This window comes from Coregonus clupeaformis, chromosome 31 (genome assembly GCF_020615455.1).
Source record: "Coregonus clupeaformis isolate EN_2021a chromosome 31, ASM2061545v1, whole genome shotgun sequence".
Lineage (NCBI taxonomy): Eukaryota > Metazoa > Chordata > Actinopteri > Salmoniformes > Salmonidae > Coregonus > Coregonus clupeaformis.
This window is the reverse complement of record NC_059222.1, coordinates 47,258,963-47,331,051: the sequence shown is the minus strand read 5'-3', so window position 1 is coordinate 47,331,051 and position 72,089 is coordinate 47,258,963.

Sequence of the window (72,089 nt, the reverse complement as noted above, 5' to 3'; positions counted from 1 at the left end):
GTGTGTGTGTGTGTGTGTGCATGTGTGTGTGTGTGTGTGTGTGTGTGTGTGTGTGTGTGTGTGTGTGTGTGTGTGTGTGTGTGTGTGTGTGTGCATGTGTGTGTGAGCCACAGATAGTAGCTACAGATGGGAGAGGTTGGCTGGGTCCTGTAGCAGGTGTCAGAGTTTGGCGATGCCAGGCTGCTTCCTGGTTATGTCCCAAATGGCACCCTATTCCCATTATAGTGCATTAGTTTTGACCAGGGCACATAGGGCTTTTGTCAAAAGAAGTGCATTATATAGGGAATAGGGTGCCATTTGGGACAGATCTTCTGTGAGAAAGGCCAAGTGCTCAGCTCCACTCCGCTCCACCTCAACAGACAATGACAGCCAATGTGCTGTCTGCGGATGCAACGCTACAGAACAGAGCGCTTTGTGTCACTAATAATCACTGGCTTTCAGTTAAATGACACAAATCTAATTTATTTGATTGATTGTTTGATTGTAGTTATTATAATTTCTTCTCCACATCTGTTTCTTTCTATTCTTTTTTTAGCCTATTTTATTCATTCTAATGAAGCAGAAAAGACTCCTCCAGGACAGCACATCATAAAAAGCATGAAAGCTTGCTGTGTGAATAATCAGCCTGGTCTCATAGACTAGACGTAACTTAGTAAACGTAAATTCCGGGAATCTCTAATTAGTATGATATGTTAGGTTTGGTATGGTTACATAAGACAGAAGGTTACTTAAGGCAAAAACAAAAAAGGAGGGTGGTTGGTCGGGGTGGATGTCAATAACAATAAATAAAGAGAGTCGCATACTCTATATATAAACTCCCAGTAATTGATTGGGTAAAACACCAATGTTTCGGCATCATACTGATACGTTGGTATTTTACCCAATAAAGTACTGGGAGTTTATATATATATAGCAGTGGCAGTCAGTGCCATGTAAGATGAGGGAGGACACATTTATTTTTTCATGAGCATGGCCTTATTTCTATTACAGCATATTGGATGACTGTCATTCATATTCCATTCACCCAGTTCAATGTAACAGCAATAGGTTTAGGCTACTACATGATACTCAAATGTTCCCTATACCCATCATGAGGTTGCTACTACCTAGCCTATGAATGACAGTTTACAACGTAGGTGCACACAGGTCGAGAGAGAAATGTGAGGTGACAGACAGTGATACATGGACAGAGACATTCAATACTGCCTTGCACACTCTTGCCTCCATCTAGCTGATATAGGGTGTAATCATTAGTCCAACAGTTGCAAACAAGAGTTTCTATTGGACAAATTCAAGTATGTTTATCCCTGTTTTGTTCCGTTTAAGAAACGTTTATCAACAGAATCGGTGGAATGAATACACCCCTGATTACGCGTAAACACAGTTCACTTTCATAGCAGCCAGGTTGTATTCCTTCTCACATCTATGCACTCTCCTCCTCTCACCTTGTCCCTTCGTTTGTGGACTTCAATGCACAACATATCAGCTGTATGTGACCAAGCAAAAAACCTTTCCAAGCCAAACCATATCATAACCGCTACACACAGTCTACATCGTTTTCACCATATTAGCTAAAGTAATGTCATAGTCAGCATAGCTAATAGAACTAATGTGTTAGTAAACCCGCTACAATCATGCAGTAATGTTACAGTGTACAGTCAGTAAGCAGTTACACCGGCGGGCCCCGGTGGCAATACATTTGTAAAACCAAATGCTTACCTTGACTTTGAAGAGTTACAGTGTTGTGTTGGAAAATCATAGCCAGCTAGCTAACATAGCATCCCTCTGTCTGAGCAGGGTGTTTCAGTAGGCTAAACTAGCTAGCTGCATTTGCTAGCTAAGTAAGTGAAACTGAAAGTGAAAAAAAATCTATCTCTATTTCTCTCTTGCTTCTCCTTCATTTCGGAAGAAATTAATTTGTTCAAAACTGTTCAACTACTGTCTTTCTCAAATACTCACCACATTTTATGCACTGCAGTGCTAGGTAGCTGTAGCTTATGCTTTCAGTACTAGATTAATTATCTGAACCTTTGATTGGTTGGAGAACATGTCAGTTCATGCTGCAAGAGCTCTGATAGGTTGGAGGACGTCCTCCGGAAGTTGTCATAATTACTGTGTAAATCTATGGAACAGGGTGACAACCACGAGCCTCCTAGGTTTTGTATTGAAGTCAATGTACCCAGAGGAGGACGGAAGCTAGCTGTCCTCCGGCTACACCATGGGGCTACCCTACAGAGTGCTGTTGAGGCTACTGGAGACCTTCTTTGCAAAATAGTGTGTTTTAATCAATTATTTGGTGGCGTGATTATATTTAGTATAGTTTTATGTAAAAAGGATAACTTTTTAAATATTTTAGAATATTTATTTTATGAAATTCACTGAGGAGGATGGTCCTCCCGTTCATCCTCTGAGAAGCCTCCACTGATATAAAGAGTGTGCGACTCTCTTTATTTATTTTTATAGCTTATAGTTTATTCGCCATTAGTCAGCACCTCCACACAAAATACTTTTCTCTGGGTGTGCTCCAGCTCCAGCTTTTTATTAGACATATAACGCAAATATCTAGCAACCCAAAGGTTGCGTGTTCGATTCTCATCACGGACAACTTTAGCATTTTAGGTCATTAGCAACTTTGCAAATACTTACAACTTTTTAGCTGCTTTGCATGTTAGTTACTTTGCACTTAGCATGTTAGCTAACGCTTCCCCTAACCCTAACCTTAACCCTAACCTTAGTCTTAACCACTAAGCCTAACACCTAGCCTAGAAAACATTAGCCATCTAGCGAACTTTAGCCACTACAAATTGGAATTCGTAACATATCATACATATTGCAAATTTTAACATATTATGTGAATTGCAATTCATAATATATAATACGAAATGGATGATGGACATCCAAAAAGTAATACATACCAAACGTAACATATCATAGGAATTTGAGTGTCCCAGATTTTCGTTTACTAAGTTAAGTCTACCCCTGAGTCCAGGTTCCAATATGGCCCTGTCTCATTCTCCTGGATGGCCTTTGTAGCTAGTTAATGTCATCACTAAAGGCTAGAGCATCTAGTACAGCTGGATTTTACTGTCAGCTCCCCAGGCTGGCGGGAGAAGAGGTGTGTGTGTGTGTGTGTGTGTGTGTGTGTGTGTGTGTGTGCGTGCGTGTGTGTGTTCTTGAACATGCATGTGCGTGTGTTACCGTAGACTGAGATGGGCAATTTTAGACAGCCTGTCATGTAAGAGAGGCTCTATGGCAGAAACACCAGCTTCATGTTAATCTCACTCCTCTCTCTGTCTCTCTGTCTCTCTCTCTCTCTCTCTCTCTCTCTCTCTCTCTCTCTCTCTCTCTCTCTCTCTGTCTCTCTGTCTCTCTCTCTCTCTCTCTCTCTCTGCTCTCTCTCTCTCTCTCTCTGTCTCTCTCTCTCTCACTTTCTCTCTGTCTCTCTTCTCTCTCTCTCTGTCTCTCTGTCTCTCTCTCTCTCTCTCTCTCTCTCTCTCTCTCTCTCTCTCTCTCTCTCTCTCTCTCTCTCTCTCTCTCTCTCTCTCTCTCTCTCTCTCTCTCTCTCTCTCTCTCTCTCTCTCTCTCTCTCTCTCTCTGTCTCATTCTCCGCTGCACTCTCTCTCCACTCTGCTTCTCCATGCCCCCCCCGCTATCTTTCTCTCCTCTCTCTCCCCCCTCTCCCCCTCCCTCTCCCTCACAGGCCTGTGGCTTGTCTCTGCTGTAATATTTAACAGGACAGTTTAAAATGACATGTTACTTCTGTTTCAACCAGTCAGGATGGCTTCAGGAGGACCAGACAGTCAAAACACACAACAAATGGCCACAACAACCCACAGAGCCCGCTCTCCTCTCCTCTCCTCCCATTTCCTCTCCTCTCCTCATATCTATGCTGTCACTATGATGGAAGAACACGTCTCTGGTGAATAAAAACACAATATATTCAAACTCATGGAACAGAGAGAGCAATGGCTATGGCTCATGTCTTTATTCAGTGGTACTAGAAGCCATAAACAAAAAAGCTAAGACACTCTTTACATACAGTATGTGATCTAAATGAAAAAGCCTTTATTGACAGCCACTGATTCACTGAGGCAAAGCAGCTCTCTCGTCTAATTATCTAACATATGCTCTATCATTTTGAGGAGTAATGTTTAGAAGTTACTCCGTGAACCCAATCCTACCATATGTTGATTGAACCGGTTCCAGAAATTTACGAATATTGTATATCTCATGTTGATATGTTCCTGACATCAATAACCAGAATGTGTAATGACCCAGAGAGTAATGTTGTGGAGCGTTGCAGCATGCAGAGGGGAAAGTGCATATGCATCCGGACATGGATCAGATGGATTTAATTGGTTTATGTGAATAATTAATCTATCTGGGACGGCTGGTCTCCTGAATACTAAATATTAACGGCCAGCTAAACTGGTATTAAGCTGCACAGCTTCTGAAGAAGAGCCAATGCATACATTATTACTGAATAGTATAAATGCCCACCACAGGACCACTGATGTGGGCTCCATCCCTACCGACACACAGCTAGTTAATGTTGAACACATACATTACAGATGGAGTTCATTTTCATAGTCAACATGTTTAAATGGTTTCTAGTTATTGGTGTGTGTGTGTGTGTGTGTGTGGGGGGGGCGTGGAGTTGAAATGTATGTGTGTGTGTGTGTGTGTTGATGGTAAATGGTAAATGGATATCTCTCCTAGCGCGGCAGGCATGCTCCGTCACTGCTGGTGTGCTGTATCCTGAGGGGGTGTTATGGTAGTAACCACGGTCACACAAACACTCATCCATCACCACTCACACACGCACGTACACGCACACACTTATCCATCAGCTCTCAGGTCCAAAAACTAACAGAAAAAATAATTGCCATGGGCCTTCAGAATATGTGATGGGGAAAATGAAAGGTAGACAATATCATATCAGTCCATCAAGCTTGGTAAACCTGTTCCCTGCCCAGTCAGTGTTTCTATGAGATCTACTAAGCCAAACCATAGAATACTACTTTTCGCACTTGAGATCGTCCTAAGAGAATATTCCTTACCCCTCTCTTTTTCCTATGACCTTGCAGGTTGTGTGTGGTTGTATGTGTGTGTGTGTGTTTGTGTGTGCGTGTGCAGGCGTGCATGTGTGTGTGTCTGGAAAGGAAAAACCTCCCTGTAGACGTGTGATGTGGCTACCGCGTTCTCACCATCAGAAAAACTGGAAAAATACATGTTGTCACAATAAATAACAACCTCTCTCTCTATATATCTCGCTCTCCCTCTTCTTTTCTCCCTCTTGTCTTTCTCTCTTTCGCACTCTCTCCCTCTATCTTTCTCTCGCTTTCCCTTTCTCTCTCTTTTCTCGTCTCTCTCTCCTTCTCTCTTTCTCATCCTCTCCAACCATATTGATGTAGTGTTGTATATATAGATGTAGTGTTGTATCTATAGCAGGTAGCTTAGTGGGTAAGAGCGTTGTACCAGTAACCGAAAGGTCGCTGGTTCTAATCCCAGAGCCGACTAGGTGGAAAATCTGCCGATGTTCCCTTGAGCAAGGCACTTAACCCTAATTGCTCCGGTAAGTCGCTCTGGATAAGAGCGTCTGCTAAATGACTTAAAATGTATATAACAATGTGGTGCTTTATTTATAGATGTAGTGCTGTATCTATAGATGTAGTGTTGCAAGAGTCTATGTGCCGGGGGGCTAGGGTCAGTCTGTTATAAGTCTTATCTGGTGTCCTGTGTGAATTTAAGGATACTTCCTCTAATTCTCTCTCTTCCTTCGCTCTCTCCCCTCCAGGAGGACCTGAGCCCTAGGATCATGCCTCAGGACTACCTGGCCTGATGACTCCTTGCTGTCCCCAGTCCACCTGGTCGTGCTGCTGCTCCAGTTTCAACTATTCTGCCTGCAGCTATGGAACCCTGACCTGTTCACCGGATGTGCAACATTTTACATTTTAGTCATTTAGCAGATGCTCTTATCTAGAGCGACTAACAGTTAGTGCATACATTATTTTTTTCTTCATACTGGCCCCCCGTGGGAATCGAACCCACAACCCTGGCGTTGCAAGCGCCATGCTCTACCAACTGAGCTACACGGGACTACCTTGTCTCTACCTCTGAATGCTTGGCTATGAAAAGCCAACTGACATTTACTCCTGAGGTACTGACCTGTTGCACCCTCTACAACCACTGTGATTATTATTTGACCCTGCAGGTCATCTATGATCGTTTGAACATCTTGAAGAACAATCTGGCCTTAATGGCCATGTACTCTTATAATCTCCACCCGGCACAGCCAGAAGAGGACTGGCCACCCCTCAGAGCCTTGTTTTTCCTATCCACAGTGCTTCTACATCTGCATTACTTGCTGTTTGGGGGTTTAGGCTGGGTTTCTGTATAGCACTTTGTGACATCTGCTGATGTAAAAAGGGCTTTATAAATACATTTGATTGATTGAAATGTGATTGAATGTAGTGCTGTATGTATAGATGTACTGCTGTATATATAGATGTAGTGCTGTATATATGTAGTGCTGTACAGATGTAGTGCTGTAGAGATGTAGTGCTGTATACAGTTGAAGTCGGAAGTTTACATACACCTTAGCCAAATACATTTAAACTCAGTTTTTCACAATTCCTGACATTTAATCCTAGTAAAAAATCCCTGTCTTAGGTCAGTTAGGATCACCACTTTATTTTAAGAATGTGAAATGTCAGAATAATAGTAGAGAGAATGATTTATTTCAGCTTTTATTTATTTCATCATATTCCCAGTGGGTCAGAAGTTTACATACACTCAATTAGTATTTGGTAGCATTGCCTTTCAATTGTTTAACTTGGCCGGCTGCGACAGAGCCTGGATTCAAACCAGGATCTCTAGTGGCACAGTTAGCACTGCGATGCAGTGCCTTAGACCACTGCGCCACTCAGGGGTTAAACTAGTGAACAACAATGCTTAGGCCTCTACTTCCAGCTTATACATACTATATACATTTTATGGACACAGTCAATTTGACAATAATTCTATTTTGTTTGTTTTTACTCCTGAACTTCCTCTACCCTCAACCTCTCCGATCGTTTTCATGATGTCCATCCGGTTTGCTTCTATATGCCATATCTTTCTAACTGTGCTCTGTCACAAAAGCTCTCAACCTATAACCTATATACTTATTATGGACACAGTATGCTTTACATTAGTTTTCTTGTTGTTATTAGTTGTTGTTAGTTGTTATTAGTCCCATCCTTCAGCTCCATTCAACCCCTCCCATCTATCTCTTAATTAATTAATTACTTGTGTCATATGCAAAGTAGATGTCCTAACCGACTTGCCAAAAGTATAGTTTGTTAACAAGAAATTTGTGGAGTGGTTGAAAAACTAGTTTTAATGACTCCAACCTAAGTGTATGTAAACTTCCGACTTCAACTGTATAGATGTAGTGCTGTACTGTACATATATAGATGTAGTGATGTATAGCTGTAGTGCTGTATATATAGATGTAGTGCTGTACATATAGATGTAGTACTGTATCTATAGATGTAGTGCTGTACTGTATATATATGGATGTAGTGCTGTATAGATGTAGTGCTGTATATATAGATGTAGGTAGTGCTGTATATATACATGTAGTGCTGCTTATATAGATGTAGTGCTGTATATATAGATGTAGTGCTGTATACTGTATATAGATATAGTGCTGTATATATAGATGTAGTGCTGTATATATACATGTAGTGCTGCTTATATAGATGTAGTGCTGTATATATAGATGTAGTGCTGTATATATAGATGTAGTGCTGTATACTGTATATAGATATAGTGCTGTATCTATATATGTAGTGCTGTATATATAGATGTAGTGTTGTGTATATAGATGTAGTGTTGTATATATAGATGTAGTGCTGTATATATAGATGTAGTGTTGTATATATATAGATGTAGTGCTGTATACATAGATGTAGTGCTGTATTTATAGATGTAGAGCTGTATACTGTATATAGATGTAGTGTTGTATATATAGATTTAGTGCTGCATATTGTATATAGATGTAGTGTTGTATATATAAATGTAGTGTTGTATATATAGATGTAGTGCTGTATATATAGATGTAGTGCTGTATTTATAGATGTAGAGCTGTATACTGTATATAGATGTAGTGTTGTATATATAGATATAGTGCTGTATATATAGATGTAGTGTTGTATATATAGATGTAGTGCTGTATATATAGATGTAGTGCTGTATATATAGATGTAGTGCTGTATACTGTACATAGATGTAGTGTTTTATAGATATAGTGTTGTATAGATGTAGTGCTGTATATATAGATGCAGTGCTGTATATATAGATGTAGTGCTGTATATAGAGATGTAGTGCTGTATTTATAGATGTAGAGCTGTATACTGTATATAGATGTAGTGCTGTATTTATATATGTAGTGCTGTATAGATGTAGTGCTGTATATATAGGTGCAGTGCTGTATATATAGATGTAGTGCTGTATATAGAGATATACTGCTGTATATAAAGATGTAGTGCTGTATAGATGTAGTGTTGTATATATAGATGTCGTGCTGTATACTGTATATACGTAGATGTAGTGCTGAATATATATATATAGTGTTGTATATATAGATGTAGTGTTGTATATATAGATGTAGTGCTGTATCTATAGATGCAGTGATATATAGATGGATTTAGTTCTGTATAGATGTATTGCTGTATCTACTGTATAGATGTTTCAGCCTAAATCATCTTTCCATATGTTCTACTAGAGGAGACAAGACAACCTCTGTCTGTCTGTACGGTGCAGCCAGGGGAATGTCTGGCAAAAACAGGTTTTTAGACATTTTTGCAAATGTATTAAAAATAAAAAACAGAAATATCACATTTACATAAGTATTCAGATCCTTTACTCAGTACTTTGTTAAAGCATCTTTGGCAGTGATTACAGCCTCATATCTTCTTGGGTATGAAGCTAAGCTACAAGCTTGGCACACCTGTATTTGGGGAATTTCTCCCATTCTTCTCTGCAGATCCTCTCAAGCTCTGTCAGGTTGGATGGAATGCGTCGCTGCACAGCTATTTGCAGGTCTCTCCAGAGATGTTAAATCGGGTTCAAGTCCGGGCTCTGGCTGGGCCTCTCAAGGACATTCAGGGACTTGTCCCGAAACCACTCCTGTGTTGTCTTGGCTGTGTGATTAGGGTCGTTGTCCTGTTGGAAGGTGAACCTTCGCCCCAGTCTGAGGTCCTGAGCGCTCTGGAGTGGGTTGTCATCAAGGATCTCTCTGTATTTGCTCCGTTCATCTTTCCCTCGATCCTGACTAGTCTCCCAGTCCCTGCCACTGAACAACATCCCCACAGCATGATGCTGCCATCCCCATGCTTCACCGTAGGGATGGTGCCAGGTTTCCTCCAGATGTGACGCTTGGTATTCAGGCCAAAGAGTTCAATCTTGGTTTCATCAGACCAGAGAATCTTGTTTATCATGGTCAGAGAGTCCAAGCGGGCTGTCATGTGCCTTTTACTAAGGAGTGGCTTCCGTCTGGCCACTCTACCATAAACGCCTGATTGGTGGAGTGCTGGAAGGTTCTCCCATCTCCACAGAGGAACTCTGGAGCTCTGTCTGAGTGACCATCGGGTTCTTGGTCACCGCCCTGACTAAGGCCCTTCTCCCCCAATTGCTCAGTTTGGCTGGGCGGCCAGCTCTAGGAAGAGTCTTGGTGGTTCCAAACTTCTTCCATATAAGAATGATGGAGGCCATTGTGTTCTTGGGGACATGTACTCAGAGCATGCGTGGACCAACTGGCAAGTGTCTTCACTGGCATTTTCAAACTCTCCCTGACCGAGTCTGTAATACCTACATGTTTCAAGCAGACCACCATAATCCCTGTGTCCAAGAAAGTGAAGGTAACCTGCCTAAATGACTACCGCCCCATAGCACTCACGTCGGTAGCCATGAAGTGCTTTGAAAGGCTGGTCATGGCTCACATCAACAACATCATCCCGGAAACCCTAGACCCACTATAATTCACATACCGCCCCAACAGATCCACAGATGATGCAATCTCAATCGCACTCCACACTGCCCTTTCCCACCTGGACAAGAGGAACACCTAGATGTAGTGCTGTCTATACAGTACATCTACATCATGTAACAGCTTCTACCCCCAAGCCATAAGACTGCTGAACAATTAATCAATTGGCCACCCGGACTATTTGCATTGACACCACGCTGCTGCTACTCGCTGTTTATTATCTATGCATAGTCACTTTACGCCTACCTACATGTACATATTACCTTGACTAACCTGTACCCCCGCACATTGACTCGGTACCGGTACCCCCTGTATATAGCCTCATTATTGATATTTTATTATGTTATTTTTATTTATTTTTTACTTTAGTTTATTTTGTAAATATTTTCTTAACTCTGTTTTCTTAAAACTGCATTGTTGGTTAAGGGCTTGTAAGTAAACATTTCACAGTAATGTTGTATTCGGCGCATGTGACAAATACAATTTGATTTGATTTGACATGCACTGTCAACTGTGGGACTTTTATAGACAGGTGTGTGCCTTTCCAAATAATGTCCAATCAATTGAATTTACCACAGGTGGATTCAAATGAATTTGCAGAAACATCTCAAGGATGATCAATGGAAACAGGATGCACCTGAGCTCAATTTCGAGTCTCATAGCAAAGGGTCTGAATACTTATGTAAATAAGGTATTTCTGTTTTTTATTTATAATACATTTGCAAAAAAATCTGAAAACCTGTTTTAGCTTTGTCATTATGGGGTATTGTGTGTAGATTGCTGAGGGAAACTTCCCCCAAAAATTTTTTTGTGAAAAAGGCTGTAACGTAACAAAATGTGGAAAATGTCAAGAGGTCTGAATACTTTCCGAATGCACTGTATGTGATGATGTCTCACCCCTCCTACTCCTCCTCCCCTGTCCCTCCCCCACTCCCTCCCGCCTCACGTGTGTTTTTATTTTCTAACAGGCGACCTTTGGTGACCTCTGTAAAGATAACCCCTGCCCTTGGGCCCAGGAGACCCTTCTCTGCTGCAGGTATACCCCAACCCACTGTAAACAACGCCTGCAAAGTAGGACACACACACACACACACACACACACACACACACAGGCTATATTTATATATTTACCCCATCTAGACAGGTCCCTGGCCGCTGTACACAGACTGGGGAAGACTTCCAGAGAGCTATGCTAAATGTCAGCCTTGCTGCTCCTCTCCTCTCCTCTCCTCTCCTCTCCTCTCCTCTCCTCTCCTCTCCTCTCCTCTCCTCTCCTCTCCTCTCCTCTCCTCTCCTCTCCTCTCCTCTCCTCTCCTCTCCTCTCAGCCTGTCAGGCAAGATGGCCCTCTGCCAGATATATGTATCCTCTGTTGCCTGTGGAGTAGGCATTGTAAGGTTCAGAGAGTTTGGGGTGAGAGGAGGTGACTGTTTGATATATTCATAACATATGAGACCCATCATGTCTGCCAGAGAGAGAGAGAGATTGGTTTACACTGAGTCTATTTAACACATCAGAAATATAGCCCACACTGCAACACAGTTAGGTATGTATTTTGTAAATAATAGTTTGAGCAAAATCTATAAAAGCCTGCTTGCTGAGAACCATAAAAATGTCAACTTTATATTTTGTTTGTATTACCTCACTAGTATTTTAGGTTTTCAAATAATTCCTTTTTAATAGGTGTGTTAACCGTGTCTCCGTAGGTTTACACACAGATATAAATAGAACGATAGAATCTCTATGGATTTACCCTTCACTAGATCCCTGGCAGTAGGTAGCAGTAGACAGGCTGCTGCTGGTGCGTCATGGTGGCATGGTTGTATCCCAAATGCCACCCTATTCCCTATATAGTGCACTACTTTTTGACCAAAACCCATATAGACAATATAGGGAGTAGGGTGCCATTTGGGACACGTCCATTGTGTCATGGTTGGCTGAATAGGCCCAGCTGTGTCCTTCTCTCTCCTTTGGACTGGGACTGGGACTGGGTACAGGAAGATTAGGGGGGAGGAAGGAGGTTGGGGTGGAGGGTAGAGGGCTGCACATCTGTTGGCTGGTCACAGCAGAATGCACATGTCCCTTGGCACCCCCTTATACCTGACCTGTGCACACACACACATCCACCTGGGACTACGGCAGCTTGACAGGAACATCCGGTGGGTCACAGTTGCTTCCTGGCTGTGAAAAGACTCCCCTGATCTCTCTCTCTCTCTCTCTCTCTCTCTCTCTCTCTCTCTCTCTCTCTCTCTCTCTCTCTCTCTCTCTCTCTCTCTCTCTCTCTCTCTATACAGTGGGGAGAACAAGTATTTGATACACTGCCGATTTTGCAGGTTTTCCTACTTACAAAGCATGTAGAGGTCTGTATTTTTGATCATAGGTACACTTCAACTGTGAGAGACGGAATCTAAAACAAAAATCCAGAAAATCACATTGTATGATTTTTAAGTAATTAATTTGCATTTTATTGCATGACATAAGTATTTGATCACCTACCAACCAGTAAGAATTCCGGCTCTCACAGACCTGTTAGTTTTTCTTTAAGAAGCCCTCCTGTTCTCCACTCATTACCTGTATTAACTGCACCTGTTTGAACTCGTTACCTGTATAAAAGACACCTGTCCACACACTCAATCAAACAGACTCCAACCTCTCCACAATGGCCAAGACCAGAGAGCTGTGTAAGGACATCAGGGATAAAATTGTAGACCTGCACAAGGATGGGATGGGCTACAGGACAATAGGCAAGCAGGTTGGTGAGAAGGCAACAACTGTTGGCGCAATTATTAGAAAATGGAAGAAGTTCAAGATGACGGTCAATCACCCTCGGTCTGGGGCTCCATGCAAGATCTCACCTCGTGGGGCATCAATGATCATGAGGAAGGTGAGGGATCAGCCCAGAACTACACGGCAGGACCTGGTCAATGACCTGAAGAGAGCTGGGACCACAGTCTCAAAGAAAACCATTAGTAACACACTACGCCGTCATGGATTAAAATCCTGCAGCGCACGCAAGGTCCCCCTGCTCAAGCCAGCGCATGTCCAGGCCCGTCTGAAGTTTGCCAATGACCATCTGGATGATCCAGAGGAGGAATGGGAGAAGGTCATGTGGTCTGATGAGACAAAAAATATAGCTTTTTGGTCTAAACTCCACTCGCCGTGTTTGGAGGAAGAAGAAGGATGAGTACAACCCCAAGAACACCATCCCAACCGTGAAGCATGGAGGTGGAAACATCATTCTTTGGGGATGCTTTTCTGCAAAGGGGACAGGACGACTGCACTGTATTGAGGGGAGGATGGATGGGGCCATGTATCACGAGATCTTGGCCAACAACCTCCTTCCCTCAGTAAGAGCATTGAAGATGGGTCGTGGCTGGGTCTTCCAGCATGACAACGACCCGAAACACACAGCCAGGGCAACTAAGGGGTGGCTCCGTAAGAAGCATCTCAAGGTCCTGGAGTGGCCTAGCCAGTCTCCAGACCTGAACCCAATAGAAAATCTTTGGAGGGAGCTGAAAGTCCGTATTGCCCAGCGACAGCCCCGAAACCTGAAGGATCTGGAGAAGGTCTGTATGGAGGAGTGGGCCAAAATCCCTGCTGCAGTGTGTGCAAACCTGGTCAAGACCTACAGGAAACGTATGATCTCTGTAATTGCAAACAAAGGTTTCTGTACCAAATATTATGTTCTGCTTTTCTGATGTATCAAATACTTATGTCATTCAATAAAATGCAAATGAATTACTTAAAATTCATACAATGTGATTTTCTGGATTTTTGTTTTAGATTCCGTCTCTCACAGTTGAAGTGTACCTATGATAAAAATTACAGACCTCTACATGCTTTGTAAGTAGGAAAACCTGCAAAATCGTCATTGTATCAAATACTTGTTCTCCCCACTGTATATATATAATAATAATGTATATAATAATATCATAATATATGTTGTAGTGTCGAGTCAAATGTTGCTAATAATGCTGTTAAACAAAGGAGTCCGCCCATACTGAACTTTGATCATAAGTTTTATTCATATCACAAGATTTCAGCATAAGTTTACGGATGTCATGATCACCCGGAGAGCAGTATCCTCCAAATTACGATGTCTGCTCTGCTCTTCTTCGTTTAAACCCAGTATATATAATCTTCCCAAGATATGGGTGGCTCCCTCTACTGTCCAATCCCCTGTCTACAACACACAGACTTCTCTGTCCTATGTGGCGTTACACTAAAACAATTCCCTCTGACACTAAATAAACATCCTCTCAGGTTCCACTTAAAACCTTAACTAAGTCATAATCTTAATACACTACATTCCCCCCTTCGAGACTAACTAAAAGTCTCGAAAACAAACAGAATAGGATTATGACAAGTAACAATTTATCTTATTGAGTATCTTTAACATTAAACCAAAAACATTTTTCTCTGGAGTGTAAATACCTTTCTATTAAACATGAACAAATCTTTATGAAGTGTGAATACATTACTATGAAATATGAACAAATCTTTATGAAGTGTGAATACATTACTATGAAATATGAACAAATCTTTATGGAGTGTGAATACATTACTATGAAATATGAACAAATCTTTATGGAGTGTGAGAGCGAAAAACCTGTCTGGCAGCCTTCTTTCCAAATATCCATGCATCAATCAAGACAGTAAAATTCTCTCACGGCCCCTCTGCTCCAGGCAACCACCTAGGTACTCCAGATCAATTCATAAATCTTTATCAATGCATTTGAAACTATGATGCAATTAAATACACATGAAAGCCCCTGCAAACAAAATACTATCCAAAAAATATCCACACTAAGGCTGGTCGACCCATCGGACCCTACGGTGGATCTATATCCCTGCCTAGACTTCATGTCCCTAAGCATTCACGAAATAAACAAAAACATCTAAGATCCCCACATGTATTCAATAACATCAAATATCATTCTACAAAAATTAATACCTAAGAATATGACACAAATTATGTATTACACATGCAAATATGTCTATATTTCATTGCAGACACTGGAATGTAGTCCACTACACTTCATCTCCTCCGTAGTCTCGACTTCCAATGCATCTTCGATGATGGAATTGGAACATTTCCACACCTTCCTTGTTCCATCTCCTCCAGTCCCTTCATATTCTCCTTTCATATTGTCCTTGTTTGAGTATTTCAATCTCTACATATTCCCCCAAATGCTTCTGGAAGAAAAGAAAAGACCAAACAGTATCTTTTGCAAAACAACACTTTCAAATTAAAACATCAATATCAACTAAGAATATAAAAAATGATATATGAATCACATTATCCTATTTCCCCCATTTGATTCATAACAACATACTAAAATCACACTAATATTGAATTTTTTTTTGTTGAAAAATGATCAAATAATCAAAAAGGATATTTATCCATCAATACTCCATCCAGTCCCACTTGTCCCTCTTCATCCAGATCAGGAACAGTCAACAACGGCATCTGAGTGTTGTCTCCAGGCATCACAACTCCAAATTACAAAAGCAAAACATCTTCGACAGAAGATTAAACCCTCTTATCGTTTCATTTGCCAAACCCTGCAAGGTATAGGTAATATTATCAATATGATCTGCCAAATTTTACACCATACCATGGAAAAATCCCCACTTCTCTCTTAGACTTATCCTCCAATGATAGGCTTCCCAGACTATGAAATTCCTCTAAAATTGGTGCTGGAGCTATCTGCTCCCTTGTAATCAAATGCGATATATTTATGGCTTTAATAACTATCAATGTTGAAAGAGTTGAATTGCTTCTCACTGTTGTTATAATAGACTGAAGTGTTGATGTCCTTGTTGTTACTTCATCCATTCTCCCTAAGACTTTTAACTCCTTACTTGTATTTCCATTTATCACCACTAGTTCTCTTTCTCTTACTACTAACATTGAAACTTAGCTTACTGTCCTAGAGTTCCTTCAACCCTAGTTCTCCTAACTTTTTTAATCTAATGTTTTCTCCTAACTTTTAAAAACTCTTTCCACTGATTTATTCACAAAATCCCTTACCACCAATTTTTAGAATATGTGATTGGGAAGTCCCCACCTGCTTCTGACTTCTTTACACACAGACTTGGCAAACGATCGAACATCTTTTAGCCTAGTTTGAAATCTCTTTCCCCTCTTGGTGTAGGAATGTAACCAAGAATAACAGTCACCCCTTTTAACTTTATTTTTCAGACAGATTGTCTAATAGGCAGTCTAATAGATTGTCAAAAACCCTACTCTTTTAAAATCTTCTACCAGACAGCCGTCTAGTGTACATCTTATTGTACAGTTCGATTTACACAATGCATCTCTTCCCAACAATGCAATAGGTATATGTTCTGATACCAGTATGTGTATTTTAATTTCTCTTTGATTTTTTATAGCAGAGCTCAATTGGTTCCTTAAGAGTAATCAACTGTTTTACTCCCTCAAATCCCTATCCTAATTAGTTAATTTTACATAGTGAGATGTTTAACCTCTTTAGGCTCAACACAGATAAAAGCTTTTCCACTATTCACCATCACTTCTCATAGTCCTTTGTTTTCACTTCAATTGTTGGATATTTTCCTTCCTAATCGGTGCTATCAGCTGACACCCCCCTTCGGATCTTCTAGGCACTCTAGAATCCTTGCTCCTTTAAGGGTTCACCTGGAGGACAGGTGATCTTCACTTGCTCCTTTATCTTCCTCAGAAATTCCCTCTGTTGTTTCCTCCTGGCGCATTGCACTCACAGGTAAAGTGACCAACCTGTCCACAATTATAACACACTTCTGAAAGTTGCTGGAAGTGTAGCTGAAACCTTCCTCCTCCTTCTAAGCCTTCTCGTCCTCTTCCTCTCCAATTCTGTGTCTGTCCAGAAACTGTCTGTGGATATGAAACAACTGGTACCGCCATTGGTGGCTGGTACAATTGCATTTGACCTTGTTCAGTTGAAGCTATAGTAGTGATTGTTGATTTGGTTCACCCTGATTCTTCATAACCAAAGCTTTTCTTCTCCTTCTTCTCCACCAGCTGTATTTGATTGAGTTTTCTGAGAGTTTCTTGGTCCTGTTCTTTCTTGTTGTTGACATATCAGTATTCTTCAAAAGGTTATATTCTAAGTTCTGTCCTCGAAATATCATCTTCCATCATCTTCTTCTGTATCTTCAGCTTCTTGAGTTGTTCCTCCAGTTGTGTTACTTCTTCTAAACTATTCGCTTTATCCAGGCATGATACGCATCGGTCTATATCTCTTTCTATTTCTTCTTTGCTAATCATTGTTGGATAAAATCCTCTTGAATATGAAGCACCTTTAATCTCCAAGTCTTCATCTTTGTCTTCATCTTTCCGAACCTCATTCTTCTCTTAGTTTCCAGACATCTCGGTTTTTCCTTACTTCTGGAGTTTGGATTCATTTTTATGGTCGTTTCTGCTTGTCCTCTCTCTATTATTCGTTCATCTTCATCTCTTATGCAATAATCACCCTCCTGAGTGATCACCGGAAGCTTTATCGTTGGTATCTTTCATCAGTTTTTGTTTGAGAATGAAGGACAACTTAAGAACACCCAGCTCTCTTTGTCTCTTTTCTTTTCGTTGTTCCCTTTCTTCCCTTCTTTTGAACTGCTTTATGAATTGACAGAAGCACTTTCATTATCTTGATTACGTCAGGGTTAAGAGTCCCTTCCACTGGCCATGGTTGTTCAATGTCAGGCCAACGTTTGTTCCATTTGCCGGATAACCTCGCAATACTTTAGTTAATGGTATTGCTAATTTGTACTATATCAACAGGTGTAATTACCTTCTTAGTCCTGATATCTTTTTTCCCCATTGTAACAACTCTTTTATATTCCTTTAATGTGAATTATTTTTATTATTTTAGAATATATAGCTTATAGTGTCCTCCCTTTAATTTTTAATATAAACCCCAAAAAAAAAATCTAAATAACAAAAATTAATCAATAAAAATATGAATATTCAAAAATAATGATTTAAAAAAATATATTTTTCCTTCCAATTAAACAATTACTCAATAAATTTATGAATAATCAAAATCATTTTTTTTATTTCTATTTCCTATTTTACTAATTTATCAATTAGTGGCTATCTTACCACCTTCAATCAGGAAAAGTATGTATAATACCTATAATCCAGCAACACTACAGTACTCATAAACCCCATTGCTTAATAAGCATCCAATTATCTTAATTTTACAGAATAATGTCAGTACTCGATTTCCAACATAACTCTAATCAAACCCACTCATTCACAGAAACTCCAAAATGCAATTTTTATTTTATCAGTCTTTTGCCAAGTCTTTGTGAAATTGTCATAACATGAAATATGCAAGGCACACAAAATACTCTGTATGGGAAGGCAAGGTTTGTAAACAAAACAGTACTGGCCTGATTTTGACTCGATCCTCTGTCGCGTCACCCCTTGTCACGTGATGTACACGTCAGCACCTCTCTTTCTCTCTCTCTCCTCGTTCCTCATATGACAAAAGACCATAGAAACATACAAGAATTTAGTAGTTTATGCAATCACTGAGTCACTTCAACCATTCCATATTCCTCCAGTCACATTTGCGCTAAGAATTAACTCAGGAAATGCATAAATAGCTCAATAACATTTGTATTTTATTTATTTATTTAATTATTTTTATTTTTAATCCGTCAACATCTCTCTCTCATTTATCAATTCAATATGTCTCAAGAAACCAGTTTCATCGTCAAACAGACGATGTAACAACTAGAACATTCCATTCGTGTTCAAATCTCTCCTCTTTGTTCCTTTGTCTGTGTCTCCCCCCTTGCACAGTGTAACAGAGGCATATTCTCCCTACGTCACTCTAGTGTCGTAAAATCACACATGTCGTAATCTAGAGTCGTAAAATCACACGCATGCGCAGTTCATTCACCAATACGATTTCACCATGGAAGGGAGCCTCTCAGCTCTCTTCCCAAGCCAAACAGTTTAAGAGGCTTTATTCCATCGCGATGGCCCTCTAAGGTCACATGTTAGCATGTAGCATGTAGCATGTATGTAACATGTGGCATGTAACATGTAGCAATGTAACCTACATTGCGCCTAAATTCCTTTTCCTTTGTCCCTAACTTTATGCTGCCGCGAGTTCTATGGATATTCTATGAGAGGTTACATCAAACATATACCCCGTCAGATATAAGATGAGCAGTAACTTGCAATAGAATGTATATACCACCGTCTCGAGTCCCAGACTCACCTAAAACACATCTAACACGTCATAGGATTTGTGGCCCACCATAGAGGTCGCCTGTCTATCAGGTCTTTTCCAGATTCGCAGTGCCCTAATTTGAATACATATCTTGGCCTTATTCACTTCCATCGATTGTTCTTGAATTCCTATTCAAGCCACATATCTTTATAGACACTCTATAGGCTCTCTCCCCCCTTTTGCGCTGTCTACCAGTGCAAACAAATTTATAATGGTTAGGCCAGACCCCCAGTTCTCAGCAATAAAGCAACACAAAGCACACATCGGTCCCCAACGGTACATCTCTCCAGCGCACACTCAAATAGCCTGATCTCATTATTACTGAAACAGGATACAAGTGGAAAATATAAAGATCCAGTCCATTTACAAAATTGGAGGCCCCTTACACTTCAGTGTTGTGATGCAAAAATCCTAGCAAAATGTATAGCGCATAGAATTAAAAAGGTATTGTCGGATATTATTCATTCTAATCAGACAGGTTTTTTACATGGAAGATACATTGGAGATAATATAAGGCAAGTATTGGAAACAATAGAACACTATGGAAAATATGGGAAACCAGGCCTGCTATTCATAGCAGACTTCGAAAAGGCATTTGATAAAGTTCGACTGGGGTTTATATATAAATGCCTGGAGCATTTCAATTTTGGAGAATCTCTTCTAAAATGGGTCAAAATCATGTATAGTAACCCTAGGTGTAAAATAGTAAATAATGGCTATTTCTCAGAAAGTTTTAAACTGTCAAGAGGAGTGAAACAAGGATGTCCACTATCGGCATATCTATTTATTGTGGCCATCGAGATGTTAGCTATTAAAATCAGATGCAATAATAATATCAGAGGATTAGAAATACAGGGCTTAAAAACAAAGGTGTCATTGTACGCTGATGATTCATGTTTTCTTTTAAATCCACAACTAGAATCCCTCCACAGCCTCATAGAGGATCTAGATACATTTTCTAACCTCTCTGGATTACAACCAAATTATGACAAATGTGCTATATTACGTATTGGATCACTAAAAAATAAAATTTTTACATTACCATGTAGTTTACCAATAAAATGGTCTGATGGTGATGTGGATATACTCGAATACATATCCCAAAGGAAATAAATGATCTCACTTCAATAAATTTTAATAGAAAGTTAGCAAAAATAGATAAGATCTTACTACCATGGAAAGGAAAATACCTGTCAATTTGTGGAAAAATCACCCTGATTAACTCGTTAGTATTATCCCAGTTTACCTATTTGCTTATGGTCTTGCCTACGCCTAGCGAACAGTTTTTTAAATTATATGAGAAAAAAATATTCAATTTTATTTGGAACGGCAAGCCAGACAAAATTAAAAGAGCATATTTATATAATGAATATGAATTCGGAGGACAGAAATTATTAAATATTAAAGCATTAGACCTATCACTAAAAGCTTCTGTCATACAAAAGTTATACTTAAATCCGAACTGGTTCTCAAGCAAATTAGTAAGATTGTCTCACCCAATGTTCAAGAAAGGCCTTTTCCCCTTTATTCAGATTACAACCTCTCACTTTCAGTTATTTGAAAAGGAAATAATCTCCCAAATGTCACTATTTCTAAAACAAGCCATAGAAAGTTGGTTGCAATTTCAATTTAATCCTCCAGAAACGACAGAACAAATAATGCAACAAATATTGTGGTTAAATTCAAATATACTAATTGACAAAAAACCTTTATTTTTTGACAGAATGTTTAAAAAAGGTATAATCTTCGTAAATGATATCATCGGTAGGACTGGTGGAGTTATGTCGCACATGCAGCTAACAAAAACATATGGAAATGTCTGCTCTACCCAAAATTACAACCAAATAATTGCAGCCTTACCGCAAAAGTGGAAGAGGAAAGTGGAAGGGGGAGAAAGTAAGGAACTTGTCTGTCGGCCTTGCATTAAAGAACATAATTGGTTAAGGAAAACTGTGATAAATAAAAAAGTATATCAGTTTCACTTAAGGACCAAAGGATTGACAGCCGTCCCATATAGATTGCAAAATAGTTGGGAAGAGATCTTTGACGTACCGATCCCATGGCATAGTGTTTATGAAATGACACGCAAAACGACACCGGATTCAAAAATTAGAATCTTTCAATTTAAATTATTAAATAAAATTCTTGCTACCAATATAATGTTATTTATATGGGGGATACAATCTTCCCAGCTCTGCAGGTTTTGCTGTGAAGAGACAGAATCATTAGATCATTTGTTTTGGTTCTGTCCATTTGTAGCTTGTTTTTGGACACAGGTCCAGGAATGGCTAAAGGATTGCAATATTTACCTGGAACTAACCTTGCAGATAGCATTACTGGGTGATCTGAAAAGTCATAGTCAATCAATCAATAATATAATAATACTTTTAGCAAAAATGTTTATTTTTAATTCACAATCTGTAGAAGCAATGAGAATAGAAAGGTTCAGAATTTTTGTAAAACATCACAGTACGGTTGAAATATATATGGCAAATAGAAATCCTATATGGATGGTGTTAAGAGATAGATGGGAGGTATTGAATAGAGTTGAAGGATGGGACTAATAACAAATAACAACAAATAATAACAAAGATAGCTAATAATGTAAGCATACTGTGTCCATAATAAGTATATAGGTTGTATGTTGGGAGCTTTTGGGAAGGAGCACAGTTAGAAAGATATGGCATATAGAAGCAAACCAGATGGACACCATGAAAATGATCGGAGAGGTTGAGAGTAGAAGAAGTTCAGGAGCAAAAAAAAAAAATATATATATATTATATATATATATATATAATAGATTTATTGTAAAATTTACTCTGTCCATAAGGTGTAGATGGCGTTACACTAAAACAATTCCCTCTGACACTAAATAAACATCCTCTCAGGTTCCACTTAAAACCTTATCTAAGTCATAATCTTAATACACTACAATGTCATTTAGCAGTCGTGCGTGCATACAATTGTTATGTTTAAGTGGCCCCGGGAATCAAACCCACTATCCTGGCATTGCAACAGCCATGCTCTACAGTCCAAAATGGTTCTGTTGTCCCCATAAGATAAGTGTTTTGGGTTCCATGTAGAACCCTCACTCCCTCTCTCTCCCTCTCTCTCTCTCTCTCTCCCTCTCTCTCTCCCCCTCTCTCTCTCTCTCTCTCTCTCTCTCTCTCTCTCTCTCTCTCTCTCTCTCTCTCCCTATCTCCCTCTCCCTCTCCCTCTCTCTCTCTCTCTCTCTCTCTCTCCCTCTCACTCTCTCCCTCTCTCCCTCTCCCCCTCTCCCTATCTCCCTCTCCCCCTCTCTCTCTCCCTCTCCCTCTCTCTCCCTCTCTCCCTCTCCCTATCTCTCTCTCCCTATCTCCCTCTCCCTCTCCCTATCTCCCTCTCCCTCTCCCTCTCTCTCTCTCTCTCCCTCTCCCTCTCCCTCTCCCTCTCCCTCTCCCTCTCCCTCTCCCCTCCCTCTCTCTCTCTCCCTCTCCCTCTCTCCCTCTCCCTCTCCCTCTCCCTCTCTCCCTCTCCCTCTCCCTCTCCCTCTCCCTCTCCCTCTCCCTCTCCCTCTCCCTCTCCCTCTCCCTCTCTCTCTCCCTCTCTCCCTCTCCCTCTCCCTCTCCCTCTCTCTCCCTCGCTCTCTCTCCCTCTCTCTTTCCACCCTCTCCCTTTTCTTCCTCTCTTTCTTCCCCTCCATCTCTTTGTAACTAGATGACCTGTCTTTCTATCAGTCTTCAAAGGGGATGTTATGTTCTTCTGCTCTCCATGGATAAACAACCACAGAGGGTTTCTCTATGAGGATCATCAGAGCAGAGGGAATGTCAGCTCATTTAATAATGTTTTAATGGTGATTTCACACAATGTTTACCATAGCAATATCAGCACCAGAGATTGGTGTTATTGACAAAAATGTTTATTTTGGCATGCATATCAAATACTGTAGTTGGAAACATATATGGATAATGTGTAGCCTGATCAATCAATCAAATGTATTTATAAAGCCCTTTTTACATCAGCAGATGTCACAAAGTGCTATACAGAAACCCAGCCTAAATACACTAAAAGTATGTGGACACCCCTTCAAATTAGTGGATTCGGCTATTTCAGACACACCCGTTGCTGACACGTGTATAAAATCGAGCACACAGCCATGCAATCTCCATAGACAAACATTGGCAGTAGAATGGCCCGTACTGAAGACTCAGTGACTTTCAACGTGGCACTGTCATAGGATGCCACCTTTCCAACAAGTCAGTTCGTCAAATTTCTGCCCTGCTAGAGCTGCCCCGATCAACTGTAAGTGGAAACGTCTAGGAGCAATAACGGCTCAGCCGCGAAGTGGTAGGCCACACAAGCTCAGAGAACGGGACCGCCGAGTGCTGAAGCGTGTAAAAATGGTATGTCCTCGGTTGCAACACTCACTACCGAATTCCAAACGGCCTCTGGAAGCATTGTCAGCACAAGAAATGTTCATCGGGAGCTTCAAGAAATGGGTTTCCATGGCCGAGCAGCCGCACACAAGCCTAAGATCACCATGCGCAATGCCATGCGTCAGCTGGAGTGGTGTAAATCTTTCCGCCATGGACTTTGGAGCAGTGGAAACGCGTTCTCTGGAGTGATGAATCACGCTTCACCATCTGGCAGTCGGACGGATGAATCTAGGTTTGGAACGCCGACTGTGCCCGACCTCACTAATGCTCTTGTGACTGAATGGAAGCAAGCCCCCGCAGCAATGTTCCAACATCTAGTGGAAAGCCTTCCCAGAAGAGTGGAGGCTGTTATAGCTGCAAAGGGGGCACTAACTCCATATGAATGCCCATGATTTTGGAATGAGATGTTCGATGAGCAGGTGTCCACATACTGTTGGCATGGATATCCAAACGCATCTCTCTCTCTCTCTCTCTCTCTCTCTCTCTCTCTCTCTCTCTCTCTCTCTCTCTCTCTCTCTCTCTCTCTCTCTCTCTCTCTCGGTGTGTTAGTGGTGGTAGGGTTTGTTATTAACTGTGGCAGTACCAGAGAGATAGATGGTCTCAGCCAGACAATGTTTCTCCTCCACAGGAATCAATATCTCTCTCTCTCTCTCTCTGTCTCACAGTGAAATGAAAAAAAGACAATCTTCTCCTAATGCATCTGCTTTATTACACATATTTATCACCAAGGGAGGGATGTATGGAGGGAGGGAGGAGAGGGGAGGGAGGGAGGGAGGGGAGAGGAGAGGAGAGGAGAGGAGAGGAGAGGAGAGGAGAGGAGAGGAGAGGAGAGGAGAGGAGAGGAGAGGAGAGGAGAGGGAGTGAGTGAGTGAGGATGGGGAGGGAGGGAGGAAGGAAGGGGGAGAGAGGAACATTGGAGGGACGGGGGAGGAAGGGAATGGGAGGGAGGGACAGGGGAAGATGGAGGAGGAGAAGGAGGAGACAGCATCCTCACATTCATAATGTGGTCAGACACAACATCCTGAAACACACGCCTCAAACACCCTGAAACACACAGACAGACTAGCCTAGCGTATGCAGTGAGACTCATGGTGTGAATATGGGCAAGTGTTTTTCCTATTTTTTTCATGTTCAGACAGTATTTTGTTCCTGCTTGGGTTCCTCTCTCTCTGTCTCTGTCTCTATCTCTGTCTCTGTCTCTGTCTCTGTCTCTGTCTCTGTCTCTGTCTCTGTCTCTGTCTCTGTCTCTGTCTCTGTCTCTGTCTCTGTCTCTGTCTCTGTCTCTGTCTCTGTCTCTGTCTCTGTCTCTGTCTCTATCTCTGTCTCTCTCTCTGTCTCTGTCTCTGTCTCTGTCTCTGTCTCTGTCTCTGTCTCTATCTCTGTCTCTCTCTCTGTCTCTGTCTCTGTCTGTCTCTCTCTGTCTCTCTCTCTCTCTCTCTCTCTCTCTCTCTCTCTCTCTCTCTCTCTCTCTCTCTCTCTCTCTCTCTCTCTCTCTCTCTCTCTCTCTCTCTCTCTCTGTCTCTCTCTCTCTCTCTCTCTCTCTCTCTCTCTCTCTCTCTCTCTCTCTCTCTCTCTCTCTCTCTCTCTCTCTCTCTCTCTCTCTCTCTCTCTCTCTCTCTCTCTCTCTCTCTCTCTCTCTCTCTCTCTCTCTCTCTCTCTCTCTCTCTCTCTCTCTCGCCTACAGCCTTCCTCGACGGCCCCTTTAATATTACATGAGCTCAGTAATAGCTTTAGCAGGATGTATAGAGAATGTGATGTGTGTGTTTGTGTGTGTGTGTGTGTATGTGTGTGTGTGTGTGTGTGTGTGTGTGTGTGTGTGTGTGTGTGTGTGTGTATGTGTGTGTGTGGGAGGGGGTGCCATATGTTACAGAGCGGAGAAGGAATTGGCTCCATCTCAAACAGAGAAAGCAATAGAACAGAGCCCAAAATAAAGAATCATAATAATCATCCTCTCTCTCTCCCTCTCTCCTCGTCGGCTGCAACAGTAGAATTAAACACCTGTGGTTTGAGCAATGAGCTCTACAACTGTCCCCCCTCTCTCTCTCTCCCTCTCAACCTCTGCCCTTTTCCTCTTTCCACATATCCCTCTCTTCCCTTTTCAGTCTTCGCTCTCTCCCTCTCTTCCCTTTTCAGTCTTCCCTCTCTCCCTCTCTTCCCTTTTCAGTCTTCCCTCTCTCCCTCTCTTCCCTTTTCAGTCTTCCCTCTCTCCCTCTCTTCCCTTTTCAGTCTTCCCTCTCTCCCTCTCTTCCCTTTTCAGTCTTCCCTCTCTCCCTCTCTTCCCTTTTCAGTCTTCCCTCTCTCCCTCTCTTCCCTTTTCAGTCTTCCCTCTCTCCCTCTCTTCCCATTTCAGTCTTCGCTCTCTCCCTATCTTCCCTTTTCAGTCTTCCCTCTCTCCCTCTCTTCTTCTTAACCTCTCTCCCTTTAGTCCTATTTTCTCTATTTCCTCCCCTTCTCTCTCTCTCCTCTCTCTCTCTCCCCCCTGTCGTCTCTTCTCTTCCAGCCTGAGGCTAATCTATTCTACAGACAAAGAGAAGGAGAGAGATGCTGACATCTAATAAAGACTCAAGAGGAGAGAGAGGGGAGGGGCGGGGAGGGGAGATGAGGGGAGGGGAGATGAGGGGAGGGGAGGGGAGATGAGGGGAGGGGAGGGTGATACTGAGAGGGACTGCGGCTGGAGTATATTACGCCTGATACTGGTTGATTCTGCCTGATTGTTGCTGATGCTGGAGGCTATCTAGTTTTTATTTTTCTTATTGGAGAGGAGAGGAGAGGAGAGGAGAGGAGAGGAGAGGAGAGGAGAGGAGAGGAGAGGAGAGGAGAGGAGAGGAGAGGAGAGGAGAGGAGAGGAGAGGAGAGGAGAGGAGAGGAGAGGAGAGGAGAGGAGAGGAGAGGAGAGGAGAGGAGAGGAGAGGCAGATGCTGGTAATGATGTGCTGACAGTCCACCCAAGAGAGCGGGGAGGGGGGACTTGATGATACAGTAAGGAGGGTGGTCAGTGGTAGTGAGATGGAGGCTGGGTGATACAGTAAGGAGGGTGGTCAGTGGTAGTGAGATGGAGGCTGGGTGATACAGTAAGGAGGGTGGTCAGTGGTAGTGAGATGGAGGCTGGGTGATACAGTAAGGAGGGTGGTCAGTGGTAGTGAGATGGAGGCTGGGTGATACAGTAAGGAGGGTGGTCAGTGGTAGTGAGATAGGGGTAGTCTAATAGGGAAGGGGGGTGGGGTAGGAGGGTAGAAGCCTCTGCTCTCTGTAGCGTTACTAAGAGAACAGATTGATGACACTACTCTCAGAGGGCCGAAGGAAAGACTGGAGATCTCTACTTCCTCCATCTCTCTTTTATCTTCCTCTCTTTCTCTTTCATTATGTCTCTCATCTCACTCTCTCTCTCTCTCTCTCTGTCTATCTCTCTCTCTCTCTCTCTCTCTCTCTCTCTCTCTCTCTCTCTGTAGTAGGTCAGAGTGAAGTCTGATCTCTCTCTCTCTCATACACACACACACACGCACACACACGCACACACACACACACACACACACACACACACACACACACACACACACACACACACACACACACACACAGAGAGAGCGAGAGAGATACTCTATGACCAGAATACTCTTAAAAGTAATCCGTATATGTGTGACCAGTCTTTGAAAGGTACAGTCAGAACTCCTGTAAGATATTCAGTGTGTATGTGTAAACCCAGAGATCAGTCTGACTGAGAGTTTATCCTGGTTATTTACCTTTAAGATTGTTGCTCTCTCATAACACAACCCTCAAGGACATGGAGACACAACCCTGTCTCATGAGCTATGAAAACAAGGAGACAGTGGGGGGTGGAAGGGATATGTATTACTGGGAGGGTGGGTGGGTTAGAGGTAGTGTGTATACTTGAATACATATTACAGATTACAGTGACTGGTATTGTTTAGTCATGAGGCCAGATACTCTGTTGTTCGGTGTTGTATAGTCTCTCACTGGTGTATGACTGACTATACAGTAATTGTTCATGGTCATGTATATACCCTTACATTCCCCTTGGCTGCATGTGTCCAGGGCTTTCCTCAGTGTTCTATTCTGTGGTACTAGACATCACAGCATCGCAGCCGAAGGGCTTCTGGAGAGAAATGGTTAAAAAAATCCCAGTGCAATGAAGAACAGACTGTGTGACTTTCAGTACTTTTCCACACCTTTTTTTGGTGGAGCTGTCCAAGCAAGCGCAGGTGAGTGCGTATCAAAAATATGACTGGTTTGTGTGTGTGTGTGTGTGTGTGTGTGTGTGTGTGTGTGTGTGTGTGTGTGTATGTGTGTCTGCGTATGTGTGTGTGAGTGTACAGACCTAGACCAACCAGGCTTAACCTGACCCAGACCAACCAGCCTTACCCAGACCCTGCCTCAACCAGCCTTAACCAGCCGTACCCAAATCCAGTCTCAACCAGCCTTAACCAGCCGTACCCAAATCCAGCATCAAGCAGCCTTAACCAGCCGTACACAGACCCAGCCTTAACCAGCCGTACCCAGACCCTGCCTCAAGCAGCATTAACCAGCCGTACACAGACCCAGCCTCAACCAGCCTTAACCAGCCGTACCCAGACCCATCCTCAACCAGTCTTAACCAGCCGTACCCAGACCCATCCTCAACCACTCTTAACCAGTCGTACCCAGACCCATCCTCAACCAGTCTTAACCAGCCATACCCAGACCCTGCCTTAACCAGCCTTAACCAGCCGCACCCAGAACCTGCCCTGCTCAGCCCCAGTCCATTCACAATCCATTTACAGGTCAGTCCATCTCTCCCCAGAACACCAGAACTTGCCTAATGTCTCTAAAGACGCCTCCAAAAGTGTTCTGTTATCAGAAGTTGTCCCTAACAACTAGTACAGGGACAGATACAGTATGGGTTTGTTCCAAATGGCACCCTATTCCCTATGGGCCTTGATCAAAAGTATTGCACTATTTTTTAAATTGTTTTATTTATTTAATCTTTATTTAACCAGGTAAGCCAGTTGAGAACAAGTTCTCATTTACAACTGCGACCTGGCCAAGATAAAGCAAAGCAGTGCGATAAAAACAACAACACAGAGTTACATATGGGGTAAACAAAACATAAAGTAAAAAAAAAAACAGAACATATATATACAGTGTGTGCGAATGTAGTAAGTTATGTAGGTAAGGCAATTAACAGGCCATAGTGCAAAATAATATTAACACTGGAATGATAGATGTGCAAAAGATGATGTGCAAATAGAGATACTGGGGTGCAAATTAGCAATATAAATAACAATATGGGGATGAGGTAGTTGGGTGGGCTAATTTCAAAATGGCTGTGTACAGGTGCAGTGATCGGTAAGCTGCTCTGACAACTGACGCTTAAAGTTAGTGAAGGAGATAAGAGTCTCCAGCTTCAGAGATTTTTGCAGTTCGTTCCAGTCATTGGCAGCAGAGAACTGGAAGGATTGGCGGCCAAAGGAGGTGTTGGCTTTGGGGATGACCAGTGAGATATACCTGCTGGAGCGCAGACTACGGGTGGGTGTTGCTATGGTGACCAGTGAGCTAAGATAAGACAGGGATTTGCCTAGCAGTGATTTATAGATGACCTGGAGCCAGTGAGTTTGGCGACAAATATGTAGTGAGGGCCAGCCAACAAGAGCATACAGGTCACACTGGTGGGTAGTATATGGGGTTTTTGGTGATAAAACGGATGGCACTGTGATAGACTACATTCAATTTGCTGAGTAGAGTGTTGGAGGCTATTTTGTAAATGACATCGCTGAAGTCAAGGATCGGTAGGATAGTCAGTTTTACGAGGGCATGTTTTGCAGCATGAGTGAAGGAGGCTTTGTTTTGCGAAATAGGAAGCAGATTCTAGATCTAACTTTTGATTGGAGATGCTTAATGTGAGTCTGGAAGGAGAGTTTACAGTCTAACCAGACACCTAGGTATTTGTAGTTGTCCACATACTCTAGGTCAGACCCGCCGAGAGTAGTGATTCTAGTCGGGTGGGCGGGTGCAAACAGCGTTCGGTTGAAGAGCATGCATTTAGTTTTACTAGTGTTTAAGAGCAGTTGGAGGCTACGGAAGGAGTGTTGTATGGCGTTGAAGCTCGTTTGGAGGTTTGTTAACACAGTGTCCAATGAAGGGCCAGATGTATACAAAATGGTGTCGTCCGCATAGAGGTGGATCCGAGCGTCACCAGCAGCAAGAGCGACATAATTGATATACACAGAGAATAGAGTCAGCCCGAGAATTGAACCCTGTGGCACCCCAATAGAGACGGCCAGAGGTCCAGACAACAGGCCCTCCGATTTGACACATTGAACTCTATCTGAGAAGTAGTTGGTGAACCAATGCTATTTAGTCTGCCAATAAGAATGCGGTGGTTGACAGAGTCGAAAGCCTTGGCCAGGTCGATGAAGACGGCTGCGCAGTACTGTCTTTTATTGATCGCGGTTATAATATCGTTTAGGACCTTGAGCGTGGCTGAGGTGCACCCATGACCAGCTCGGAAACCGGATTGCATAGCGGAGAAGGTACGGTGGGATTCAAAATGGTTGGTGATCTGTTTGTTAACTTGGCTTTCAAATACTTTCGAAAGGCAGGGCAGGATCTAAAGTGTCACCCCCTTTGAAGAGGGGGAGGACTGCGGCAGCTTTCCAATCTCTGGGGATCTCAGACGTTACGAAAGAGAGGTTGAACAGGCTAGTAATAGGGGTTGCGACAATTATGGCGGCTAATTTTAGAAAGAAAGGGTCCAGATTCTGTAGCCCAGCTGATTTGTAGTGGGCCAGATTTTTCAGCTCTTTCAGAACATCAGCTGTCTGAATTTGTGTGTGTGGGGGGGGGGTGCATAGGCAAGTTGCAGTGGAGGGTGCAGAGCTGGTGGCCGGGGTAATGGTAGCCAGGTGGAAAGCATGGCCAGCCGTAGCAAAATGCTTGTTGAAATTCTCGATTATTGTAGATTTATCGGTGGTGACAGTGTTTCCTAGCCTCAGTGCAGTGTAGTGAATAGTGAATAGGTTGCCATTCACTTGCAGTGGAGGGTGCAGAGCTGGTGGCCGGGGTAATGGTAGCCAGGTGGAAAGCATGGCCAGCCGTAGCAAAATGCTTGTTGAAATTCTCGATTATTGTAGATTTATCGGTGGTGACAGTGTTTCCTAGCCTCAGTGCAGTGTAGTGAATAGTGAATAGGTTGCCATTTGAGTTAGCAGCCTATATTATTCATTACCCTAGTGGTTAGGGTTGAGGATTCACCCTTACCATTCAACAGCATTCATCTCTCTCTCTCTCTCTCTCTCTCTCTCTCTCTCTCTCTCTCTCTCTCTCTCTCTCTCTCTCTCTCTCTCTCTCTCTCTCTCTCTCTCTCTCTCTCTCTCTCTCTCTCTCTCTCTCTCTCTCTCTCTCTCTCTCTCTCTCTCTCTCTCTCTCCTTCAATGGTTCATCTCTGTCTTTTACAGTCATACACTCTCCAGATGTATGATAGCTATATAAAACACTACATATACAAAAGTATGTGGACACCCATTCAAATGAGTGGATTGGGCTATTTCAGCCACACCTGTTGCTAACAGGTGAATAAAATCGAGCACACAGCCATTTAATCTCCATAGACAAACGTTGGCAGTAGAATGGCCTTACTGAAGAGCTCAGTGACTTTCAATGTGGCACTGTCATAGGATGCCACATTTCCAACAAGTCAGGTTATTACATTTCTGCCCTACTAGAGCTTTCCTGGTCAACTGTAAGTGCTGTTATTGTGAAATGGAAACGTCTAGGAGCAACAATGGCTCAACCGCGAAGTGGTAGGCCACACAAGCTCACCGAACGGGACCACAGAGTGCTGAAGCGCATAGCACGTAAAAATTGTCTGTTCTCGGTTGCAACACTCACTACTGAGTTCCAAACTGCCTCTGGAAGCAACATCAGCACAATAACTGTTTGTCGGGAGCTTCATGAAATGGGTTTCCATGGCCGAGCAGCCGCACACAAGCCTAAGATCACCACGCGCAATGCCAAGAGTCGACTGGAGTGGTGTAAAGCTCGCCGCCATTGTACTCTGGAGCAGTGGAAACGCGTTCTCTGGAGTGATGAATTACGTTTCACCATCTGGCAGTCTGACGGACTAATCTGGGTTTGGCGGATGCCAGGAGAACGCTACCTGCCCGAATGCATAGTGCCAACTGTAAAGTTTGCTGGAGGAGGAATAATGGTCTGGGGCTGTTTTTCATGGTTCGGGCTAGGCCCCTTAGTTCCAGTGAAGGGAAATCTTAAAGCTACAGCATACAATGACATTCTAGACGATTCTGTGCTTCCAACTTTGTGGCAACAGTTTGGAGGAAGGCCCTTTCCTATTTCAGCATGACAATGCCCCCGTACACAAAGCGAGGTCCATACAGAAATGGTTTGTGGAGATCGGTGTGGAAGAACCTGACTGGCCTGCACAGAGCCCTGACCTCAACCCCATCGAACACCTTTGAGATGAATTGGAACACCGACTAAGAGCCAGGCCTAATCGCCCAACCTCAGTGCCCGACCTCACTAATGCTCTTGTGGCTGAATGGAAATAAGTCCCCGCAGCAATGTTCCAACTTCTAGTGGAAAGCCAGGCATTGATGGGCTTCCCGTTGACTTTTTTCAGTCTTTTTGGGCTATGTTGGGAGAGGATTGGCTAGCAGTAGTTAATGATAGTTTGACCGGTGGGTTACTACCTATAAGCTGCAGAAGGGCTGTCCTCACCCTACTGACCAAAAAGGGTGACCCTAGGGAGGTTAAGAACTGGAGGCCGGTGGCTTTATTGTGCACTGATTATAAGATCCTGTCAAAGGCTTTGTCCAACAGGCTGAGGGAGGTGATGGGGCAAATCATACGGACCAGTCCTACTGTGTTCCCGGCAGTTAGATAGTGGATAACATTTATCTGATTCGAGATTTTTTGGATGTCTCTAGGGCTATTGGGTTGGATGCTGGTCTAATTTCAATTGATCAGGAAAAGGCATTTGACCGAGTTGAACATCAATACTTATGGGACACTTTTGAGGCGTTTAGTTTCATGATGACATGATGACATTGAACGTGTATTGAAAGTTAACGGTGGCTTGAGTGCTCCTTTTAAAGTGTGTAAAGGTATTAGGCAGGGATGTTCTTTGTCGGGAATGTTATATGCCATTGCTATAGAGCCACTACTGAATAGCATTAGAAGTCGCATTGAAGGGGTGTGCCTTTCAGAGGATATTCCTCCTATTCGTCTCTCAGCCTATGCTGATGATGTAGTTATTTTAGTGAAAAATCAAGCGGAGGTGGATAGTTTGAGTCTAATGGTTGATCGATTTAGGGGAATATCCTCTGCAAAGGTAAATTGGGAAAAAAGTTGTGCTTTACAGATTGGAGAATGGTCTGGAGGGATCATGGCTTTGCCAGGGGGGCTGGAATGGTTTAATGGAGGTTTTAAGTATCTTGGAGTGTACCTAGGAGATGAGGGGACAATGGAAAAATAATTATTGGGGTGGTTGAAATGGTGGAAGGGAGGATGAGGAGATGGCGTTGGTTGTTATCTCGAATGTCATACAGGGGGCGCACTATTATAGTTAACAATGTGATTGCCTCTGCAATGTGGCATCGGTTGTCAGTTTTAGAGACACCATCTGGCCTTCTGGCTAAGATACAGGCGATTATTGTAGATTTATTTTGGGATAACTATCATTGGGTTCCACAAAGTATTTTGTATTTGTCAAAAGAGGAGGGGGGACAAGGTCTTGTACATCTTGCTAGTAGGGCTGCTGCTTTCCGGTTTCAGTTTATTAAAAGGTTGCTTTATGGACCGGAAAATGTGGTTTGGAGAGGGGTGGCAGATCTTGTATTACAGCAGGTTGGGAGATTAGGTTTAAAGAAGGCTTTATTTTTGGTTGATAGTAGCCAGATTTCTAGGGAGGGAGTACCTCCGTTTTACAAAGGCCTTCTTAGGGTGTGGAGCATAATGAAGGTGTCCAGATGCACTTCAGCAGAGTCAGTGCATTGGCTGTTGGAGGAACCTCTGGTGTACGGGGCAAGACTGGATTGTACAACACTGCAGCTGTTCCACATTTCTCCAAGATTCTGGTGAAGGGCAAAATCATCACCTTAAAACAGTTAATGGCCATGGCTGGGCCCGCCTTAATGGATGGAAGACAGGTGGCTAAACATTTGGGGGTGAGGTCGGAAAGGATTGTCGGACAACTGCTGGGAAGCTGCAGGAAGGCTCTGTCAGCAGAAGAGTGGGGTATGCTTAATAGTCACAAGGAGAAGGTACAAGATGAAAACGTCTCATTTCCAAGACTAGGGATTACACCCAATATCCCAGAGTCAGAAAGAAAGGTGTTACTACTGGATTTGAGAGGGTTGGAATAGGTGGGTTTGGATGAGGTGAATGGGAAATACTTATATAGGGGGGGTGTCAAGGTGTTGAATAAAGATACATTGAAAAATAGAAAAGACAGTCCATGGAGGGTAAAATTGGGCATTGATGACAAGGTAAAGCCAGCATGGAGAGCACTGTACAAGCCTCCGTTACAAAAGGGTACTGGTGATATGCAATGGAGGGTTTTGCATGGCATCATTGCAGTTAATGCTTTTGTATCTGTTATTAACTCAGATGTTGGAGATGGATGTCCTTTTTGTAATATAAGAGAAACAATGTTTCACTGTTTTATGGAGTGTGAGAGGATAAAACCTCTCTTGGAAATGCTGGAGTCTTTGTTTAAAGCTGTAGGGGAGATTTTCAATAACACTGTTTTTATTTTGCGGTTTCAATATAGTAAGCAACAGAAAATAAAATGTAAACTGTTAAATTTTGGGACAAGCTAAGATGTCAATTTTTCTGAGTAGGAAACATAAGATAGAAACGGGATATGGGCAGGATGTAAGATGCGTTTTTAAAGGATTAGTGAAAGCGAGAATAAAAGTGGATTTTGAGTTCTTCTCGGCTGTAAAAGATCTCCCATTGTTTGAGGAGAAGTGGGCTTACGAAGGAACGGTTTGTTTTGTGGAGGAGGGGAAACAATTTTTTGTTGATGAAATGAGTTGAATGTATATATATGCTTTTTAGTATTTGTATTTAATTTATTTTTGTTACATTTTTTATTTAGAAATGACATTTGTTGTTTCATTTCTGAAAAGGCGGTGTGCCATTATTTGTGTTAACACTTGAGTATAAAATAAAGGTTTTATAAAAACTCTAACTCTCTCTCTCTCTCTCTCTCTCTCTCTCTCTCTCTCTCTCTCTCTCTCTCTCTCCCTCTCCCCCTCTCCCCCTCTCCCTTTCCTCTCTCTCACTCTCTCCCTCCTGTCAATGACATGTGAAGCCACACACATAGTGTCAGGCAGGACAGGGACACTCACTATTCTGACATCTCCCATCTACCACTAGGCTGTCGTTTGTCAAACCTCCTCTCACTATCACACCATTCTCTCTCTCTTCCTCTCCACGGGAGCGGAGCGGACTGATGGAGGAGACTGATAGGTGCCTGCACACACACACACACACACACACACACACACACACACACACACACACACACACACACACACACACACACACACACTTACACACAAAGACACACACACACACACACACTGAACAGTCTGACAGTCCATCAATCAGCCACTGATCATTCTGATCAAATAGAGGACAGATCAATAAGTCATGATCCACAGAGACAAACTGCCCTGCCCTGCTCTGCATGTGGAGGTAAAGGATAGACAGATCATCCATCTCTCCATCCATCTCTCCATCCATCTCTCCATCCATCTCTCCATCCATCTTCCCTCTATCCATCCATTTCTCCGCTGACTTGGTCTGTTTATCAGTTTATCCGTTTATTTCTTCGCTCCCTCTCTGCTGCCTCTCAGAGATCTCTTCTCTTCTCCAGGAGGATATACTTATCCTCCCATCACTGCTGAATAATGGAATATGAAATAATGAAAGGGGTTTGTGTGTGTGTGTGTGTGTGTGTGTGTGTGAGAATATGTTTGTGTGAATATGTTTGTGTGTGTGTGTGTGTGCATGTGCGTGTGTGAATGTGTGTGCGTTTGTGTGTGTTTTAAAGGGAAGTGAGTAATGGTGTATGGCTTGTGTGAGCAATGAGAGGTCCTTTCTGTTGTGTGATTTATCCTGGCCTGTTCAGAAAGCTAACATATGTATCTGGTCATCAGAGCCAATACTCAGGGAGGCAGGCAGGGCTGGAGGAGAGATATGGACCAGCTCAGCTCTCCTCTACTGAAGGACAGAGCCAGCTTTCTCTCTGCATCACTTCACTAGCAAACACACACACACACATGCTTTCTCTCTACATCACTATCAACCAGAGGTCATTCCAAGGTCAGGTCAATACAGTATTTAAAAAGCATTTAGCTGCCGTTTGCTTTTATCCTCCTGTTAATCTGTTTTTCTTTTTGTCCCTGTTTTGGGATTATACCTGTAGTTTGTGTTGTCTATTGAGAGAGTCATTTTGTATTAGGGGTCTGGTTTGGTGCACACACACACACACACACACACACACACACACACACACACACACACACAGTAGATTCTATCAATGTAATTGTCTGCATAATTTACAATCCCCCATATATATTTTTGTAAATACATATATGTACGTACATAGGTTTTGTTTTGTTGCTTATGTGCTATTGCTCTGTCTGCCTGCTACGTGTTGCTTGTCCTATGTTGCTCTGTCTGCCTGCTACGTGTTGCTTGTCCTATGTTGCTCTGTCTGCCTGCTACGTGTTGCTTGTCCTATGTTGCTCTGTCTGCCTGCTACGTGTTGCTTGTCCTATGTTGCTCTGTCTGCCTGCTATGTGTTGCTTGTCCTATGTTGCTCTGTCTGCCTGCTACGTGTTGCTTGTCCTATGTTGCTCTGTCTGCCTGCTACGTGTTGCGTGTCCTATGTTGCTCTACATGTTGCTGCACATTGTTTGTCTCTATTGTTATTGTTTTTAATAACCTGCCCAGGGACTGCAATTGAAAATTTGCCGGCTGGCTAAAACAGGCACTTTTACTGAAATGTTGATTAATGTGTGCTGTCCCTGTAAAAATAAAAATAATCTCAAAAATATATATATATATACAGTGGGGAGAACAAGTATTTGATACACTGCAGATTTTGCAGGTTTTCCTACTTACAAAGCATGTAGAGGTCTGTAATTTTTATCATAGGTACACTTCAACTGTAAAACAAAAATCCAGAAAATCACATTGTATGATTTTTAAGTAATTAATTTGCATTTTATTGCATGACATAAGTATTTGATCACCTACCAACCAGTAAGAATTCCGGCTCTCACAGACCTGTTAGTTTTTCTTTAAGAAGCCCTCCTGTTCTCCACTCATTACCTGTATTAACTGCACCTGTTTGAACTCGTTACCTGTATAAAAGACACCTGTCCACACACTCAATCAAAAAGACTCCAACCTCTCCACAATGGCCAAGACCAGAGAGCTGTGTAAGGACATCAGGGATAAAATTGTAGACCTGCACAAGGCTGGGATGGGCTACAGGACAATAGGCAAGCAGCTTGGTGAGAAGGCAACAACTGTTGGCGCAATTATTAGAAAATGGAAGAAGTTCAAGATGACGGTCAATCACCCTCGGTCTGGGGCTCCATGCAAGATCTCACCTCGTGGGGCATCAATGATCATGAGGAAGGTGAGGGATCAGCCAAGAACTACACGGCAGGACCTGGTCAATGGCCTGAAGAGAGCTGGGACCACAGTCTCAAAGAAAACCATTAGTAACACACTACGCCGTCATGGATTAAAATCCTGCAGCGCACGCAAGGTTCCCCTGCTCAAGCCAGCGCATGTCCAGGCCCGTCTGAAGTTTGCCAATGACCATCTGGATGATCCAGAGGAGGAATGGGAGAAGGTCATGTGGTCTGATGAGACAAAGATAGAGCTTTTTGATCTAAACTCCACTCGCCGTGTTTGGAGGAAGAAGAAGGATGAGTACAACCCCAAGAACACCATCCCAACCGTGAAGCATGGAGGTGGAAACATCATTCTTTGGGGATGCTTTTCTGCAAAGGGGACAGGACGACTGCACCGTATTGAGGGGAGGATGGATGGGGCCATGTATCGCGAGATCTTGGCCAACAACCTCCTTCCCTCAGTAAGAGCATTGAAGATGGGTCGTGGCTGGGTCTTCCAGCATGACAACGACCCGAAACACACAGCCAGGGCAACTAAGGAGTGGTTCCGTAAGAAGCATCTCAAGGTCCTGGAGTGGCCTAACCAGTCTCCAGACCTGAACCCAATAGAACATCTTTGGAGGGAGCTGAAAGTCTGTATTTCCCAGTGACAGCCCCGAAACCTGAAGGATCTGGAGAAGGTCTGTATGGAGGAGTGGGCCAAAATCCCTGCTGCAGTGTGTGCAAACCTGGTCAAGACCTACAAGAAACGTATGATCTCTGTAATTGCAAACAAAGGTTTCTGTACCAAATATTAAATTCTGCTTTTCTGATGTATCAAATACTCATGTCATGCAATAAAATGCAAATTATTTACTTAAAAATCATACAATGTGATTTTCTGGATTTTGGTTTTAGATTCCGTCTCTCACAGTTGAAGTGTACCTGTGATAAAAATTACAGACCTCTACATGCTTTGTAAGTAGGAAAACCTGCAAAATCGGCAGGGTATGAAATACTTGTTCTCCCCACTGTACATATATACAGTGAGGGAAAAAAGTATTTGATCCCCTGCTGATTTTGTACGTTTGCCCACTGACAAAGAAATGATCAGTCTATAATTTTTATGGTAGGTTTATTTGAACAGTGAGAGACAGAATAACAACAAAAGAATCCAGAAAAATGCATGTCAAAAATTTTATAAATTGATTTGCATTTTAACGAGGGAAATAAGTATTTGACCCCCTCTCAATCAGAAAGATTTCTGGCTCCCAGGTGTCTTTTATACAGGTAACGAGCTGAGATTAGGAGCACACTCTTAAAGGGAGTGCTCCTAATCTTAGTTTGTTACCTGTATAAAAGACACCTGTCCACAGAAGCAATCAATCAGATTCAAAAACTCTCCACCAAGACCAAACTCTCTTGGCCAAGACCAAAGAGCTCTCCAAGAATGTCAGGGACAAGATTGTAGACCTACACAAGGCTGGAATGGGCTACAAGACCATCGCCAATCAGCTTGGTGAGAAGGTGACAACAGTTGGTGTGATTATTTGCAAATGGAAGAAACACGAAAGAACTGTCAATCTCCCTCGGCCTGGGGCTCCATGCAAGATCTCACCTCGTGGAGTTGCAATGATCATGAGAACGGTGAGGAATCAGCCCAGAACTACACGGGAGGATGTTGTCAATGATCTCAAGGCAGCTGGGACCATAGTCACCAAGAAAACAATTGGTAACACACTACGCCGTGAAGGACTGAAATCCTGCAGCGCCCGCAAGGTCCCCCTGCTCAAGAAAGCACATATACAGGGCCGTCTGAAGTTTGCCAATGAACATCTGAATGATTCAGAGGAGAACTGGGTGAAAGTGTTGTGGTCAGAGGAGACCAAAATTGAGCTCTTAATCTTATAGAAAATCTGTGGAGGGAGCTGAAGGTTCGAGTTGCCAAACGTCAGCCTCGAAACCTTAATGACTTGGAGAAGATCTGCAAAGAGCAGTGGGACAAAATCCCTCCTGAGATGTGTGCAAACCTGGTGGCCAACTACAAGAAACGTCTGACCTCTGTGATTGCCAACAAGGGTTTTGCCACCAAGTACTAAGTCATGTTTTGCAGAGGGGTCAAATACTTATTTCCCTCATTAAAATGCAAATCAACTTATAACATTTTTGACATGCGTTTTTCTGGATTTTTTTGTTGTTATTCTGTCTCTCACTGTTCAAATAAACCTACCATTAAAATTAAAGACTGATCATGTCTTTGTCATTGGGCAAACGTACAAAATCAGCAGGGGATCAAATACTTTTTTTCCCTCACTGTATATATACACACTACCAGTCAAAGGTTTGGACAAACCTACTCATTCAAGGCTTTTTCTTTATTTGTAAAAAAAAATTAAAAATTACATTGTAGAATAATGGTGAAGACATCAAAACTATGAAATAACACATATGGAATCATATAGTAACCAAAAAAGTGTTAAACAAATCAAAATATATTTTATATTTGAGATTCTTCAAATAGCAACCCTTTGCCTTGATGACAGCTTTGCACACTCTTGGCATTCTCTCAACCAGCTTCATGAGGTAGTCACCTGGAATGCATTTAAATTAACAGGTATGCCTTCTTAAAAGTTAATTTGTGGAATTTCTTTCCTTCTTAATGCATTTGAGCCAATCCTTTGTGTTGTGACAAGGTATACAAAAGATAGCCCTATTTGGTAAAATACCAAGTCCATATTATGGCAAGAACAGCTCAAATAAGCAAAGAGAAACAAAGAAACGACAGTCCATCATTACTTTAAGACATGAAGGTCTATCAAGACGGAACATTTCAAGAACTTTGAAGTTTCTTCAAGTGCAGTCGCAAAAACCATCAAGCGCTATGATGAAATTGGCTCTCATGAGGACCGCCACAGGAATGGAAGACCCAGAGTTACCTCTGCTGCAGAGATTAAGTTAATTAGAGTTACCAGCCTCAGAAATTGCAGCCCAAATAAATGCTTCACAGAGTTCAAGTCACAGACACTCTCAACATCAACTGTTCAGAGGGGACTGTGTGAATCAGTCCTTCATGGTCTAATTGCTGCAAAGAAACCATTACTAAAGGACACTAATAAGAAAAAGAGACCTGCTTGGGCCAAGAAACACAAGCAATGGAAATGTGTCCTTTGGTCTGGATTCCAAATTGGAGATTTTTGTTTTCAACCGCCGTGTCTTTGTGAGACGCGTTGTGGGTGAACGGATGATCTCCGCATGTGTAGTTCCCACTGTAAAGCATGGAGGAGGATGTGTTATGGTGTGGGGGTGCTTTGCTGGTAACACTGTCTGTGATTCATTTAGAATTCAAGGCACACTTAACCAGCATGGCTACCACAGCATTCTGTAGTGATACCCCATCCCATCTGGTTTGTGCTTAGTGGGACTGTCATTTGTTTTTCAACAGGACAATGACCCAACACACCTCCAGGCTGTGTAAGGGCTATTTTACCAAGAAGGAGAGTGATGAAGTGCTGCATCAGATGACCTGGCCTCCACAATCCACCGACCTCATCCAAATTGAGATGGTCGGATGGCAGAGTGAAGGAAAAGCAGCCAACTAGTGCTCAGCATATGTGGGAACTCCTTCAAGACAGTTGGAAAAGCATTCCAGGTGAAGCTGGTTGAGAGAATGCCAAGAGTGTGCAAAGCTGTCATCAAGGCAAAGGGTGGCTATTTGAACAATCTCAAATATCAAATATATTTTGATTAGTTTAACACTTTTTTGGTTACTACATGATTCCATATGTTATTTCATAGTTTTGATGTCTTCACTATTATTCTACAATGTAAAAAATTGTAAAATAAAGAAAAAGCCTTGAATGAGTAGGTGTGTCCAAACTTTTGATTGGTAGTGTATATATATATATATATATATATATATATATATATATATATATATTTGTGTGTATACATACATACATACATACATACATACATACATACATACATGTACACATATACTGTATATATACATACACATACATAAACATATTAAAAATATATATTAAATATAAATACCCCTCTCCTAATTGGAGAAAACTAATGGACAACAACACTTAGGCTTCTACTTCCAGCTTATACATACTATATACATTTTTACGGACACAATGTATTTTACAATACTTATCTTTGTTTTTTAATACCATCCTTCAGCTACCATCAACCCTCCCATCTATCTCTGAAGCCCATCCAGTTTCATTTCTATTTTGCCATATCTTTTGAATTGTGCTGTTTCACAAAAGTTCTGAACCTATATACATTTTACGGACACAGTATATTTTACATTAGTTATCTTGTTGTTTTTAATCCCACCCTACAGCTCCACTCAAGCCTTTCCATCTATCTCTTAACACCCTCAATTTTGTATTTATATTTGTCATATCTTTTTCAACTGTGCTGTGATGTTTCACAAAAGTTCTGAACCTTTTTATTCTCATAGTTTCTACAGATGGTCAATTAAAGATAAAGTATTATTATATTATTGATCGATTGACTATGACTTTTCAAATCACCCAGCAGTGCTATCTGCAGAGTTAGCTCCAGGTAACCATTCATGGACTTGGAACCAAAAATAAGCTACATATAGACAGTAACAAAACAAATCATTACGTTTGCTGACGACACGACGGTGATAGGCCTGATCACCGACGACGATGAGACAGCCTATAGGGAGGAGGTCAGTGACCTAGCAGTGTGGTGCCAGGACAAGAAATTCTCCTTCAACGTCAGTAAGACAAAGGATTTGATCGCGGACTACAGGAAACATAGGGCCGAGCACGCCCCCATCTACATCGACGGGGCTGTAGTGGAGTGGGTCGAGAGCTTCGATTTCCTTGGTGTCCACATCACTAAGGAATTAACATGGTCCACACACACCAACACAGTCACGAAGAAGGCACGGCAACGCCTCTTCCCCCTCAGGAGGCTGAAAAGATTTGGCATGGGCCCTCAGATCCTCAAAAAGTTCTACAGCTGCACCATTGAGAGTAGGGGTGTAACGGTACACGAATTCGTACCGAAGCGTTCGGTACTGGGACCTAGGAATACATAATAACACAGAAAAAAAGGCCTATAGGCCACGCCCATGTTGTGTTGTAGGCAAAAGCTTCTTGAGTAAATCAGAGCTAAAAAACCACAACATTTCAGGCTATTCTGTTATAAAGACTAGAGCCTACGTGCACGTTGTAATCTAAATTAAAATCTTAATTGCCACATTTCAAACTGCCCTCCCTAAATCCTAACATCTCTGCATAGTATGACTGCTTCTGTGACAAGAGTTACAAAATCTAACTTAACAGTTGGTTCTGCTCTGTGGGCCGGCAGGCTGTCTAAAATGTGCAGGAGGATTTCCTCTGCCTTGATTCCAACACCACCTGACTGTATGCCCTTCCCTTATACAGAAATCACAACAACGCTTTGCGGGCTGTTTGGGATTAGCCTCTGTACCTGTCCCAATAGCTGCAATGGGGGCTATTTTGGGAGCTTGGCCCGCCCGCATACTAGAGAGTGGCATGGACGTGCACACCACACCCATAGGTAGGACTGACTATCCAAATCATTAATACGAGTCGATTGCCATAACAAAAAAATGATCGGTTACCTGCATATTCTCCATCATACATGTGTTCGTTATATGGTCCAAATGATCCTTAAGATACATCACATCGGAGGTCGCCATTTACAGTATATACCTCACATGTGACCGTGATAAGACTATGTAATTTGTATGCTTACAAAGTGCATTAAATTAATTATCTGACTCCATTAAGATGATTTGAATCCACCTCAATCAGTGTAGATGAAGTGGAGGAGACTGATTAAAGAAGGATTTTTAAGCCTTGAGACAATTGAGACATGGATTGTGAATGTGTGCCATTCAGAGAGTGAATGGGAAAGACATTGCCTTTGAACGGGGTATGGTAGTAGGTGTTCAATATAGTAATATGACATCTGTAACCCGCAACCGCAATCACAGTGCTCTCCATAGGGTGGTGTGGTCACCCAACGCATCACGGAGGGCACACTGCCTGCCCTCCAGGACATCTACAGCACCAGGTGTCACAGGAAGGCCAAGAAGATCATCAAGGACCTCAGCCACCCGAGCCAGGGCCTCTTCACCCCGTTACCATCTAGAAGGAGGAGACAGTACAGGTGCATCGAAGTTGGGACCGAGAGACTGATAAACAGCTTCTATCTCCAGGCCATCAGACTGTTAAACAGTCACTACTAGCCGGCCTCTGCCCAGTACCCTGCCCTGAATCTTAGTCACTGTTACTAGCCGGCTATCACCCGTTACTCTATTCTACTCTAATATATATATTTATATTCCGGACGCTGACATAGCACGTTCTGATATTTCGTAACTTTTCGGATTATGTGTGCATTGTTTTGAGTTGCTAGGCACTGTTGGAGCTAGAAACATAAGCATTTCGCTGCACCTGCGATAACATCTGCAAATCTGCGAACACAACCCATTAACTTTGATTTGATTTGTATGTAAATAATTTACATTTGACATACTAGTCATTAAGCAGATGCTCTTATCCAATATGACTTAGAGTAAGTGCAGCTAGATGTCCTTTGGGTGGTGGACCATTCTTGATACACACGGGAAACTGTTGAGTGTGAAAAACCCAGCAGCGTTGCAGTTCTTGACACAAACCGGTGCGCCTGGCACCTACTACCATACCTTGTTTAAAGACACTTAAATATTTTGTCTTTCCCATTCACCCTCTGAATGGCACACATATACAATCCATGTTTCAATTGTCTCAAGGCTTAAAAATCCTTCTTTAACCTGTCTCCTCCCCATCATCTACACGGATTGAAGTGGATTTAACATCAATAAGGGTTTCCTAGCTTTCACCTGGATTCACCTGGTCAGTCTATGTCCTGGAAAGAGCATGTTTTGTACACTCAGTGTATATCATTTTGGCCCCCAAAAATAAACATTTCCATACACATCTAAAAATCTATGAATAAAAAATCAGAGAACAGTAACATTTTACACACACATGAACGTACGCATAAGCAATAATTTCTGATGAAAAAACATAAATTTTAAAAATTGGTTGCTATAGCATTTTGGAAATAAACTCTTGATATATTCCCTCACATTCCCCTTGGCTGCATGTGTCCAGGGCTTTCCTCAGTGTTCTATTCTGTGGTACTAGACATCACAGCATCACAGCCGAAGGGCTTCTGGAGAGAAATTGTTAAATAAATCCCAGTGCAATGAAGAACAGACTGTGTGACTTTCATTACTTTTCCACCCCTTTTTTTTGGTGGAGCTGTCCAAGCGAGTGCGTGTCAAAAATATAACTGGTGTGTGTGTGTGTGTGTGTGTGTGTGTGTGTGTGAGTGTACATGCGTGTGGCTGTATGAAATACAGCTAGTGTGTGTGTACTCTCTGGGTCACACAGAGATGTTACAGGAGATGAATTCATTTTTTCTTCCCTCCGGCAGGCTTCTTCTATTTACAACACACAGCCACAGTTCACCTGACCCAGACCAACCAGCCTTAACCAGACCCAGACCAACCAGCCTTAACCTGACCCAGACCAACCAGCCTTAACCTGACCCAGACCAACCAGCCTTAACCAGACCCAGACCAACCAGCCTTAACCAGACCCAGACCAACCAGCCTTAACCTGACCCAGACCAACCAGCCTTAACCTGACCCAGACCAACCAGCCTTAACCAGACCCAGACCAACCAGCCTTAACCAGACCCAGACCAACCAGCCTTAACCAGACCCAGACCAACCAGCCTCAACCAGACCCAGACCAACCAGCCTTAACCAGACCCAGACCAACCAGCCTTAACCAGACCCAGACCAACCGGCCTTAACCTGACCCAGACCAACCAGCCTTAACCTGACACAGACCAACCAGGCTTACCCAGACCCAGACCAACCAGTCTCAACCTGACTCAGACCAATCAGCCTTATTCAGACCAAATCTTACCCAGCCTTATCCAGACCCAGTTTTACCCAACCTTATCCAGACCCAGTTTTACTCAGCTTCATCCAGACCCAGTTTTACTCAGCTTCATCCAGACCCAGCCTTATCCAGCCTTACCCAGACCCAGTTTTACCTAACCTTATCCAGACCCAGTTTTACCCAGCCTTATCCAGACCCAGTCTTACCTAGCCTTATCCAGACCCAGTCTTACCCAGCCTTATCCAGACCCAGTCTTACCCAACCTTATCCAGACCCAGCCTAACCCAGCCTTATCTAGACCCAGTCTTACCCAGCCTTATCCAGACCCAGCCTTATCCTGCCATGCCCTGCTGAGCCCCAGTCCAACCCCAGTCCAGTCACTGCCCCAGTCACAGGTCAGTTCATCTCTCCCCAGAACACCAAAAGTTTCCTAATGATGTCACTAAAGACTCCATGCCCTCCAAAAGTGATTTCTGTTCCTTTTTGAAATGGTAATAGTTGTCCCTTACAACTACTACAGGGTGTGTGTGTCCCAAATTGCACCCTATTATCTATGGGCCTTGGTCAAAAGTAGTCCACTATAGTGAATAGGATGCCATTTGAGTAGCAGATTATGTTATTCATCTCCCCTAGTGGTTAGGTTTAGGTTGAGGATTCATCCTTACAATTGAACAGCAGTCATCTCTTTCACTGTTTAATCTCTGTCTCTTGTACAGTCATACACTCTCCAGCTTTATGACACCTATACAATATAGAAACTTTCTCTCTCATGCGCTCTCTCTCTCTCTCTCTCTCTCTCTCTCTCTCTCTCTCTCTCTCTCTCTCTCTCTCTCTCTCTCTCTTTCTCTCTCTCAACATGCTCCCTTCTCTCTCGCTCGCTCTCTCTCTCCTACACCTCTGTCCTAACCCCACCTCTCTCCCTCTCCTTCACCCCCTTCTATTTTACCCCCTTCTCATGCTCTCAGTGACGTGTGGAGCCACACATGTAGTGTTAGGCAGGACAGGGACACTCACTCACTATTCTGACATCTCCCATCTACCACTAGGCTGTCGTTTGTCAAACCTCCTCTCACTATCACACCATTCTCTCTCTCTTCCTCTCCACGGGAGCGGAGCGGACTGATGGAGGAGACTGATAGGTGCCTGCACATAAATACCCCCTGCCCTGCTCTGTATGTGGAGGTAAAGGATAGACAGATCATTCCTCTCTCCATCCCTCTTCCCTCTCTCTATCCCTCTGCTGGCCTGGTCTGTTTATCAGTTTATCTGTTAATTCCCTCGCTCCCTCTCTCCTGCCTCTCAGAGATGTCTTCTCTTCTCCAGGAGGAGACACTTATCTTCCCATCACTGCTGAGTAATGGAATATGAAGGAATGAGAGGGGGGTGTGAGTGTGTGTGTGTGTGTGTGTGCATGCATGCTTGTTTGTGTGTGTGCCTGCAGGAGAGCGTGCGTGCGTGTGAGTGTGTGTGTGCGTGTATGTATGTGTGTGTATGTGTGTGTGTGTGTGTGTTGAAGGGAAGTGAGTCATTGTGTATGGCTTGCTGTGAGCAATGAGAGGTCCTTTCTGTTGTGTGATTTATCCTGGCCTGTTCAGAAAGCTAACATATGTATCTGGTCATCAGAGCCAATACTCAGGGAAGCAGCCAGGGCTGGAGGAGAGATATGGACCAGCTCAGCTCTCCTCTACTGAAGGACAGAGCCAGCTTTCTCTCTGCATCACTTCACTAGCAAACATAGAGACAAAAACACACGCGCGAGCGCATACACAAATGCGCACACACACGCATTGAGGCATGCACACGCACACACACACACACACACACACACACACACACACACACACACACACACACACACACACACACACGGTCAGGTCAATACAGTGTAAACTGAGCTTCTAAAACTATTTTGCTGCCATTTGCTTTTATCCCTCTGTTGTTCTGTTTATCCCTGTAGTTTGTGTTGTCTATTGAGTGTCCATTTATATTAGGGGTCTGGTGTGGTGGATGGAGAGTTTACACTGCATGGTCTGGGTCTGCTGTGGTGGATGGATGGAGGGTTTACTGCATGGTCTGGGTCTGGTGTGGTGGATGGAGAGTTTACACTGCATGGTCTGGGTCTGGTGTGGTGGATGGAGGGTTTACTGCATGGTCTGGGTCTGGTGTGGTGGATGGATGGAGAGTTTACACTGCATGGTCTGGGTCAGACCCAGACCATGCAGTGTAAACTCTCCATCCACCACAGCAGACCCAGACCATGCAGACCGCTGGCTATGTCCCTTCCGTCTTCAAGAGAGCGAGAGTTGCACCCCTTCTCAAAAAACCAACACTCGATCCCACTGATGTCAACAACTACAGACCAGTATCCCTTCTTTCTTTTCTTTCCAAAACTATTGAGCGTGCCGTCTTTAGCCAACTCTCTTGCTATCTCTCTCAGAATGACCTTCTTGATCCAAACCAGTCAGGTTTCAGGACTGGTCATTCAACTGAGACTGGTCTTCTCTGTGTCACGGAGGCTCTCCGCACTGCTAAAGCTAACTCTCTCTCCTCTGCTCTTGTCCTTCTAGACCTATCTGCTGCCTTTGATACTGTGAACCATCAGATCCTCCTCTCCACCCTCTCCGAGCTGGGCATCTCCGGCGCGGCTCACTCCTGGATCGCGTCCTACCTGACCGGTCGCTCCTACCAAGTGGCGTGGCGAGAAGCTGTCTCCGCACCACGTGCTCTCACCACTGGTGTCCCCCAGGGCTCAGTTCTAGGCCCTCTCCTATTCTCCCTATACACCAAGTCACTTGGCTCTGTCATATCCTCACATGGCCTCTCCTATCATTGCTACGCTGACGATACACAACTAATCTTCTCCTTTCCCCCTTCTGATAACCAGGTGGCGAATCGCATCTCTGCATGTCTGGCAGACATATCAGTATGGATGACGGATCACCACCTCAAGCTGAACCTTGGCAAGACGGAGCTGCTCTTCCTCCCGGGGAAGGACTGCCCGTTCCATGATCTCGCCATCACGGTTGACAACTCCATTGTGTCCTCCTCCCAGAGTGCGAAGAGCCTTGGCGTGACCCTGGACAACACCCTGTCGTTCTCCGCTAACATCAAGGCGGTGACCCGATCCTGCAGGTTCATGCTCTACAACATTCGGAGAGTACGACCCTGCCTTACACAGGAAGCAGCACAGGTCCTAATCCAGGCACTTGTCATCTCCCGTCTGGATTACTGCAACTCGCTGTTGGCTGGGCTCCCTGCCTGTGCCATTAAACCCCTACAACTCATCCAGAATGCCGCAGCCCGTCTGGTGTTCAACCTTCCCAAGTTCTCTCACGTCACCCCGCTCCTCCGCACACTCCACTGGCTTCCAGTTGAAGCTCGCATCTGTTACAAGACCATGGTGCTTGCCTACGGAGCTGTGAGGGGATCGGCACCTCCGTACCTTCAGGCTCTGATCAGTCCCTACATCCAAACGAGGGCATTGCGTTCATCCACCTCTGGCCTGCTGGCTCCCCTTCCTCTGCGGAAGCATAGTTCCCGCTCAGCCCAGTCAAAACTGTTCGCTGCTCTGGCACCCCAATGGTGGAACAAGCTCCCTCACGACGCCAGGACAGCGGAGTCACTCACCACCTTCCGGAGACATTTGAAACCCCACCTCTTTAAGGAATACCTGGGATAGGATAAAGTGATCCTTCTACCCCCCCCCCCCTAAAAAAAATAATATATATATATATATTGTAAAGTGGTTATCCCACTGGCTATAGGGTGAATGCACCTATTTGTAAGTCGCTCTGGATAAGAGCGTCTGCTAAATGACGTAAATGTAATGTAAATGTAATGTAAATGTAATGTAAATGTCTGGTGTGGTGGATGGATGGAGGGTTTACTGCATGGTCTGGGTCTGGTGTGGAGGATGGAGAGTTTACACTGCATGGTCTGGGTCTGGTGTGGTGGATGGAGAGTTTGATAATAAATCCTCTAACTAATAATATTGCACAGAGTGGAGAGAGTCAAATCTCCTCCCAATATTAGCACAGCTATGGTGACTGGCACAGCCGTGTGTGTGTGTGTGTGTGTGTGTGTGTGTGTGTGTGTGTGTGTGTGTGTGTGTGTGTGTGTGTTGCATGCTGACTGTAGTGCTTAGCCTTCTCCCTAACGGGCCACTATGCTTGATGGCCATAAATACAAAGACTTTAATTAATGGTTTAGGAGGACACATTATGTGTGTGTGTGTTTGTGTGTGTGTGACATATTCAGACAAACACACGTTTGTGCAAGTGTTCATGCTTGCCAGCCTGCATGCCTCTATGTACATTTGCGTGCACATACGTGTGTGTTTGTGTTCTTTTTGCGTGTTTCCTTTTGCATGTTTGTGTTGCGTACATACAGTGGCTGGCTAGCGTAACAGGCTTCAGCTGTGTCTCTGTTGCTACCTACCTGACATCCATAGCCAGCGGGAGACTAGAAGATACGGGCAGACAGATCATCCATAAAAACATTCAAAACTACTTCATTCAGGTAGACTGGAGCCTTATAGAACTCACTACCTCTGTCAGGATGCAATCAGAATAACCTACAGGCGTGAAATAGAGCCAGCCATACAACGTCTGAATCAGGAACCAAATCTGTCTCTCAGAGTTGGAGTGGAGGGTGGATGGAGGGATGGAGGGATGGAGGGATGGAGGGATGGAGTGGAGGGATGGAGTGGAGGGTGGAGGGATGGAGGGATGGAGGGATGGAGGGATGGAGGGATGGAGGGATGGGAAAACGAGTGTACAGTGCTGCTGCCACAGTGACTGCACACAGAGAGCACAGTGTTATAACAGTATTATAGTACTGGAATGCATCCCAAATTGCACCCTATTCCCTATGTAGTGCACTACTTTTGACCAGGGCCATAGTGTTCTGGTCAAATGGAGTGTACTATATAGGAAATATGGTGCCATTTGGGATGTAGCTCTGGTGTTGATTTTCTCCCTGATGGGTTCAATGATTCCATGTTTTAGGAGAAGAACCTGCTCAAAATACTTGAAGAGGTGACACTCAAACTACCAAATTATTCACATTGTTTAAACTACCAAAGTATTCCAAACATTCAAACTACCAATTTATTCACTAAATATAAAAAAAAAAAGTATTTCAAACATGCAAACAACTAAAGTGTTCCAAACATTCAAACTACCAAAATATTCACAAAACATTCCAAACTACCAAGGAATTTACAACATTCAAACCACCAAAGTATTCCAAACATTCCAAGTACACTGGCTTTTTGTTAGAGCATGACACTGCTGGGGACACACATACAAAAAATGCATGCACTCACTGATAAACAGTGTCACTAAATGGCTTGTATTATATTATATATCAGAGCTCTAGTGTTTATTAACATTACTATCAGGGTCTTCTGCCTTTCAGTGTTGTCTGTCCTGTCTCTGTCTGTCCTGTCTGTCCTGTCTGTCCTGTCTCTGTCTGTCCTGTCTCTGTCTTTCCTGTCTGTCCTGTCTGTCTGTCCTGTCTCTGTCTGTCCTGTCTGTCCTATCTCTGTCTGTCCTGTCTCTGTCCTGTCTATCCTATCTCTGTCTCTGTCTGTCCTGTCTATCTGTCTGTCCTATCGCTGTCTGTCTCAGCTGTTCTCTTGCCTCTAACTAGCATCAGCATTATGTTAAAGAGATCACTGTTAATGTTCACCCCAAATCAACGTTTTTGTTCCGACCTCAGAAGTGGTCATGCTGGGTCTATATCGCTCTCCATCTGTTGTATAGAACACGCTGTAGGCTCGGAATGAGGAGAAATCTACAGGAGTCAACAGAAAACAGCACTGTGAGAGTACCACTACTACCCCTTTAAAGGGACCTTTCACTAAGAAATGAAAGTTTGTCTGGGTTTTCATGGCCACTGTCTAATTTCCTGGTTTTACTAGTTTCATTTTGTGCTCATCTTTTCCGTTAATTTGAAGTGGAGACATATGGCTGGATCTACACAACCGATGTAGTGGGATGTGGTTAGGATCTGACAATCTTTGATTTGAAAGTGTAATGTCCCTTTAAGCTCTACTAACAACAATGCCTCTCTACATTCATCCCTCACACTGAGGGTTTATGTTACAGCATTACCAAAATGAAATGACTCACTCTCTTTTGCATAAAATAGTCTTTTGGAATGAGACGCAGTATGAGGAGCTAGGGCCAAATCCTCCCACCTAGCTCTGCAGCTGTCTCTGCCAGTAGATTGATTAGCAGCTAGTGTAGTAAACACACCTGGGTTCAAATACTATTTGAAATATTTCATATACTTTGAGCTTTTGCTTTAGCCTACATGCCTGGAGTGTGTGCTCCAGGTGGGTGGGGTTTGTCCTTATGGCACTGTTCTATTACTTCCATTGCGACAGGCCAACTCAATCAAGCATAGCTAGAGCATTTGAAGTTTTCAAATGGTATTTGAACCCTGGTTTGGTAGTGACGCTAGTATCAGTATTCATTAGCCGCTAGCTAGCTGTTGACGCTAGGCTATCAGTATGCAGGCTGTGCCTCTGTAATGGCAGTATCGTAGCCCAGCAGCTTGTGGCCAGATGTCAAAGAAGGCAATATTTCCTATTTCTTATTCACACAGAATACAAACTGCAGGTATTAGTGGTTATTTATGATGAGGGGGAGGGTGGGAGAGGGAGGAAGGGAAGAGGGGGAGAGAGTGAGGGAGGAAAGTGAATTTGTGCTGTTGTGTGGTTCTGCAGAGGTGATGGATGTTGTTGAGTGTTCTAGCAGGCTGTTGGAATGGTTCTGGCTACAGCAGGATATTGCTAGTATATTATATTATAATACAGAATACTACACTTATGTTCTCTAAATACACTCTGTTGTTGTTTTCTATTTGACAGTAAATAATGTGAAGAACTGTTTCTCCATAAACTCCTTTAAACTTTAAACAAATGATTGGCCAAAAAATGCAGAAAAGTTGGATGAAACAAACAATGTGACTTCCTGATTATGGTATACCATTTCTTAAATTCAAACTGAATAAAGGTATGCAACTTTTTGAGTTGGACCAGTCACTTTGATTTGAATGGTTAACCTTGAGAACTGTCTGTAGTGATTGTCATTTAGGTGTGTAGATGAGTATTATCTCAGATAGCTTAGTGGGCGGCAGATAGCTTAGTGGGTAAGAGCGTTGTGCCAGTAACCGAAAGGTCGCTGGTTCTAATCCCCGAGCCGACTAGGTGAAAAATCTGTCGATGTGCCCTTAAGCAAGGCACTTAACCCTAATTGCTGATGTAAGTCGCTCTGGATAAGAGCGTCTGCTAAAAATGACAAAAAAAATAAAAAATAAATAAAACAAATGGCCAACAGTGGAACTGAGCCTGGTAGATGTGTTGATCTGAGGCATTCATAATCATTATAGTGTTTGATTATGTTTAACAAAGCATGAGCTGCAGTCATCAAGCTGTCTATTGTCGATAAATCAGTTTCTTCTGTCTGCATGCACATCCTCCAAACTTACTCTTGAAGAGCACACAGCACTATACTGTACGTGCTACACCATGCTTTATAGTGCTATCGATCCACTGTGTAATTTACGGTGTGTACTCAATGTGGTATGTACTGCCTACTGTAGCCTATCAGTTGTTGAATTATGTGTTGTTTAATCAAGCCCAGAAGGTTCCTTAGGTCTTATAGATGAAGTCAGCTAGAAGGTATTGACGGTTCCCATAAGCTCTGCTCCCTCTCCTCCCCCTCCCCCCTCCATTAGGGTGAGTCACAGCCAGCCGCTGGGCCATGATGGACAGACCATTACTCCTCCGTCCACTGGGCCTGCTAAGTGCAATGCATTTTTACAAGCTGGAAAAAAAGAATGGTAGAGGGGGATGAGGAGCCCCCTAACGCTCTCGCCCCCTAGCCCCCTAGCCTCCTAACCCCTAGTCTCCTAACCCTTTAACCCCTAGCCCCCTATCCTCCTAACCCCCTAACCCCCTATCCTCCTAACCCCCTAGCCTCCTAACCCCCTAACCCCCTAGCCTCCTAACCCTCTAACCCCTAGCCTCCTAACACCCTAACCCCCCCTATCCTCCTAACCCTCTAACCCCTAGCCTCCTAACCCCCCAAACCCCTAGCCTCCTAAAACCCTAACCCCCTAGCCTCCTAACCCCTTAGCCCCCTAGCCTCCTAACCCCTTAGCCCCCTAGCCTCCTAACCCTCTAACCCCTAGCCTCCTAACCCCCTAAACCCCTAGCCTCCTAACACCCCTAACCCCCTAGCCTCCTAACCCCCTAGCCCCCTAGCTCCCTAACCTCCTAACCCCCTAGCCTCCTAACACCCTAACCCCCTAGCCTCCAAACCCCAGAGCCCCCTAGCCTCCTAACCCTCTAACCCCTAGCCTCCTAACCCCCTAAACCCCTAGCCTCCTAACACCCTAACCCCCTAGCCTCCTAACCCCTTAGCCCCCTAGCCTCCTAACCCCTTAGCCCCCTATCCTCCTAACCCCCTAACCCCTAGCCTCCTAACCCCTTAGCCCCCTAGCCTCCTAACCCCCTTAGCCCCCTAGCCTCCTAACCCCTTAGCCCCCTAGCCTCCTAACCCTCTAACCCCTAGCCTCCTAACCCCCTAACTCTCTAACCCCTAGCCTCCTAGCCTCCTAACCCCCTAAACCCCTAGCTCCCTAACCTCCTAACCCCCTAGCCTCCAAACCCCCTAACCCCCTAGCTCCCTAACCCTGTAGTCCCCTAGCCTCCAAACCCCCTAACCCCCTAGCCTCCTAACCCCCTAGCCCCCTAGCCTCCTAACCCCCTAACCCCCTAGCCCCCTAGCCTCCTAACCCCCTAGCCCCTAGCCTCCTAACCCCCTAGCCTCCTAACCCCTAGCCCCTAGCTCCCTAACCTCCTAACCCCCTAGCCCCCTAGCCTCCTAACCCCTTAGCCCCCTAGCCTCCTAACCCCCTAGCCCCCTAGCCTCCTAACCCCCTAACCCCCTAGCCCCCTAGCCTCCTAACCCCCTAGCCCCTAACCCCCTAACCCCCTAACCCCCTAGCCTCCAAACACCCTAACCCCCTAGCTCCCTAACCCCCTAACCCCCTAGCCTCCTAACCCCCTAGCCCCTAGCTCCCTAACCTCCTAACCCCCTAGCTCCCTAACCCTGTAGCCCCCTAGCCTGCTAACCCCCTGTCTCCCTAACCCCTGACCCCCAGCTCCCTAACCCCGCAGCCCCCTAGCCTGCTAACCCCCTGTCTCCCTAACCCCCTAACCCCCTGTCTCCCTAACCCCCTAACCCCCTAGCTCCCTAACCTCCTATCAGCTTCCAGCCTCCGGCACCAAAACCGTGAGACAGGCTACGGTGGTCCCTGGATGTCAGGAAAGACCATTACTCAATCTGAAATTATTCTAGCAGGAAGGTGTACTGTTACTCTACTACTGTGTGTGTGTGTGTGTGTGTGTGTGTGTGTGTGTGTGTGTGTCTGTGTCTGTGTGAGCACGTGTTCACAAGTGTGTGTGTGTGTGTGTGTGTGTGTGTGTGTGTGTGTGTGTGTGTGTGTGTGTGTGTGTGTGTGTGTGTGTATGTGTGTGGGTGCGTTTGTGTACTTAATAGTGTTACACTTCAGTTTTATTGCTGTTAAAAATAATGGTAGTAAAACTATCACTGCTCATCGATCCCTTTTATACACTGAACAAAAATATAAACGCAACAAGTAACAATTTCAAAGATTTTACTGAATTACAGTTCATATAAGAAAATCCGTAAATTGAAATAAATTAATTAGGCCCTAATCTATGGAATTTTCATGACTGGGAATACAGATATGCATCTGTTGGTCACAGATACCTTTAAAAAAAAGTAGGGGCGTGGATCAGAAAACCAGTCAGTATCTGGTGTGACCATCATTTGCCTCATGCAGCGCGACACATCTCCTTCGGATAGAGTTGATCAGGTTGTTGATTGTGGCCTGTGGAATGTTGTCCCACTCCTTCTCAATGGCTGTGCAAAGTTGCTGGATATTGGCGGGAACTGGAACGCGCTGCCTTACACGTCGATCCAGAGCATCCCAAACATGCTCAATGGGTGACATGTCTGGTGAGTATGCAGGCCATGGACATTTTTTGCTTCCAGGAATTGTGTAGAGATCCATGCGACATGGGGCTGTGCATTATCATGCTGAAACATGAGGTGATGGCAGCGGATGAATGGCACGACAATGGGCCTCCGGATCTCGTCACAGTATCTCTGTGCATTGAAATTGGCATAAATAAAACGCAATTGTGTTCGTTGTCTGTAGCTTATGCCTACTCATACCATAACCCCACTGCCACCATTGGGCACTCTGTTCACAACATTGACATCAGCAAACCCCTCGCCCAAAGGACGCCATACATGCTGTCTGCCATCTGCCCCCCCCTCCCCCCCCCGGTACAGTTGAAACTGGGATTCATCCGTGAAGAGCACACTTCTCCAGCATGTCAGTGGCCATCGAAGGTGATCATTTGCCCACTGAAGTCGGTTATGACGCAGAACTGGAGTCAGGTCAAGACCCTGGTGAGGACGATGAGCACGCAGATGAGCTTCCGTGAGACGGTTTCTGATAGTTTGTGCAAAAATTATTTGGTTGTGCAAACCCGTAGTTTCATCAGCTGTCCAGGTGGCTGGTCTCAGATGATCTCGAAGGTGAAGAAGCTGGATGAGGATGTCCTTGCCTGGCGTGGTTACACGTGGTCTGCGGTTGTGAGGCCGGTTGGACATACTGCCAAATTCTCTAAAATGACGTTGGAGGCGGCTTATGGTAGAGAAATTAACATTCAATTATCTTGCAACAGCTCTGGTGGGCCAGTAACCAACAAGGTGGAAAAATCTGCCTTTCTGCCTTTGAGCAAGGCAGTTAACCCTAACAAAAACAGTTTCCCGGGTAGATTAAGGCAGCCCCCCACACCTCTCTGATTCAGAGAGGTGTGTCAATCTAAATAACATAATAAAAACATCTCCAACAAAATCCATCAGTTTACGCTAGAGATATCTGTTTTTTTGCATGGGCCCCATCAATCGACCCCATCCGTTTTGCTCTACGAACCCCAGAAGTGTCACTGGACTCGTCTGAAGTCAGTAACGTTGATGTGCCAACTTCTATCTGTAGCATCCGAACCGTTTGAGCTACAAACTAGTATTACCCCACTATGGACAGGGGAGACTCTTATGAATACAATGGTGTTCTCCCTTTCGCTCTACAACTCCCACAGGTGTCACGGGACTTGTCTGAAGGTAACCCATACAAACAAATGGAAGTGTGGAGGTAGTTTTGTGCCAACAAAAATAAAGGGGTTAAATATGTGTCCAAAAAACCCAAAACGATTTCCTGCGATTTCTTAGGACAGACACTTCAAAACCTTATTCTTTATGATTATTTTTTTGTATTTTTTTGTCATTAATGTGTTATTCAATGCATTTCTATAGGCTATAGTAGTAAAGGCCAAATTCAATATTGTATCAAATAATTTTTTTATTAGACTTTTAGAAATGCGGAAAACACAATTCAGTTGAATGCATTCAGTTGTGCAAATGACTAGGTTCCTTCCTCTCCTCTCCCTTACTCTATTCTCCTCTCCTCTCAGTGAAAAATGTTAACAGTGGTCCTCTCCTTTGTCTCCTGGTTGGTTGGCAGTGTGATGCGGCCACTCGGCCAGAGAGAGTAAAACATCACAGATCACAACCTGGAGAGAAGAGAAGGAGAGGCTTGGCAGTGTTATATCTCTCTCTCCCTCCCTCTCTCTCTCTCAATTTCAATTTAAGGGCTTTATTGGCATGGGAAACGTGTGTTAACATTGCCAAAGCAAGGGAAGTAGATAGTAAACAAAAGTGAAATAAACAATAAATATTAACAGTAAACATTACACTCAGAAGTTTCAAAAGAATATAGACATTTCAAATGTCATATTATGTATATATACAGTGTTGTAACAATGTGCAAATAGTTAAAGTACAAATGGGAAAATAAATAAACATAAATATGGGTTGTATTTACAATGGTGTTTGTTCTTCACTGGTTGCCCTTTTCTTGTGGCAACAGGTCACAAATATTGCAGCTGTGATGGCACACTGTAGTTTTTCACCCAGTAGATAAGGGAGTTTATCAAAATTGGGTTTGTTTTCAAATTCTTTGTGGATCGCTGTAATCTGAGGGAAATATGTGTCTCTAATATGGTCATACATTTGGCAGGAGGTTAGGAAGTGCAGCTCAGTTTCCACCTCATTTTGTGGGCAGTGTGCACATAGCCTGTCTTCTCTTGAGAGCCAGGTCTGCCTACGGCGGCCTTTCTCAATAGCAAGGCTATGCTCACTGAGTCTGTACATAGTCAAAGCTTTCCTTAAGTTTGGGTCAGTCACAGTGGTCAGGTATTCTGCCACTGTGTACTCTCTGTTTAGGGCCAAATAGCATTCTAGTTTGCTCTGTTTTTTTGTTTGTTCTTTCCAATGTGTGAAGTAATTCTCTTTTTGTTTTCTCATGATTTGATTAAGTCTAATTGTGTTGTTGTTGTTGTTGTTGTTGTTGTTGTCCTGGGGCTGTGTGGGGTCTGTTTGTGTTTGTGAACAGAGGCCCAGGACAAGCTTACTTAAGGGACTCTTCTCCAAGTTCATCTCTCTGTAGGTGATGGCTTTGTTATGGAAGGTTTGGGAATCGCTTCCTTTTAAGGGGTTATAGAATTTAACGGCTCTTTTCTGGATTTTGATAATTAGCGGGTATTGGCCTAATTCTGCTCTGCATGCATTATTTGGTGTTTTACGTTGTACACAGAGGATGTTTTTGCAGAATTCTGCATGCAGAGTCTCAATTTGGTGTTTGTCCCATTTTGTGAATTCTTGGTTGGTGAGTGGACCCCAGACCTCAGAACCATAAAGGGCAATGGGTTCTATAACTGATTCAAGTATTTTTAGCCAGATCCTAATTGGTATGTCAAATTTTATGTTCCTTTTGATGGCATAGAAGGCCCTTCTTGCCTTGTCTCTCAGATCATTCACAGCTTTGTGGAAGTTACCTGTGGCGCTGATGTTTAGGCTGAGGTATATATAGTTTTTTGTGTGCTCTAGGGCAACGGTGTCTAGATGGAATTTGTATTTGTGGTCCTGGCAACTGGACCTTTTTTGGAACACCATTATTTTTGTCTTACTGAGATTTACTGTCAGGGCCCAGGTCTGACAGAATCTGTGCAGAAGATCTAGGTGCTGCTGTAGGCCCTCCTTGGTTGGTGACAGAAGCACCAGATCATCAGCAAACAGAAGACATTTGACTTCAGATTCTAGTAGGGTGAGGCCGGGTGCTGCAGACTGTTCTAGTGCCCTCGCCAATTCATTGATATATATGTTGAAGAGGGTGGGGCTTAAACTGCATCCCTGTCTCACCCCATGGCCCTGTGGAAAGAAATGTGTGTGTTTTTTGCCAATTTTAACCGCACACTTGTTGTTTGTGTACATGGATTTTATAATGTCGTATGTTTTTCCCCCCAACCCCACTTTCCATCAATTTGTATAGCAGACCCTCATGCCAAATTGAGTCAAAAGCTTTTTTGAAATCAACAAAGCATGAGAAGACTTTGCCTTTGTTTTGGTTTGTTTGTTTGTCAATTAGGGTGTGCAGGGTGAATACGTGGTCTGTCGTACGGTAATTTGGTAAAAAGCCAATTTGACATTTGCTCAGTACATTGTTTTCACTGAGGAAATGAACTAGTCTGCTGTTAATGATAATGCAGAGGATTTTCCCAAGGTTGCTGTTGATGCATATCCCACTGTAGTTATTGGGGTCAAATTTGTCTCCACTTTTGTGGATTGGGGTGATCAGTCCTTGGTTCCAAATATTGGGGAAGATGCCAGAGCTAACGATGATGTTAAAGAGTTTAAGTATAGCTAATTGAAATTTGTGGTCTGTTTATTTGATCATTTCATTGAGGATACCATCAACACCACAGGACTTTTTGGGTTGGAGGGTTTGTATTTTGTCCTATAGTTCATTCAATGTAATTGGAGAATCCAGTGGGTTCTGGTAGTCTTTAATAGTTGATTCTAAGATTTGCATTTGATCATGTATATTTTTTTGCTGTTTGTTCTCTGTTATAGGGCCAAAAAGATTGGAGAAGTGGTTTACCCATACATCTCCGTTTTGGATAGATAGCTCTTCGTGTTGTTGTTTGTTAAGTGTTTTCCAATTTTCCCAGAAGTGGTTAGAGTCTATGGATTCTTCAATTACATTGAGCTGATTTCTGACATGCTGTTCCTTCTTTTTCCGTAGTGTATTTCTGTATTGTTTTAGTGATTCACCATAGTGAAGGCGTAGGCTCAGGTTTTCTGGGTCTCTATGTTTTTGGTTGGATAGGTTTCTCAATTTCTTTCTTAGGTTTTTGCATTCTTCATCAAATCATTTATCACTGTTATTACTTTTCTTTGGTTTTCTGTTAGAGATTTTTAGATTTGATAGGGAAGCTGAGAGGTCAAATATACTGTTTAGGTTTTCTACTGCCAAGTTTACACCTTCACTATTACAGTGGAACGTTTTGTCCAGGAAGTTGTCTAGAATGGATTGAATTTGTTGTTTCCTAATTGTTTTTTGGTAGGTTTCAACACTACTTTCCTTCCATCTATAGCATTTCTTAATATTATTCAGTTCCTTTGGCTTTGATGCCTCATGATTGAGTATTGCTCTGTTCAAGTAGACTGTGATTTTGCTGTGGTCTGATAGGGGTGTCAGTGGGCTGACTGTGAACGCTCTGAGAGACTCTGGGTTGAGGTCAGTGATAAAGTAGTCTACAGTACTACTGCCAAGAGATGAGCTATAGGTGTACCTACCATAGGAGTCCCCTCGAAGCCTACTGTCACGCCCTGGCTCTGGGGACACTGTTATGTTGAGCCAGGGTGTGTAGTTCTATGTTTGTATTTCTATGTTGGCCTGAGTGACTCCCAATCAGAGGCAACGAGTGTCAGCTGGTGCTGGGTGTCTCTGATTGGGAGCCATATTTAAACTGTGTCTTTCCCTTTGTGGTTGTGGGTTTTTGTTCGTATTTGGTTTGTGTAAAACCGTAGACATCATGTTATCGTCTGTTGTTTTGATCGTGTGATCATTCGTTAAATAAATATGTTCACCCTCAATGCTGCGCTTTGGTCCTCCTCCTTAGACGACCGTGACAGAAGATCCCACCTCGACTGGATCAAGCAGCGTGACGAGGAGAGAGGATGGACTTGGGAGGAGATGAGTGCGAGTCTGGCTAGAGGGATGGAGGCCTTGGCCACGGGTAGGAGTGAAGCCCATAAATTTTTTAGGGGGGGGCTAACGCCGTGGACGACGGGGCAGCAGGAGGCCGCCAGGTTACGGGAGTCACTGGTCACCAGGGGGAAGGAGGATGTAGAGGCACGGCGAGAGGTACTGGCGTGTGTTGCCAGTCCGGTCCGGCCTGTTCCTGATCCCCACATAGGGCCAGTGGTGTGTGTTCCCAGTACGGTCCGGCCTGTTCCTGCTCCCCGCACCAAGTCAGTGGTCCGCTTCATCATGTGTGAACGATCGTGACAGAAAAACCCATCAGAACTGGACCAAGCAGCCTAGTGAGGAGCAGAAAGGGTGGACTTGGGAGCAATGGAGGAAGAGCTTCGACTGGGTCAAGCCTATTGAGGAGCTGAATAGCGGGAGTTGGAGGCAGAAGAGCGAGAGTTGGGCGAGGACTATAGAGGCCTGGCCCACGGGGAGGAGAGACCCCCAGAAATTTTTTAGGGGGGGACTCACGACGTCGGGGCAGCAGGAGGCCGCGATAGAGCGGTCCAGCGGGTTGGCAGAGGAGGCCGCCAGGTTACGGGAGTCACTGGTCACCAGGGGGAAGGAGGATGTAGAGGCACGGCGAGAGGTACTGGCGTGTGTTGCCAGTCCGGTCCGGCCTGTTCCTGATCCCCACGTAGGGCCAGTGGTGTGTGTTCCCAGTACGGTCTGTTCCTGCCACTAGCACCAAGTCAGTGGTGCGTTTCGTCAGCCCGGCGCGGCCCGTTCCTGCTCCCCGCACCAAGTCAGTGGTGCGTTTCGTCAGCCCGGCGCGGCCCGTTCCTGCTCCCCGCACCAAGTCAGGGGTGCGCGTCGTCAGCCCGGTCCGGCCCATTCCTGCTCCCCGCACCAAGTCAGTGGTGCGTTTCGTCAGCCCAGCTCGGCCCGTTCCTGCTCCCCGCACCAAGTCAGTGGTGCGCTTCGTCAGCCCGGTCCGGCCCGCTCCTGCTCCCCGCACCAAGTCAGTGGTGCGTTTCGTCAGCCCGGCGCGGCCCGTTCCTGCTCCCCGCACCAAGTCAGTGGTGCGCTTCGTCAGTCCGGTCCGGCCCGCTCCTGCTCCCCGCACCAAGTCAGTGGTGCGTTTCGTCAGCCCGGCGCGGCCCGCATCTGTTCTCCACACCAAGCCAGTGGTGGGCGTCGTCAGTCCGGCACGGCCCGTGCCTGTTCCACTGGTGCCTGGTTCGGCACTGGTCAGATGTTTTACGCCGGAGCTAGAGCAATCCGCTCCATCAGTGTGCAGTCCAGCTCCGGCCAGCGGGGCCAGACCGGACCAGGGGTACTTTGGGGGGTTGGAGAGGGAGTGGGGATCAGGCCCGGAGCCGGATCCGCCGCCAAGGCGGAGTGCCCACCCGGTCCCTCCCCTGTGGTATTTAGTTGGCGCGGTCGGAGTCCGCGCCTTTAGGGGGGGGTACTGTCACGCCCTGGCTCTGGGGACACTGTTATGTTGAGCCAGGGTGTGTAGTTCTATGTTTGTATTTCTATGTTGGCCTGAGTGACTCCCAATCAGAGGCAACGAGTGTCAGCTGGTGCTGGGTGTCTCTGATTGGGAGCCATATTTAAACTGTGTCTTTCCCTTTGTGGTTGTGGGTTTTTGTTCGTATTTGGTTTGTGTAAAACCGTAGACATCACGTTATCGTCTGTTGTTTTGATCGTGTGATCATTCGTTAAATAAATATGTTCACCCTCAACGCTGCGCTTTGGTCCTCCTCCTTAGACGACCGTGACACCTACCATTGACTATGTACATACCCAGTGTGCGACAGAGCTGCAGGAGTCGTGACCCGTTTTTGTTGGTTATGTTGTCGTAGTTGTGCCTAGGGGGGCATATGGGGGAGGGAATGCTGTCACCTCCAGGTAGGTGTTTGTCCCCCTGTGTGCTGAGGGGGACAAACTCTCTCTCTCTCTCTCTCTCTCTCTCTCTCTCTCTCTCTCTCTCTCTCTCTCTCTCTCTCTCTCTCTCTCTCTCCCCCTCTCTCCCTCTCTCTCTTTCTCTCTCTCTCTTTCTCTCTCTCTCTCTCGCTCTCTCGCTCTCTCTCTCTCTTACCCCCTCTCTCTCTGGTCTCTGCCACAGCAGCCAGATTGCCCTTCAGTTCAGGTAATGAATCCACTCTATCACAGGCCTGTACCACCATTCCCTTTAACCTCATTCCTGTTCCCCTCTCATTCCCCTCTCGCTCGCCTCGCCTTGCCACCAGCTCGCCTCGCAACTAAATTATTACAAGACAAGGGAATGAAAGCCTGTTTTGGTGACATTGTTGTAAATGAACAGTGTTTCATCGTTGTACATTCTCTTCCTTTAATCTGTGTGTTTATAAACTGTTTATGTTGCTTGTTCTGGTCTACCCTTAAGAATAACTTAGAGAGTGGGAGGGTTGGTCCAAGTTCACAGCACTGTAACTGTGGTGTAACTTCCAGTGACTTTCAGCCAGAGGCCCCTTACTTTCAACTCTGCGTCAGTGCAGAAAGCAGACTTCAGTTCAGCGTTATCAAAATAAGTTCCTGAAAGTAATTTCTCTCATGTTGCAGATGGTTTGTTGTTTATTACGAAGGGGAGTTATTGACGGGGGCTCACTCACATACACGTACGCACACACACACACACACACACAAACCCACACACACACCAGGGGGGTTATAGACAGGGGCTTTCACAGCATATGTTCACTACAGGCTTCACTGATCCTCAGGCTCTATCTTAGTGACAGACACACACACACATGCACGAAGAGAGCTATCGGGGTGGAGCCAGAGGAGAGTTGTAGAGGGGGAGACAGAGAGGAGAGTTGTAGGGGGGAGACAGAGAGGAGAGTTGTAGAGGGGGAGACAGAGAGGAGAGTTGTAGAGGGGGAGACAGAGAGGAGAGTTGTAGGGGGGAGCCAGAGGTGAGTTGTAGAGGGGGAGACATAGAGGAGAGTTGTAGAGGGGGAGGCAGAGAGGAGAGTTGTAGGGGGAGACAGAGAGGAGAGTTGTAGGGGGGAGACAGAGAGGAGAGTTGTAGAGGGGGAGACAGAGAGGAGAGTTGTAGGGGGAGCCAGAGGTGAGTTGTAGAGGGGGAGACATAGAGGAGAGTTGTAGAGGGGGAGGCAGAGAGGAGAGTTGTAGAGGGGGAGGCAGAGAGGAGAGTTGTAGAGGGGGAGGCAGAGAGGAGAGTTGTAGAGGGGGAGGCAGAGAGGAGAGTTGTAGAGGGGGAGCCAGAAAGGAGACTTGTTGAGGGGGAGACATAGAGGAGAGTTGTAGAGGGGGAGGCAGAGAGGAGAGTTGTAGAGGGGGAGGCAGAGAGGAGAGTTGTAGAGGGGGAGACATAGACAGAGAGAGTAGAGACAGTTAAAAAGTCAGATGTTTGGTTGGCGTACCGACAGCAGACAGATTGTAGTGTATGATGTGTGTATGTGATGTGTATGTGATGTGTGTGCCATGTGCTTCCGGAATCATTGGAGGAATGGGATAATGATGATAAGGGGAGGCTGGGAGCAGATGGCCTCTGACAAGGAAATATTCCCACTGTGATCTGAATGTTTGGGAGGGAATGGTTAGGGGATGGGTCACAGAGTGGTTGGTAATGGGTGGCAGGGTTCGAAATGGTAGGAGAGATAAAATTATTAGGAATGGTTGGTAGTGTGTAGAGTACCTGGTTCCTCTTCCATCTCTCCTCTCTTGCTCTCCTCCTCACCTTCTGCTGTCTCCTACAGAGTAGAGATAGGCTAACTGATTATTAAGCCAGTAATTGTGTCCTGCTCTGTCCTGCTCTGTCCTGCTCTGTCCTGCTCTGCTAGTGCTGGTGTATCAGGACTCTGATGCTTGCTTATGCATTACACTACACTATTCAATCATTTACCAGATCTTAACTGTACCATATTAGATCAAGAGGGGAGGTAATCACAGTAATGCAATGAGGAAACCTCTGTTAGCATAATACGGTAGTTATTCTTATTTTGTGTAGGAAATGGGTCAGCATGGTTGTCTCCAAGAAGGTCAGGAGGTTGATGAACCCTGATGGGGAAACATTTTGACTGTAGATTCTAGAAAAAAACATTCTGACTGTAGATTCTAGATAATAGAGAATAAACATTTAATACTGTATTCTAGAACATAGAGAAGAAACATTCCATACTGTAGATTCAGAACATAGAGAAAAAGATTCCATACTGTAGATTCTACAACATATAGGATAAACATTCCATACTGTACTCTAGAACATAGAGAAGAAACATTCCATACTGTAGATTCTAGAACATAGAAAATAAATATTCCATACTGTATTCTAAAACATAAAGAAACATCCCGTACTGTAGATTGTAGAACATAGAGAAGAAACATTCCATACTGTACTCTAGAACGTAGAGAAGAAACATTCCATACTGTAGATTCTAGAACATAGAAAATAAATATTCCATACTGTATTCTAAAACATAAAGAAACATCCCATACTGTAGATTGTAGAACATAGAGAAGAAACATTCCATACTGTATTCTAGAACATAGAGAAGAAACATTCCACACTGTATTCTAGAATATAGAGAAGAAACATTCCACACTGTATTCTAGAACATAGAGAAGAAACATTCCACACTGTAGATTATAGAACATAAAGAAAAGAAACATTCCATACTGTATTCTAGAACATAGAGAAGAAACATTCCACACTGTATTCTAGAACATAGAGAATAAACATTCCACACTGTATTCTAGAACATAGAGAAGAAACATTCCACACTGTAGATTATAGAACATAGAGAATAAACATTCCATACTGTATTCTAGAACATAGAGAAGAAACATTCCACACTGTATTCTAGAACATAGAGAATAAAAATTCCACACTGTATTCTAGAACATAAAGAAGAAACATTTCACACTGTATTCTAGAAGATAGAGAAGAAACATTCCACACTGTATTCTAGAACATAGAGAATAAACATTCCACACTGTATTCTAGAACATAGAGAAGAAACATTCCATACTGTATTCTAGAACATAGAGAAGAAACATTCCACACTGTATTTTAGAACATAGAGAATAAACATTCCACACTGTATTCTAGAACATAAAGAAGAAACATTTCACACTGTATTCTAGAAGATAGAGAAGAAATATTCCACACTGTATTCTAGAACATAGAGAAGAAACATTCCACACTGTAGATTCTAGAACATAGAGAAGAAACATTCCACACTGTATTCTAGAACATAGAGAATAAACATTCCACACTGTATTCTAGAACATAGAGAATAAACATTCCACACTGTATTCTAGAACATAGAGAATAAACATTCCATACTGTAGATTCTAGAACATAGAGAAGAAACATTCCATACTGTAGATTCTAGAACATAGAGAAGAAACATTCCATACTGTAGATTCTAGAAGATAGAGAAGAAACATTCCATACTGTAGATTCTAGAACATAGAGAAGAAACATTCCATACTGTAGATTTAAGAGCAAAGAGAATAAAGGCCTCTGCCAGTATTTGCTTTGGTTTGATTACTCACTTCTCTTCCAATGAGCTACTGATTATTGTTAGGTTGTTATTACCACATTATTCCCCTCTGTATGTTGATGGACACTATTTACATGATGTGTTTGTGTTGATGATGTTGTTTTGAGAAACAGTAATGGTTGATGGTAATGTCTCAGATTACCGCTCAGCATCGTCAAACAGACAGACATCATGGCTCTTCATACAGACTCATAATTACATTCTAACATTTCTAATTCACCGTTAATGAAAGCAGAATTATATTTGTACTACTATCTCAACACAGTATTGTATTAGTGCATCTCTGCTGAATCAGAGAGGGGTTTGTAAGACACTATTATATGATAAGGTATGATACCACTGTGTTAATATGCTAACCAGCAGGTCATATTCAAACCATCTACTCCCAACTGACACAACATACACAGCTCTGCTAGGCTGTTATGGCTGTGCCTGTATTACCATGTTTATACCATAGTAATGTTTAATGGTCTGGATTTAATAATAAGCTATATTATTCCTTATGATCTTTGTAATGAGAGAAACAGGGAGACATATAAATTATCAGCTAAATCATTACACATTGTGGCTTTTTTTTATAGACATATGAACACAAATACATATAATACTGTGATTATACAGTGGAATCATGCATTCAAATTATGTTCACCAATGGGGAATAAAGTAGAGTTGTATTATGAAAATGCACCACTGTAGACACTAATGTCCCTGTTATTATTCAAGCTTAATGTGTTTCAGACCAGAGAAGTCAAGATCAAAGCATCAAGATCTAAACTCATGATAAAATAGTATTTGTTTCATCAAGTTTATATTAAAAGGTCCACCTCCTGAAGATACAGTGGGGGAAAAAAGTATTTAGTCAGCCACCAATTGTGCAAGTTCTCCCACTTAGAAAGATGAGAGAGGCCTGTAATTTTCATCATAGGTACACGTCAACTATGACAGACAAATTCAGAAAAAAAAATCCAGAAAATCACATTGTAGGATTTTTTATGAATTTATTTGCAAATTATGGTGGAAAATAAGTATTTGGTCACCTACAAACAAGCAAGATTTCTGGCTCTCACAGACCTGTAACTTCTTATTTAAGAGGCTCCTCTGTCCTCCACTCTTTACCTGTATTAATGGCACCTGTTTGAACTTGTTATCAGTATAAAAGACACCTGTCCACAACCTCAAACAGTCACACTCCAAACTCCACTATGGCCAAGACCAAAGAGCTGTCAAAGAACACCAGAAACAAAATTGTAGACCTGCACCAGGCTGGGAAGACTGAATCTGCAATAGGTAAGCAGCTTGGTTTGAAGAAATCAACTGTGGGAGCAATTATTAGGAAATGGAAGACATACAAGACCACTGATAATCTCCCTCGATCTGGGGCTCCACGCAAGATCTCACCCCGTGGGGTCAAAATTATCACAAGAACGGTGAGCAAAAATCCCAGAACCACACGGGGGGACCTAGTGAATGACCTGCAGAGAGCTGGGACCAAAGTAACAAAGCCTACCATCAGTAACACACTACGCCGCCAGGGACTCAAATCCTGCAGTGCCAGACGTGTCCCCCTGCTTAAGCCAGTACATGTCCAGGCCCGTCTGAAGTTTGCTAGAGTGCATTTGGATGATCCAGAAGAGGATTGGGAGAATGTCATATGGTCAGATGAAACCAAAATATAACTTTTTGGTAAAAACTCAACTCGTCGTGTTTGGAGGACAAAGAATGCTGAGTTGCATCCAAAGAACACCATACCTACTGTGAATCATGGGGGTGGAAACATCATGCTTTGGGGCTGTTTTTCTGCAAAGGGACCAGGACGACTGATCCGTGTAAAGGAAAGAATGAATGGGGCCATGTATCGTGAGATTTTGAGTGAAAACCTCCTTCCATCAGCAAGGGCATTGAAGATGAAACGTGGCTGGGTCTTTCAGCATGACAATGATCCCAAACACACCGCCCGGGCAACGAAGGAGTGGCTTCGTAAGAAGCATTTCAAGGTCCTGGAGTGGCCTAGCCAGTCTCCAGATCTCAACCCCATAGAAAATCTTTGGAGGGAGTTGAAAGTCCGTGTTGCCCAGCGACAGCCCCAAAACATCACTGCTCTAGAGGAGATCTGCATGGAGGAATGGGCCAAAATACCAGCAACAGTATGTGAAAACCTTGTGAAGACTTACAGAAAACGTTTGACCTGTGTCATTGCCAACAAAGGGTATATAACAAAGTATTGAGAAACTTTTGTTATTGACCAAATACTTATTTTCCACCATAATTTGCAAATAAATTCATAAAAAATCCTACAATGTGATTTTCTGGATTTTTTTCCCTCATTTTGTCTGTCATAGTTGATGTGTACCTATGATGAAAATTACAGGCCTCTCTCATCTTTTTAAGTGGGAGAACTTGCACAATTGGTGGCTGACTAAATACTTTTTTCCCCACTGTAAATACTACCTTTTAATTGTTCCTTCTCTAAGCTTCGCCCCAGAATTTTGGGCAACCAATCGCAGCGCTCCAATGGATAGCAAATGTTGTTGAGTCCGACACTTTGGACAAGCTCACGTTTAAATCACATGAATGCCAGTAAGGGCTATGGCAAAAACTGACAGTTTTTTTTAAAGAATAAATGTTTAAATGGCTAAATGATTTAACAGTGCACCAGGAGGACTTCCTTCTGTGATTCCTGAAATGCAGAGCCTGTTGATGGAGTACTTTTAATTTTTTGATACAGTGTTTGCTAGCTCAGCTGGTTAGCTAGCTTTCAGTCTCTTTGAACACCAAACGTTGCTAACGCTAGCTAGCTAGCCACCTAATATAACTTGTTTTCTGTATGTTAGCTAGCTAAATTAGTTATGTTAAGAATACAACTCCCATCTGCTGTCGCCATCAGGATACGATTAGAGAGCACTAGTTAGCTCCAAAAGTGGTTATGGCTTTGACTGCATGCTGACAGTTATTTCAGAGCCATTCATTGGCTACACTACAAACATAATTTTACCAGGTTCCCATGAAGCAATTGTAATGACAGTCCACCACAACATACCCAAGAGTTTCCTGTTTAATTTCATTGTGTATGAGAAACACAGTTTGAGATCATTGTCAGGGGATTTCGCCTGTGATTTGAATTGAGCTTCCCGGGAAAAGGTTGTCCGAGGTAGCAACAGTAACCAAGGGGTGTGGGTCAATTCAGAGCATAACAATTAGTTATGTTCTCATTAGTCTCTTGTACTAAGAAACTATGTGTTCTAATAAAACCATTCTAAACAATAAGGGTGTGTCCCAAATGGCACCCTATTCTCTGGCCTTCATAGTGTACTACATTTGTCCAGAGCTGTATGGGCCCTGGTCAAATTGTCCCTGGTCAAAAGTGGTATAGAGATTAGGGTGCCTTTTGGGACACAGTTAAGGGTTAAGTTCATGTAGAACTTCTAGTTTCATGTTTCAAGTTTTAATGTCACGTGCACAAGTACAGTGAAATGCCTTTCTTATAAGCTCTAAACCCAACAACGCAGTAATCAATGTAATACAAATAATAACATAAGGTAAAGCAAAAACACACGACAAATAAAAATAAGGAATAAGAAGAACACGAGAAAGTAAGTAAGCTTACTATGTACAGGGTCAGTCAGTTCCAATTCCATATTTACAATGTGATAGAGGTAGCGGTAAGGTGACTAGGCATCATGATGATAAACAAAGCAGCAGCAGCGCATTTGATGATTGTATGTGAGTGTGTGTGTGCGTGTGCGTAGAGTCAGTATACAGTGAGGGAAAAAAGTATTTGATCCCCTGCTGATTTTGTACGTTTGCCCACTGACAAAGAAATTATCAATCTATAATTTTAATGGTAGGTTTATTTGAACAGTGAGAAACAGAATAACAACAACAAAAATCCAGAAAAACGCATGTCAAAAATGTTATACATTGATTTGCATTTTAATGAGGGAAATAAGTATTTGACCCCTCTGCAAAACATGACTTAGTACTTGGTGGCAAAACCCTTGTTGGCAATCACAGAGGTCAGACGTTTCTTGTAGTTGGCCACCAGGTTTGCACACATCTCAGGAGGGATTTTGTCTCACTCCTCTTTATAGATCTTCTCCAAGTCATTAAAGTTTCGAGGCTGACGTTTGGCAACTCGAATCTTCAGCTCCCTCCACAGATTTTCTATGGGATTAAGGTCTGGAGACTGGCTAGGCCACTCCAGGACCTTAATGTGCTTCTTCTTGAGCCACTCCTTTGTTGCCTTGGCCGTGTGTTTTGGGTCATTGTCATGCTGGATAACCCATCCACGACCCATTTTCAATGCCCTGGCTGAGGGAAGGAGGTTCTCACCCAAGATTTGACGGTACATGGCCCTGTCCATCGTCCCTTTGATGCGGTGAAGTTGTCCTGTGCCCTTAGCAGTAAAACACCCCCAAAGCATAATGTTTCCACCTCCATGTTTGATGGTGGGGATGGTGTTCTTGGGGTCATAGGCAGCATTCCTCCTCCTCCAAACACGGCGAGTTGAGTTGATGCCAAAGAGCTCCATTTTGGTCTCATCTGACCACAACACTTTCACCCAGTTCTCCTCTGAATCATTCAGATGTTCATTGGCAAACTTCAGACGGGCATGTATATGTGCTTTCTTGAGCAGGGGGACCTTGCGGGCGCTACAGGATTTCAGTCCTTCACGGCGTAGTGTGTTACCAATTGTTTTCTTGGTGACTATGATTCCAGCTGCCTTGAGATCATTGACAAGATCCTCCCGTGTAGTTCTGGGCTGATTCCTCACTGTTCTCATGATCATTGCAACTCCACGAGGTGAGATCTTGCATTGAGCCCCAGGCCGAGGGAGATTGACAGGTCTTTTGTGTTTCTTCCATTTGCGAATAATCGCACCAACTGTCGTCACCTTCTCACCAAGCTGCTTGGCGATGGTCTTGCAGCCCATTCCAGCCTTGTGTAGGTCTACAATCTTGTCCCTGACATCCTTGGAGAGCTCTTGGCCATGGTGGAGAGTTTGGAATCTGATTGATTGCTTCTGTGGACATGTGTCTTTTATACAGGTAACAAGCTGAGATTAGGAGCACTCCCTTTAAGAGTGTGCTCCTAATCTCAGCTCGCTACCTGTATAAAAGACATCTGGGAGCCAGAAATCTTTCTGATTGAGAGGGGGTCAAATACTTATTTCCCTCATTAAAATGCAAATCAATTTATAACATTTTTGAAATGCGTTTTTCTGGATTTTTTTGTTGTTATTCTGTCTCTCACTGTTCAAATAAACCTACCATTAAAATTATAGACTGATCATTTCTTTGTCAGTGGGCAAACGTACAAAATCAGCAGGGGATCAAATACTTTTTTCCCTCACTATAAATGTATGTGCATGTTATGTGTGTGTGAGCAAATGAGGGAAGGATTTGCAGAGCTGGCAGTACAGACGTTTTGCGATAACTCCAACTCGTTGTTTCCTAGTGTTGCTCTTGCTTACTAATAGGAACTGTGTAGTGTAGTAGAACCCTACACAGCACAATCCCCACCCTAACAGTGTTGCATTTCCCCTTCCACAGAGTTTCTATTGGTTCCATTCAGTCGGCCATGACTTGTTTCCTGGAGTCTCCTTCAGCAGCAGCGTGGATGGGCTGATACATTCCAGGATTTAAGGAAGAATGTGTATCTATCCAGGTTTTTATTTTTTTTAAACAACATTTTCTTTTTCAGAAGGGGTGTCAGACGTGAGCAGCCAACATGACATAACACTAAGCTGGTGGTGTCACCCTCTGTTTAGAGGTCAGGACCTAGGGACATAACACAAGTCCCCTCTCCTCTCTCTCTCTCTCTCTCTCCTTTCTCTCCCCTCTCTCTCTCCTCTCTCCTCTTTCTCTCATCTCTCCTCTCTCTCTCTCTCTCTCTCTCTCTCTCTCTCCTCTCTCTCTCTCTCTCTCTCTCTCTCTCTCTCTCTCTCTCTCTCTCTCTCTCTCTCTCTCTCTCTCTCTCTCTCTCTCTCTCTCTGGTCTCTTCTCTCTT